The following is a 72,089-nucleotide window of genomic DNA, read 5'->3' on the forward strand; positions in this document are numbered from 1 at the left end:
AAGGACTATTCTGTGAACTGCACCATCGCAACAGCTCATTAGTTAGGCTTGTTATTGTATTATTTATTACATTTGGCCTTCCCCCATTGCCCATATTGATTCATAGACCCCATTTTTTTTAACTCCTCTTCTTCTTGGCCGTCTGTGATTTCATAGTGAATCTAATTTCAAAGCCTTATTTTCACAGAACACCGGAAGCCATAAAGACAGAAAAAGTGGAAGAGTGTGTTTTCACACTTGCATCTCTTTTATGGAGAAAAGCCCCAATACATTTCCACATAGCTTCCTTTGATAAACAAGAAAAACACAATACAAAGATTGCAGAAGGGCTGGCAAAATTAATTTAGCGATTACAAACGTAACATTGATAAAATTACACATTTAAATCCCCGGTGTGGGTTTTGTGGAGGATATTTTGAGTATACAAAAAAAAAAGATATGTGAAGAGATGTAAAAAAACAAAACAAGCTATTTGCATATTTGCAATCAGGTTTACACACAGAGTATTTTACACATCAGCTTACTATTCATGGCTGCTAAACGATTTAATCATGTTTTATAGGTCATTTCGGTAACAAATCCAACCAAGAAGAACTGAATAAATACTAGGGCTGAGACGACTGGACAACATCATCAATGAAGACAAAGTAGTTGAAGACTTAGTAAGACCAAAACTGCTCCCCACTATAGCTAAACCACAGAGTATTTGGACCATTAAAGGAATTTATTCTGATTGTTGGTTAATGGTCAAATCCTGGGAAATCTCATTGTGTCCTGATCAGTTATTTTTGAGAAAAGATCCTATATAGATCTGTAAAATTAGCAGTGGTTTTTAATCGCAGCACAAAGGTCCTGGATTGTAACATGCTGCCCGACTGGGGTCTTTCTACACAGAGTTTCCACGTTCTCCTTGTGTCTGCTGCGTTTCCTCACACATTGACATTCATGTGAGAATGAAAGGATAATGAATTACAATCAGCACAAGTCACTCAAGTTATACCATACTCAACACTATTTATGTTAATTAATTAATGAATATAGTAAAAAAATCTTTCCTTTCCTAATTACACTCACAATAGTACCATTTGGTAAAACTGCAAGTTTGAAACTGATTCTTCATTCATAAATATTGAGTTCAAAAAGGTCATTGTTATGTTCAAACATTTGAAATTTTTTACTAGTTAAGCAAAGAATGAATCAACTTCTCAGAAAATAGTTTGCACAAACATTGAAAGAATAATCTACAGAATAATTGAAAAAAAATAATGGTCAGATTAATCGATTAAAAAAAGATATTGTTTAATGCAGCCCTAATAATTATCAGAAAAAAAACAATATGTAAAACATTTCGTTATCTTGCTGGCATTCATTTTGGGAAACCTGCCTAGGTGATCTGCTTATACAGCCAGTTTAGATTAGGAATGGATGGACACAGGTAACGACAAAATTCCTCAACTACCACCTCTAAACCTTGACACATTAAAGTTCTCATATTGTCAAGGAAATTTCCAAATGTTTCCAGTCTGCATGCAATGCCAAGCTAAGCTAAGCTAAGCTAAGCTAACTAGCTGCTGGCTCCATCTACATGTCATACATATAGTGGACATATCATATGATCTTCTCAGCTAACTTTCCACAATGAACCAAATACCCATTTCAGACCAAAGCCTATGATGAAGCTTCTATGTCCACAGAAGTTGGCGGTCCAGTTTTTGTTCTGGGGTTAGAAAGGGTCATTTGACTGCGTATTCCAGAGTACACATCATCACGTGACTTTGAGATAATAATATCGTACACATCATGGTTCACTGTGGTTTAAACATTCAAATTACATGACAGTAGGTTCTGGCTCAAACATTGTGACAAGCGCAGCGTCGTGCTCGATCGCGATCGTCATTAATTGACAGCGGCAGTGGATTGTGCCAAAAAAATTAAATAAAAAAATTGGCGCTTTTTTCATATCTGAATGCAAGGGGTGGTCTACTCCCGCTCTCCAGCTCCACCAGCTGTTTTCTTTCTCGCTCTCCACCAATCGCATTGTTCTGGGGGAAAAAAAGCGAGGCTGACAGCTTGAGGAAGTCTTATGTCCTGGCACTTATATAGCCCTGGCAAAGGAGAGGGTAGGCAGTGAAGTGAAGGATGTGGAGAGAGAGCGAGAGAAAGAGAGCCTGAGGGAAGCAGTCCACTGGACATGCATATGGTCCTCTCCTGGTAAGCTTCTCCACCGCTTCCTACTCACCACTTATGGTCCCTTGCAACCTTGTCTTATGGCACCTTTGCCAATAAGAATGGGCAAGGCAGCTGTAACCAAGCATGCTCAAGGCCACTGACCTGGAAATGTGGCTCAACCTAGCAAGCCCACTCACTAGCCCCTACTGGATTTGCATGGCCGGGAGAATGTGGGCACCCCCACCACGCAAACCACCGAAAACACACGCATACTTCACATCACACTGCCCATAACACTCGGCTTACTGGCAGTGGTATTATTGTTCTACAACACATGTGCAAATGCTCAGTCAAATATGCATATGAGCATGACAAGGCAGATTAAAATGTCAATATCCTCCAACACACTTTGTCATGTTAGCATCAAGCATTAGCGTTAAGTGAATGCTTCAAAAGCTTAGCAAGTCAAGACTCTATGTCTGAGGATTTTCTTTAAAGTGCTCAGCTGTAATTGTCTTTAGTTGGCTGTGATGGATATATTAGGATGAATTTCCACCCCACCCCCCTCGGCCGCTCCTCCATCTTTACTTTACTTTATCACATCTGTAAGATATCACAAGGTGTGACAATTTCTTAACAAGCCCGAATGCTTCAAATGTATTCAACAATAACCTATCATTTCAGAAATTTCTCCAGGAGAGAGAGAAAAAAAAAAAAAAAGACGACACGCCATGTTTGTTCAATGGCTCGGAATGAGTGAAATTAACAAAGATGGTGTGACACTATCTGTCATCAGCCATTACAAATCAATGGGCTCTCCACTCGCTCGGGCTTATTCCCAGTGGTTTCACTTCCTTAAAAGTACAGCAGGTATTTTAATGTGTGATGAAAGGCCCCGTTTCATGGGCGAGCATGAAATATGAGGGACACATGACGACTGGGATACGACCTCCTGTCTCAGAAGCTGCTGTCGGAGACGAGACGGGGAAATCAAGCGTCACTTTTAGAGACGCGATGGCGGGCTTTTAACTGAAGTATCTCTACTTGTGTCACGTTTAGAAACAATTAGGGCCCATTTGATGTCTGATGCTAGAGTGGGGGGCTGGCGGCTCATTTTAGACGTTTAGCATTTCAAGTACGCTGACATATTCGAATTATGACAAAAGGATGTATTCAACTGACTGGTGTGATGAGCGACAATGCTTTAGCTTGTCTTACACCTGTGTCGTAATCAACCTACTTCACCATTAAAGTAATAGTGACCTAAATTGGCTCCATATCCCGCATTGATGTTACTTCTTTCATTCTATTATGATACATATACATATGACAACATGGTACTGATTTGAAGTATGATGTTCACATGCTATTGTTTGCTTGATCATTTATTTCTGAACTTCTTTAAAACCTGTGAAAAGTTGGATAAAGGCTTGCTGCCAGACAAAGGTCACTCAGCCAAGAGCACAGAGAACATTCTCCTACTTCTCATCCCATTTCTTTAGAAGTGTGGGTGGAGCGTAGGGGTGTCTCTCACACTCTCTCTCCCTGACACACTCCCGCCGCACTGCTGTCCTCAGCATCTCCGTGGGGCGGTGACTAATTGCCCCCGTAAATCACTGTGCGGGCCGCGCGATCCTCCGTTTATTTTTCCTGACAGTAATTTAGTGCTTGCTCTTTTACACACTTGTCATCGCGTGTTTTTCCTCACATTAGAGGCTGGTGGAAAAAGGACGGTAATTAACGGTGCGACGCGCGCTCGCCATGGCTCTTTCATCATGGTGTGATAATTGTGCTCCTTGTCTGTCACAGTAACCTCTCAGTTTCCCCTGGAACTTCCTCGGTGCTATTTGTCAACCCCGAGAAATGGGAAGGATTCTCGGGGCCTGGCTGCGCATCCGCTCGCCTCGCTACCGGTTTTCCTATTTGTATCACGACTGGGTCATTTATATTTCACACAAAACATGTCAAAAATATTAGCTCCATCCTGCACAGGAAGATACAAGATATATGGTAAACACACCTGAGTGCTTGATAGCTGAGGAGCTCTACGCCCTCCTCCGCTTTTTATTTCCTTAGTCTTCTTTATTCCAAGAAGGAGGGGAGGTCGCAGAGGAGTTGGCAGGGACAGGCTAATAAACAGTTCCTGAATTCATAGTGCTGAGATGCAAAAGCCAGGGCAGTGGGGATGCGCAGAACAGCTGAGGCCATAGAAAACCCATTCAATGAACTAATCTATTTACAGGAAAGCCCAGTTCACTCATCTCTTTAGAATTTACAGTGGAATAATGCAGTGTGTATGCTGTAGAACATGTCATATTCTATTTTTATCAGCTGTGGGCAGGTGATTCACTGTCTACCTTGTTATCCTCTGCTGTTCCATGCTGGGGATGCACAGTATCCATCACCCATAACCTGCACCCCAGAGGTTAAGTCATCAATAACTTTGCTGCTGAAAATATTGCAGAGGACTTGGAGGTTTGCGTAAGGTCCTTTGACTGGCTGTCCACGTCCCCCTCCACGTGTCCCCCCCCCCTCGTCGCACCCCTTTCTCCCAACTTCTCCCGGATTTTTTAATATCTTTATTCTCCTGTCACAGACAGGGGCTAATGGGATGTGTGGTCAAGATTTCAGGATCCATCACTGGCTTGCTGAAGAATTAGCATGGGCCCCATGCATCACCTGCCAGAGCTGTCAGGCCTGCTGTCTACCGCGCTTCATTATAGCGCTGGCACTGTGCTGCCTGTCTCCCCTCTGCGCTCGCTTCTCCCCAGCCACAATCCGTGGCCAGGGGGGGGAAAAAAAGGCCCTACCACGCCCCTCAATGTCAGCCCTGGTCACCAGCCACTAAATTAGGATACACTGTCGTGCTTTTAGAAATTAGGAAGAGGAGCGGACAGAGCTTCTGTCTGCCAAGGATGCTCTCAGAGACAAGTGATTCTCCCTCCCTCCTCTTATCCTTTCACTCCTCCTTCTCTCTGAGACATAGCTTTAAGTGTGTGCGTGTGTGTGTTTTTCTTCTTCTTTTTTTTTATCACGAGTAAAAAGTCTTTAAAAACTATTAGGGTAATTAAGCAGCATTTGGCCCCTGTCGCACTGAAGGAACTATTTGATTACTCATGTCCCCCTGGTTGGGAGTAGGGGGTACTGCTCTCATTTTTTGGTGGCTAACCCCCTTGTGCCTCATTCAGAGCCCGGACCCAGAAAACCCCCTCGAGAGCCATTCTTTATGTCTCCTCTGTAGCGCAGATTAGACCAGCAGTGCTAAGAAGGTCACGGTGAAAATGAAGAGAGCAAAGCAGGACTACAGCTGGGGACCCTGCCCCGGTCCTTTCCCTCTCCCTCTTATTAGCAAATCAAAGCTGCCTCCAGAAAGATTCACACTCCTCACCTGATTTTGTCCTTTTCCGCTAATCACATAGCCACTTTGCCTTGACTGACAGTTTTCTTTATAATTGGCCCATGATCTGGCAAGGATCTAATAACCAGAAAATCCCCTCTGAGGGTCCGCCAGGCTTGGGCGACCTGTCTACACACACACACACACACACGCACACACGCTGCATCCACCATCCCCCTAACACCATCTGCAAAGGGCCGTTGCCATGCCACACTGTTTGTGCACGACAGCGGCAAGCTAATCTTAACGTTCAATAATACTGTGAATATTCAATGAGCAGCTCAGACAGAGGATCCACAGTAGCACACTCTAATTACTGTTCATTTGCCAGAGTATCAAAGCCTAATTACTGTTCATTTTAATGCTCCAGAGAAAAGGGAGGAGAGTCAAGGCAGGGTTAGAGGAAGATGCCCTCGAGAGATCACTCAGTCAGTCTTTATCCGTCTCTCCTCCGCCGTCTCCGCTCACAGCCAGTTCATTGTCTTTGTGCGCGCGAGCGTTCGCGTCTGTGTGCGCCCCGCATGCATTTGTGCGCCCGCGTGTTTTATTGTGCAAGCAAACATTCTGAATTTCTTCAAACAAACACGTTAATCAATCACGCAGACAGCTTAGAGGAGAGGGGGGAAAAAAAAGGGAAAGACACGAGAGCACAAGACGAAGGCAAGAGACAGGGTCCATAATCCCGAGCTTATTGTTTCTTTTCTCTTCTTTATCTGTTTAATGTGTTTTGGGTAAATATCAGACACGGGGAGGGAGGGGACTGCCGTCATATTGTCTTTGCCTTCACCAGAAGAAAGCTCCTTTTTTTTTTTCTCTTCTCTCTCTCACCTAATCCTGACAGAAGCCACCACAATCACTACCTGCCACCCATTTGACAGTTTCTGTCACCAATTAGCAGCTAAATCAGCATCTCTCCAAACAAGAAAACGAAGCAATTTATATGTCTATTATTTAGCGCTTGTCTAAGTGGGTATTCTTCTCTTTTCATTCACACTCTTACTCCTTCACATTAGAAAAACAGACGACTGCAGTGCAGTTGGCGGCTCACTGGTCGTCTTAGATCTTTGGGCTCCCCGCCACGGCACAGGAGGCCCCTTTGGGTGGGGAATAAACCCTGTCTTCCCTTATCAGGAAGTTGTCCTGTGAATTTTCTAGCCCTTGCTCCACAAAATTTACAAGGCTTCGACAACCCCTATAATGAGGCACACCAAGCTGTTCGCCGGCTTTCCCCGTGATAGGATGTTAAATGAAAAGCTGCGTGCAACATGCGAGGTTTGTTATCATTCAATCTGCTTGGGACCGCAAACTGGTCATTATCCAGCCATTATTTTCCTTGATTTACAATCGCGGGTGGAGGAGGAGATTGCTGTGGCTTGTTCTCCCCTCAGTGGGACGGATGGGAACCAGCTTGAAAATTTGCATTTACATGATCCGGCTGAGCAGCTTATTAGATCTGGATATTTATTTTCCACTTAAACCGATGTTTGATTACACGTTAATAAAGAACAGGAAAACCACAGAGCTGGCTGGGACTAACTGATCCTGCCCAGTGGTTTCTCTGGGATTTTGTGTAATGAAATGAGAGGGACAAAAGATAAAGAAGCTTAGGTAGTTTATAATAGAGACACAGATGAGGATGATTTGCAGGACAAGAACAAGGGAATGCACCCTGTAAAATCACAGCAATCCCTCAATGCAGCTAAACTGTTAGTATCACAGAAAAGGTAATCATACGGGATAACAAAGACATTCAAATATAACATTCGGATCACACAGAGATACTTCAGGCAGGCTGAGGCTGCAGTTAGGAAGAAAATACCAAACACCCACCCTATAAAATATGTCATGATCTACAACAATGGCAACAAACAGCAGCGCAAAGGTGTCTCCGTGCAGTAGCAAAGTGTAACAACACAGTCGGATTCAAACGAAAGCACACATGAGGGAAACCCAAAAGAGATAGAGATGACACCTTAACTATTTAATTCTGTAGTGTATTTTAATGAGATACAACAAACTGCACCGTCTAATGGAAAAGAGTGTAACATGCTCAAAGGAGGGAGTTAGTTTAATTATCTACTAATGTGACAGCTTACTGTTTATCAGTTTGTTTGCGGAATAAAGTGGCGGAAAATAGTTTAATAATGTCCATTATGATAATTAAAAATGTCCATCATAATAGCCAAAGTCCTAAGTCAAAATCCTGGCATTTCAAATACCTTTTATTTGTCTAACTAATTTGGTTTTGAGTTGGAATTGGGGAAAAATAATAAAAATAAGTGATGTTTTTCTATTAATTGACTAATAATTTAACAATATGATGTTTTTCAGTTATTTTTCAGAGTTTTGCAAACTGTTCCAGGGCTGTTTTATGAAAGTAATGGCCCTGGAGGATTTTGCAGACATGCTATAGGACATATAAAATAATTTGCATCTGATATGTTTTTTTATTATTATTATTATTCCAGTTCTGTTGAAGTATCTTGTAAAAAAAAAAAAAAGTCATAAAGTTACGTGTAGTCCCTTTTTCACCAGAATGTATTAATATGCAAATAGTTTTTCATTGCAAAGCTTTAAATCCTTAAAAACAACATTTATTCTACCTCACGGAAAAATCCATACTTAATGTGCGTGTGCATGTGTGCGCTGGCTGAAAGTTTCTCATACCATTTGCATACTGGTCCATGACTGGCCTCCAGACTAGCTGCTGACATCACGTTATAAACAGATTTACAGTAAAGTGAGCAGAGCGGTTAAGTGTGAAAACCGTCCGTGTACACACATCATTCTGCACACTGCAGGTCAAACATCTAGATGTACAGTTCAAGCAACAATAAGCCGCAGACTGGCCGCGAGCAGACCTTCACGTGAAGTTATTCTATCTGGGAGCGTTTCCAGAAAATTCACTGTAAGCAAACGTCATGCTGAAAATAAAATTTTAGACATATTTATTTTAGACTTCTGTGTGTATTTTTTCCCCACTACATTCTTGTTTCTTTACAAAACCCTCTTTAAAAGTAAGTCAGAAAAACGAACTCCCACTGACACTCAATGAATATTGTGTTTGTGTCTTTGGGGTGCTGCTTATTGAATAACTATTGACACTGTTAGTACAGAAAAGGAGTCCTGTTCCACCTGACAGGACGTAAGGGAATATAAAACAAATGAGCATGTCAGCCAAAGCAAAAATGGAAAAGAGACTACAAGCTGTAATTGCTTATGGACATTTGCTTTAAGCTAAATGATGTTACACCCGACTTAATCAATATTTGCCTTAAAAACACATTTATAACCAAGTCACAATTGATGAATAAGTCACAGTAGCAGCGTGTATCTCTAGTGTAAAGCAAAAGGTCATGATCTGTGACGGGGGTGGTGTAGGCGAGGGTTTCTCACAGACACGGCGGCTCATTTTCGGATTTCCAGATGATGCATGTGATCCGAACAATAGGCTCATTTGCGCCACGGCTAGGGAGGCAGGAGCCCTCGCACGCTGCCGACAAGGTAACTACAAAAGGCTGCTGAAATTGTAAACTTGAGCTGGAGCTCCCACACACCTTTCCCATACATAAACGCAAAAAAATAAAAAACATAGATAATTCCTGTCTCCCAGTTCCTGTAACTACTGCATGCTGTCCACAGCACAGAACCAGCACACACAGAGAAAATGCAGAGGTGAGCCCTTGGCCTGGAGTGCCCCTCATTTAAGACGATCGACAAAATCAATAAAGTGAAGTATGTTTCCTCGCTCTTTTGGCTCTGTTCCCGCTCCTGAAGCATTCCCTCAAGTAACCTACTCCAGCTGAGTTCTATTACTGCAGCTCTTCCCCCACGTGTATACACCCTCAACTGCTCTGTCTTCCCCTCAGCAATAGAAAACTCCACTAGCACAAACTATACGGAGTTTTAGTCTTAATGGTTAATGCACCGTTGAAAAACAAGCCCGGCTTCCACGCCAGTGCCAGAGAACAATCTTTAAAAGAGTGTTTTAGACCAAAATACTGTCTGATGTCGTTGTGTAATGTAGTTCAATAAGAAAACAAATACATCTGCTTTTACTATACCATTGAGGTAGTAAAAGAAATAGAAACTGGGAACAAAAACTGGTAAAACACACTTTATCAAATAACTTAAATAAACATACAATGATTAAATAAAACATTTTAAAGAAACAGACAGAACCTGAGTGAGAAATATATTTAATTGCCTTTGTGCCAAGAGTCAGTCGATAAAATTGATACTGTTCAGTCCATACTGTCAAACGCTGCATTCACAGTTGGTCAAATTGTTACTAGCCTTGTAGTCCAAAGTCTAAATCTGCAACTTTTAATGTGTCCAGCAGCTGAAGCTTTTTCATTTCAATGGAAGTCACTGGTTCTGTTAGCGTTGCTATTGTATTTATGTACATGTAACAGCCGTTTGTAGCCATGTTGCCAGTGGTAGTGTTAGGGTTGGTTCTGGTATGTCTATTTGTATGCTTTTAGGTGTATATTCCTTTAAGTTGACATCCAAAGCTCACTGTTGGATGTCACATATCCCATTTGTAAGAGCCATTTAGCATCCCTTTGTTAAATTTCAAGGTTACCTGCGAAATTAATGGATATCATTCTCCCTTACTCACTATTGTGTAGCTCTCTGTTGTAAACTAAAATGCCATAAACTAAAAAGCAGGAAACACCCTTCAAATTTCATTTTAAAACAGATGATGCTTCACAACAAAGCTTTCCTCAAGAACGCTTTGTGCTGAACCATCAGCAGTTTCACTAAATGTCATATAAGAGAAAAAGGTGATGCTTTTACTCTTCTTGTTGTCTACTCTCAGAATGTCCAATTAGCTACCACTTTGCTGTGTGTGCACTCTGTCCATTGGGTACTGTACAAATCGGAGGGGGACTGAATAAACCATGGGACTTTAATTCTTTGATTGGCACAGAGGCATCCCCAGGCTGCATGCCCGTCAACATAAAAGTAAATCAACTGTGAGAATGTGTTAAATATTAAAACCATATTCAGATTTTGATACAATTTTGTCCATGAAACATTAATATAGCGATTATTCATCAGAAACTGGCTTCTCTAAAACACAGAGTACGTACCTGCTTAGCAAATAATTGACGAGTATAGCTCAGTAAGCTTTAGCGGGGCGTCTTTCATGAATGGTTTCTGCAGGCCAATACAACCAGCCAAAACAAAACATTAACTTTTAAAAGCTTGCTTTCTTTCTTGCCAAGACTTAGATGAGACGAATAGTACGGTTCTCAGTCTAGAGCTTCAGGCCCAAATTGTGATTAGCTTGCATAGAGACTTGTAGCGGGGAGGAAACAGTTGTCCTTGTTTCTTCTGAAGTTTAAAAATACTTGTACCAGGACTTCTAAAGTATCTTGTCCGTTTAATTTGAACATAACGAGGATTATACAAATGCCCTATACTTTCCAAATCCATGTTCTCACATTTGCAGAATAGCTTAGCTTAGCATAAAGATTAGAAACTGGGAAAAGCAGCTAACCTGGCTCTGAGCGAATGTAAACTACAACATCTAGTGGGATTTATTAAGTAAATGTTTTTACAGAATATTATGACATCACAGGGAAAGTGATCTTTGAGTTTTTGGATACAAAATTATTTTTATCCTGTTAGACATTTCTGTGTAATTCTGTCATAATTAGATTATGATTTGTTGAGTTATGCACAACAACAATGTTCGACGGGGTCACAATATCTGCTTGGAGTATGAACGCTGACCCCAAAAATCTAATTGTTTTATAACCGTCTTCAAGTGAGTTTGTGCTTTGTCTGAAAAAATTCTGTCAAGGTGTTTAGGCATTCGGACATATGAACATATTAGCCCAAAGCAAAACTGAGTTAAGCTAACTGTATGTATGTACTATAAATGTTAAAATTCATTTGATATTTATAGTACATACATGCTCTTTTCATCTAACCGTTCGTAAAAACAAGCATATTATCAGCATTCCTTCGAGCAGCTGATTTTATTCATTGGCACAAAACCACTAAACAAGTTTAAAATGAAAGAAATTTGATGTTTCTGGGACAGATAGAAATTTTTATATAATTTATAAAATGACTTTGGTTTGGCCATGGAAAGACCTTGCGCTGTATGTGAATAACACCCGGCTTCAAACTACCACTGCTTTGTGTTCTATTAAGAACTCTTTGAGGTGTGAGAGATGAGGGGGGAAACAAAGCTCGAGTCTGCAAGGTCAAATCTTTGGGTTCATAGACCCCGAGGAGGTAAATTGATTGTTGAGTGTAAGGGGAGGGGAAGGAGGTAAGCATTTAACTGCTGACAGACAAACTCTGGCCCTTCAGGGCAAAGCAGGCAACACATTGCTTGACATCATTTCCACAGGCCTCTGTTCCACAATTCTCTTCTGTTCAATGGGGCAAGACCCCGTGCTTTTGTTACAATTAACCCATTAGGAGAAGCCTTTCATTCGCAGGTGATTCCACACTCCCTCGCGTACCTCAATAACACTATTTTGATCGGAGGCACTATGGCCTACAGACATTTGCTGGATAAATTCTGCTGAAAAGTGGGAGATGTTTCATCAGAAGCGATGGCTCACAACTAGTGCCGCTCTATCAAAACTTAACCACGTTTTGTAGAAATAAACAACATTAGCCACACTTTACGTCCCTTGGTTGGAATAAATGTGTTGTTTCTGCTGTGTACGTGTCGTATATAGCCTACGATAAAAATAAATGACTCTTACCCTTGGTGAAAAACATAAAAGTATTTAAAAATTGACCCCTAGGGTCTGCTTTGTCCGTGGCTGGAGGCATTATTATACCCTGGTTGTCACAAAGTACCCCCTCAGGTCATTACTCCCGGGCAGCTATGGACCCTTTGGCAGACAGAGGCTGAGCTCTATTATCTGGGACGCAGAGAGGGGCTGAGCGTAGCAAAGAGGAGAGGGGAACGAGGGGGACACACTGGCCGTGGATCTGAGGAAACGGGGATGTAGCGGGAGACGGCACCGTTCTGATGTGACGTTTTCTGGGGCCTCGCCCAGGCCTGGAAGCCGCCCATTTGGGACAGGTTCTAGTGGTAGCTGGCATGCGCTGGCACAGAAAAACTTAACCCAATCATGAACATAATTGCATATTTTTTCATCTGCTTTTCATTTGATGCATATATTCTCTTTAGTTAAATTGTTTCCTTCTCGCCAGTTCCAGCCCATTGGAGTGCAGATGAGAGCGATATTTTTTATTTTTTTTGGTGCATAAAAATCAAAGCAAAAGCTCATTGTAAAACACATCAGGAACGGCATTCTGACGCCAAACAAAGAAATATGTGTCAGGCCACACAGCCATCACAACGTTCAGGGGATAATGTATACGAAAACAATAAACCAACTCTTTAAAATTAAAACAGAGGCATCTACAGTATTACAGACTGAACACAGGTATGTGAACTGTCTTGGCAGTACAGTACACTGGATTTGAAAGGAAACAACAATTATGGTTCACTTCCAGGTTTAACCGTGTTTGAGTCCCCATCCAGAACCCTTTTTATATACAATTTTCCAATTCAAAACTATCTTCATTTCATATATCCAATATTAATGACTAAAACCTTGGCTTGGAGACTGGTTTCACTCAACAAATCGAGCAAAGATCACGCAAAGATATTAGTCCACATGTGAGGGAGACCCAAAACATGACAGAAGCTACAACACCGGGAGCGCCGTCACGCCTGAAAGCTGATTGGATTTAAAAAGTATGACGACAGAGAAAAGCTGCACAGAAGCAAAGCTAAACGTAAGATGTACCAACTAGATGTGTAAAATACCACAAATCTCTGGAACCAATGGCAGCCTTAGGTTTGGAACCAATGGCAGCCTTAGGTTTGGAAGCCACCCTCTTTCATATGTATGTAAAATTGTTCAAAAACTGAAATATCTCGAAATGAATTTTCAATCGAATCGGGACCTTGTGAATGACAATCAACTCTGGAAATCAGAAGCGATACCCAGCCGTTCACACAATGCGAGGAAATCTTCTTGACCCACCACCTCAAACAAACCAAATACAGAACCCACACAGTGACGCTTGCAGCTCTGCCAGAGTGTTCCTCTTTACTCTATGGACAAGACAATGCATTTTGCTATTTACTACTACTAACACGCTTTATGTTGACAAAGAAAAACCTGATTTTATAATTAAATATGTAGGATTAAGTAGTCCACTTGTAATCAGGTGTCACCTCCAGCAGTGAGTGGATGTTACCATGTTCACATTGACCACAGCTATTTGCTTCAAATACCACATATAGTATGCATCAATGAAACACTGTATTTTGTTAAATAAAAACAAAATGGGTTGCCATGACAAATTAAAGTAAAACTTCAAAGATTGCACATAGCTTTTGACGGCTTCAGAATTCGGTTTTAAAGATGTTTATCAAATATGTAAATCATTTAGATTTTAACTCATTAATTATATTAGAAATGACTCATTAGACTTTTTTTTTCCATTTTTATTTCATTAGAGGAACTGTAGGCAGGTGCAAGTGGCTGGCTCTAAAGGAACAAACACAATTTCCTTCTCCAAGTTTTCATCAAGTACTCCCTTGCTCTAATAAGCTACTAGTATTACACCCTTTAGCAGTAATAATGTTTTGTCTGGGTCTCACATAGTTGTCTGGCATCGGCTAACGGAAATGTTTGGCCAGTATCTCAAGCTAAATTCCTTCAGTTTGAGGATGTTTGAGAGGTTTTCCTGTCTGCTCTGCCCGTTTCAAATCCAGAATTCATAGTTATTTCTGTGGTTGCTTCACTGCCCCAGTCCCTGAGGCAGTGAAGCAACTTTCAAAACCATAACATTTCCACCGCTGCGCTTCACAGCTTGTATGAGGTTCTTCTCCTGCAAAGTTTTGGTGAGAACCAAATATATCTACTGTTACTGTGGCCAAGCAACTCTGTCTTTGATCCATCTGTCCAGTGAACATCTCGCTAATAAAGCGAGGAATCTCTGTATGTGTGTTGTTGGGAAAAGTAGAACACGGGTATCTTGCTGGGGACCCAAGTTCAGAAGGTGTCAAAGTTGAAGAAGTTTCAATGAGCGGCCGTCACATTTTGGCTACGACTGTGGCCAATGCTCCAACTATAGACACAAACATTTTGAGACACTGGCAGGAGTCTGCAAACCATAAGGACCAAAACGTCACGCTACAAGAAAAGTCTCCACACTCAAATATCTCCGACAGCCTCCGACATCCCTATTCTTCATACTTTGAACATTCCCTGGTTCATATTTTGCTCATACCTGCACAGACTGAACAGTTTCTTCATATAAAGCCATACATCTTACATATCTCTATCTATTTAAGTAAAGGTTTTCTTACAGTAACTGTTTCTATTTTAGATTTATGCTTCTCGACTTGCAGTAGCTATTTTTAATTTCTTATTTTCTCTTTCTATGTTTACCGATATTGATGTGCACCAAACACCAAGAGGAACTCTTCTATGGACAAAGCCAAGAGACACAAATCACAAATCACTGACTGAAAGATTCAAACTTTCAGTTTTAAAGTAATATAATGTAAACATTAATGTAAATATGCTACACTAAAGTCTGCATTTATTTAAAGTTTAATGTGCTTCTCTGTTTAGTAACATGATCAGCTTTATGTCCAACAATGTGGATCCAGTCATTCACAGCATAAGCGGTTATGGATTTTATGCATCTCTTTTGCATGAACTGTGAGACATCTCATTTGAGGAAATGAAGGCTAAACCAGATTTTTGTGTAATGACTCATTCATTACCTCTTTAGTTTGGAGACAGCCGATCCGCTGTGCACTGCGTCCTCCCTGAATTTCTTCCCCTCTTCCAGGGCATCACATGTGCACGTCAGCCCGCCAATCAAACATGACAGCTATTTACACTCACTGGGTGAGATGAAAGGTTCTGGGTCTATCACTCAGGCCTCCGATCACCTAAGAGAATGGGAAAGAAGACAGACAAAGCAGGAAAAAGAGCCTGTAAATTTTTATATTCTGGGCTGTCTCGGATGCTTTGCTTTTGGCAGGCAGGCCAACGTGCACGCAGACTCACACGGGCTACATGCGTGTGTGTACGTGCGCAGAGTTACAGCAGAAACACAGACACACTGTTACTAATACCGCAGCGCCGGTCTTTGATGTTCAAGGTGCTGTATCTGTTGTGCATGCCTGTCCTCTCAAATCATTTCCAGCACCGGGAGTAAAACATGGAAACAAAGGCAAACAACATATTCAAAAGTGTCAAACGACACATCTGGTGTTTCATGTACGCTGGATGATGGTGACACGGAAGCAGCTTCACTCAGCTAACACGCAGGACAGGCTAATTGACGCCGGCTGCTGCAGAGGGTGAGAGGTTAGGGAGGCAGAGGGAGTAGCCACCGTGCCATGCACCATCTTCTAATGAAATTTACTCCAATTAGACTGGGGATGAACAGTTACAAGCTTCAAATTTAGGAGGATGTAGCTATAGCTTCAACACACAGAGCAGTAGTATGTTATTCAAGTCAAGCATCAAGCGACAGACTTGAACCGATGGAAGAAATAGTTTATGGTTTGAAAACTCATGCATAGGTTGTAAAATTTGAATGATATGCCTTCCTGTGGTTTTTATTGCTGACCAAAAATAATGATAATAATAAAGTTTTGATACTTTGTGCTTGGACAATCTGAGAAGTATACAGAAAGTGAAGGCTCTATCATAATTTGATATCTTCTTTTGAAAAACACATTATGTATTTCATTAAAAGGACTTAAAGGAGAACTACTGTATTTTACAACCTGGACCTTATTTCTGGCATAAAATACGGTCGTTGACTCACCCATATAACTTTTTTGTAATTCGTATTCCTTCGGGAGATATTTAGATCTGCGGATGATGTCTTCTGACCTGGATGATGTCGTCTCTGAGCACCGCGCGCACCAACGACGGTCGGCTTGTTTACCTGTAATTTGCCACTGCTAGTTTTTTTGCAACATGGCTCATATTTTTCCGACTCTGAGGTTGTGGACGAACCATAGCAGTAGATGATGATAACAGGTAACTTCGGACTCAACGGGGAATAGCGCTAGCGCAGATAATGCGTTATTTAGAGGCTGCGTTTCGGTGCCCCAGTCACTCCCACTACATAATTATCTCCCGAAGGAATACGAATTACACAAAAGTTATATGGGTGAGTCAACGACCGCATTGTATGCCAGAAATAAGGTCCAGGTAAAAAACAGTAGTTCCCCTTTAAGCACAACAAATCATGCAAATTCCACTAGACTCAAAGTCCAGAGTGAGAAAGTACTAGACTAGTTGGCTTTTAGCAGATTTTACTTTTGTCCTACATATAATATTATTCTCAACACAAAGTGCTTTTTCAAATTACAACAAAAGTGGCAAAATGGCCTTTAATGCCTTGGGTACCACTACTCACCAATTCATGACATAAATAAAACTTAATTAAATGTTTATTTTTGGCCAATTAGATGCAACTTTACTCTTCCGTTTGCTCTTTTTTGGTCTCCACCAGCTCCTGAAGGAAATATCTGCTGATCAGGCTGCTTAATGTCACACTACGTCTACCTGCTAACCACAGAGTACCTTTGTCTGCTCTTTGGTGATGAGCAGAAAGTGTACTTCCAGTTTATTTGAGAATTTTTCATTGTAAACATCTGCCTGCCACAGCCGGGGAGAGAATGTGGACAAGAGAGAGCCATGACAGTGAACCAAAATGGTTCCCAGACACATTTTGAACATAATGATACAATCAAATACTGTTTTTGGAGAAGATATTACGCACTGGCAATGTTTGTTCAATGTAGCAATATGGGGAAAAAATTATTAGCCAGTAAAGATAAAATGAGGACGCTTTCAAATGTAATTCCATGACTATTTTTTTAGGACACAATGCGAAAACAGCACCATGCATCTCCCTCGCATGTGGACCAACCGCTGCTAGATTTCTATACAGAAGGATTCAGGAAATAATCTAATGTAGATTGATTTGAACCAGAAAAGCGATTTTTCAAACCCAGCTCTAGCCATGTTGTGCACCAGCAGTCTTGACTGTCTTGGACATTCTCAATACATCTTTCATCTTCTAGATAAAAAACATATATATATATATATTTGAATAAAATAATTTACTAATAATTGCCAGTTATCTAGCTCTACATTTACTAGGGCTTACGTTATTTACGTTATTAAACTGTATATAAAGGTTGGTTGTGCTTTATGCTTACTAGCTAACTAGCTGCAGTTAAAGAAATTCCTTTCCTCTAAATGCAATTATGATTACAAGTACGACTAAATCAGTGCACATGCAAGATAAAACAGATCAGGAACTGACTGCTAAAGGACAGCTGGGACTTTAAGCTCCAATAATAACTGCACAGTTCTCTTTAAAACAACAAAGGCATCCATCTTGTAGCATGTGCCAACACAGGCTTCAGAAATGATAATGAAATGAAAAAAAAAAAGAAAGAAAGAAAATGCTGTGTGCATTTTATAAATCATTTTTCAAAAACAATAATAGACACTGAAATAAATATTACAGTTATTGGTCGAGGGGAAACTTTTCAAATAAACAGGTTTACGGTAAGTCATATCACTTGGTAGTTGATCATCAGGATCACTTCTGGATTGTCCCAGAAGGTGGCACATTTATTAGTATGCAACAGATGTGGGGCATGCGTTTTCCTTGCTACGGCTTGTGAAATTGGTCTTTTGGTGGCAGTATAAATATGACAAACTGTAGCCTATAACAAGCACGGGATGCCACAGAAGGACAAAAACGTCCAAATGAGCAGCAAAAGTCGTGGTGCAGCTTCTTTACAGCGGTGCCATCAGTGATTGATCTACACCCTGCTGAGCCACTACAGGAAATAAAGTATAGAGCCTATAATTTAGTTGGAAAACAATGCGTGACACAGTCGGCCTGAGTATCCATTTCAGCACAAGCATTCCCTGGTGCAGATAGATCATTAAACAACCAGGCGCTTAGCAATATGGTGCAGTCAATGTCACTGAAAAGATGGGACAATAAAGTGAGGTAGGGGGGTTGCAACAGCAGGGAGAGAGCATGGAGATGTATTAATGTCACATAGGCTTTAGCCTGCCTCCTTAAGCCCTGCAAAGAGTCAGCCAAGCCAATTTCCATTATCATATTGATTGAAATAGTTCATCATAGTGTAATTTTAGGTTTATCGCCACCCGGTTGGGAATAAGACCAAAGCATTATCCAACAAAAGCTATTGTTCCAGGGGACGTTTCGCTGTTCCAGTTCATTGATGGAGTTGATTAAGTTTAAATGAAGCAGACACTGGATAAAAGTGAGGGTATTGACCAGCGAGCGGTGTGCCGCGCTTGAAAAAAGCCTGATACATGCGGAAAAGCAAGATTTGCTAAATGCTCTAATCTTCAATCAAATCTAACATCAATACAGACAAAGTTTGGTAATGAGAGATTCAATGAAGCATGCAGCAGAGAGAATTAATCCCCCTCGCCTAAACTGAGTTCAACTTTGAAGCTTGCTCCTCAGGATAGATAGTTATCTAAATGCTAAATAAGTAATGTATTGTACTTTTCACAGCATACTAATCATTTGTTCATTTTGTCTCCATTATTTGTTCTCTCGCTCTTCCCGTTGTTGATCTGGTGATTAGATCAACCTTGGGTAGTGGAGGGGAGCAAAAGACTGAGGCTGCTGGGGAGGTACGATGCACAGTAGCCCATAATGATCAGATTTGTGGGGACGCTGTCACTACGTGCTGTTACAGTGGGAAATGGGACAAAATAAGATGGATATTTAAAGTGTAGTATACAGATTACTGCACACTGGCCCAATGGTTATGAGGAGATTATTCTGAATACTCCAAATTGCTGTTTGCTGGTATGAAGACAAAAATATTCAATTAGATCATTTAACACTTTAATATGTTTATAGCTCACTGCTACACAGTGGTTCTGAACCTTTATTACCTTGACAAAACTGAAATAGGCCCACACCTGGCAGGTATAGATTGATATTACGACCAATATTTTTGCTGCTATGCAACAAAAAAGTTCAAGCGATTAATTAAAAATTATTATCTTTTATCCAACCTAAGTTGCAAACTGGTCTGCAACTGACCCAAACTAGTTGTGATGTCACAATGGTTGGGTTTAAAATAAATAATCATTTTTCAATTCATATTCATCTTGATTTGAAACATCTGATGTCGATTGATAAAATTCTCAGATTTGTTTCACACGACAAATCGCATTATCCAAAACAGTATGAAGTCACTAGTTTGGGATTTAAGTAAAATAGTCTTGAAATATCTCTAAACGAACTGATACTGAACCGAATCACATCAAAATCATGTGAATCAGAATTGAATCAATTCAGGAAACCAGTAGTGATACCACCTTATGTCAAAAAATGCAGCTGGTACAAACAAATTATTCAAATGAGATTTAGGGTGAGAGCAGAACATTTTTACACTTCAGCAGGTGAATATAGAAGCAACTTTCTGGTGTCAAACCCTCCAAAAATATCATTCTGAACAGTCAAAATCTGGTAACTACAAGGAAAACGTGCTTTCCAGTAGTTGCTATACAGTATTTCATGACAAAATAAAACATTTAGCGTTTTCTTTCTAGCCCTTTTTATTAGCTTGTGACCCCTCAGTCTGAATCTTGAGACCTGTTGGAGGATTGCTAGCCGCAGGTTGGGAACCACTGATGATGGTAATATAATACCTTGTATATCACAATGTTGGTCAAATGCTGTTGAACCTTAGAGAGGGCTAGCCAGAGACGAGCGTCGTGTGTGTCAGGTGTTGATAGTGTTGCCGTACCTTTAGCAGATCAGACTCCGTCAATCTGTCCAAAGCTCTCATCCATGATCCCCGAACTGTGTCCTTTATCAGGTGTTTGCACACAGTTGTATCCAGACGGATAATTGGGGTCGTGTGTCTGCATTAAAGTGGCTGAAACAGTTTTAACCCGTATTTTACCTGTATTTTACACGTCTGTACGACGAAAAACGCGCGGTTTAGCTGTATTTCCGGGATTTCAGTGACCTCATGGCCAAAGTCGGTGTCACGTGACGTTTAAAACCCGGAGAATAAATATTTAATTCATGTTCTTTTGAATTTATTTTTATTTTATTTTTATTTTATTTTATGAACAAGTTAGAATGAGTTTTATGTTCCGGGGTTTTTTTTTTTTTTTTTTTAGATTTTTCTTTTCTTTTCTTTTGTGTTTGTCTTTGCACAGGACTTGCTGCATATATAACTTACCTTTGAAGACAGGTTCAGAATAGCCTATCCTGCACATCTGAAATGATCAGCATCTAGAATGATGTATGGATTTATAACTTCTAACGTGGTAATACACCCACACACGTACAGCTAAAAATATACAACAACAAAAATAATAGTAGTAGTTTCTTGAAAACATTGAGATTTCAACAGTGGTGTACATTATTGATACCATTGTCACATCCATTGTTATATGCTGTGGTAGTTGATTATTACTGATGACCATGAACGTGATTTTAAGGTGGTAGTTGTGAGCACATTCTTGTTATTTTTTAGCAGTGTAGTACATTAGGAGAAACACAACAAGGCCTTCTTCAATAATAGTTACTAGTGTAAGTAAGATTTATTTAAATATATAGTTCAAATGTTATATCTACATTTTAGTACAAATAGAACAGTCATGTTTGTTGTTGTGTTGGATAATTATTAGCCTATCGGATGGTTTAATCAATAGTTATTTAAATTTTAAATATCAAAATTTGTCTGACATGAGAAGACAGAAAGGGGAGTTAAAGCACAGCTTTTCTCTCTGAAATATTACAGCACTGTAGAAAAAAAAGCAACACAACAGCACAATAGAAAGGACTTGAGCATGACTGTTTCCATATTTTCATAGCACATGTTCACATGGGATTCCTCCAGGTCCGGTGGTGGAAGGTGAGCGTGGCTGTGTTGAGTCTGTGCATGCTGCTGCATGCATGGCCTGCTGTGGTGGCAGTCCACAGCGGAGCAGCATCCGGTGAGTGAGTGCTGCTGCTGACATGTACCACTGGTACCACATAACAGGTGACAACTCCTTGCACTTGAAGTAAATGTTACACGTGCCCTGTGAGGTCTGATTTCTTTTCTTTTCTCTTTGTGAGAAAGGCTTCCTGCTGGCTACGCCCAAATCCACTTGTGCGCCTGTGCCGGATTTAAATCCTATTTTAGAACTAATAAATATAAATATATATGCCTGTGCCAAATCCATCAAAATTCGCATTTATCACATTATACAGTAGATGTTTTCTTCTTCGTATTATTATTATTTGTTTTTTTTAGAAACATCTATATAAAGCTTTTCAATGAGTGCCACCCATTGGGTCTTAAGCGGACCAGAGTTGTTATCAGTCTGTCTTGACTTCCACTATTTATTTCCAGATGCCACCTCATTATTTACATTTATTGTTTGCAGAATGACGGTAAGTGTTGTCAACTGCGCACTGAGTGGATTTTTTTTTCAACCCCCCCATTGTTGAGAGATGAGCTGTGGGACATGAAGTCTGAGCTGTGTGTTGTCAGAATCCCATCTAATCTGCATGTTTGTTTCTTAAACAGGGCTTGTTCGCTTACCCCCCCACCCCCTTTTTTTTTTTTCCTGCAAATCGACAGGAGATGCAACCCGGGAGAAGTGCAATAAAACAAACTCTTGCTCTCAAAGGTGTGCGCGGCTTTGTACCGGCGCGTTTTGCCTGTTAGCTGCACATCCTCTGTCTTTTCATCTGTCAGTTCTTCCCCCTCATGTTTTGTCATTTGCTCTGTATATTCATTTGTCGCCGGGTATTTTTTTTTTCTTCCAGTGCCTCCATACACCCGCGGTTGTAATTAAATTTCTCTCTCAAAAGCGACAAAGGCAAAACCTTTTTTTTTTTTTGTTCTGAGACGTGTTTGATTACTGACGTGATGCTGAGAGGATCTGTGCAGCTCCTGGAGACGTATGCGTCCTGAGAGCAAGACGTGGATGTGAGCTTTCAGTAGCCAGAGCAGCTTGATTAATTAAATGGAGAGAAATTGCACACACAAAAAAAAATAATAATAAAAAAAAATAAAATGGCCTTAAAGGAGGTGTGGTAGTCAGTTTGACTGCTGCTGCGGTCGTTTGGTCTGCAAATAAAAATTAAAACGACATCCACCAGGATGCAAATAAAAGGCTTGTGCATTCCGCCTCACTGATAATTCCTGCTAGTTTCAATCTAAAACAGCATCACACTGAACAGGCATGTCCCTGACAGCTTCCTGTCAGCATCCGTGTGGAAAAGGTTAAAAATAAGCCTTTTCATTTTTACTGCGTCTGTGTTAAAATGCGTGACTTTTATTTTGTTAAAATCCCCACCGCAATTTCCTGCTGTTATGTGATTTCATCTCATTGATTATTATTGTTTGTTGTCAGTTCCTGTGTAGCCACGTTTTGTTGGTCGCCCAGCTCTCAGAACCGGCTGGCTCTCAGACCGAAACGAGCAGCTCCCCCTGCCGTCCGACTGCGAAACTGCACCGCGGCAGCAGCAGCAGCACATAAAGCTCATGGGCCCAGTGGTTAGTAAACAGTTTGAAATCCCATAGAGTCGTTTCACACCCCTCTACGTGATTACTGGGACGCAGTCACACCCGTAAATATCCACTTCCTGTGTGAATTAGTGCGGGGACATTTTATTTTATTCCTCTTTTTTTTGTATTCGTTATTTTTGGAGGTGAAACAGGAGGTGAAAACATAACCAAAAAAAAAAGAAATAAATGACTAAAATTGAAACTGTCTGTATGGATGTCCAAAATTAAACGGAGAGCGGTTCCGGCAGTCCGGGAGTAATGTGATGGATCAACGCAGACACTTCCGCCCAAAAACAGACACGTTCAAGATCTTTTTTTTTTCCTCTCTCTCTCCATCTCTATAATTTATTCTTTGGTCACACCCGAAATACTGTCTGACTCGTCATTTCTGGCTCATATTCTACGTTTCTCCCCTCATCCAAATCAAAACCTCAGCGTTTGCGCACGGCTTGTCAAGGCTCCAGTTTAGTGATGTACAAAAAAAAAAAAAAAAAAAAAAAAAAAAAGGAGGTCAGCCTGAGCCCGGCGGGATGCAGGGCAGCTGCTCCCAGACCAGTCCCCCCTTTCTCCGTCACACCTACTGCAGCTCCACTTCTGAAGGCATTTGGTTGGCGGAGTAATTAATAGGAAATAATGATGTTGCCGAAGGTGCGGCATCGCTACGACGAGGACGACGTGTTGGCTGCATTATTAATCTCCTTACTGTAAATGACACATTGGAGCTGATGCTTATTTATATGCATGTGACGGAGGTGCCTCGGTTGAAATAGCAGGCAACGTGTGATAGAAGAAAAATAAAAAAAATTGTACAAGTTAATTAAAAAAATAAAAAAATAAATGGGGAAAAAATAGTGCGTGTTTGGAATATTTTTTTATAGTATTTTTCTGATGTAAAACTAAATACATTTACTGTTGCAGAATTGTATAAAACCTAACGCATAGGAAAAGACAGGGAAAAATAAAATAATAATAAAAAAAAGATATTGTAATCGTGCCATAACGCGCTTGTCTGCCCAATTAGCTGAAACAATTACTGCAACTTTGACTTTAATTACGTCTCAATTTGAAGCCTCGCTGCTGGTCTATAATTCAGTGATTAAAACCCTCTTTTGCCCCAGTGCCTTTAGGGCAGCAGATGATTAGGACCTGTCAGCTGCTGGAGTGAACAGAGCCAGCCATGCGTGTTGTGCAACATGACCCGCTGTTGTTAAACCTTGTCAACATATTAACCTGAATTCCCCAGTCATCACGGGCCGAATTGCCCACATACGAATGGAGAAAGCGTGCACATATGTAATTGAAAAAGAAACGCATGGCTAGTGTGTTTTTTTTTTTCCTCCAGTGCACAGGGAAAGTGACGTCAAACACGGTGCATGTCCCAAGGCCTGGTTCAGACAATAAAAGCCTGAATGAAAAGCAGCACTTTTTGAAAGCTTGCAGGCACGCTGTCTGAAATATCTGGTTTTGTCTGAGGACAACCAGTCAATGAAATATTTAATTATGCTGCTTAAAGTGATCTCAGAACCCAGGAGTCGCGGGGCATCTGATCATTACATGTAGACAAACAAGAATAAAAAGGTTTGACAAGAGGCGAGAGACTGTTTCGGGAGGGCCAAAAGGTTCATCTGAAGCACATTTGATCCTTGTCAAAATATATTGATTCATGTTCTTTCAAGAGACAGTTGATGTCTTCCTTAATTTCTGACTGGCCATCTGGACTGACTGATGAGAGCAGACTCTTGTTTTCTTTGTAGGTGAAGAGCTAATATGGCAGGAAGTCAATAACAGCTACGGAAATGGTGGATTCCTGTAAAATGCTGACATTTTTTGTGGATGATTATTAGGAAAACGGGTAGAAAACAGTGGCGTTATAGTAGTCTGGGTGCATATTTACTGTATGAAATACCAAGGTGGTGCAGGCGAGGTTTGCATGGGTTTGCAGGAGCGGCCGGCCAGTTGCAGTGGATGCAGACTGGGCCATAGGTTTCATGAATCTCCCCTCAGCCACAATCAGTGCAAGCGAGTTTCCTTTGGTGTATCCAGAGGTGAATAATTTATGGGAGGATAAAAGCATTTGTGGTTGAGAGCTAGACAGTCAGACAGTAGAAGGAGGATGGGTGGGAATCCCTCCCCACCACCACCACCACCACCACCTCTCAACCCTTCCACCCCAACCCCAACCGAGCTCGCCCCTCCGCCGCGCGGTGGCCTCCGCACGATACCTCCTCGGACGGCTGCTTGAAGTGCAAATCTGTGTTCCAACTTGTTCCCGGTGCCTGTCAGCATGTTTTCCTCTTGTCAGCAGCGATTGAGTGTGGGCCCGTGTCACCCTTGTACCACCGCTGTAACAGGATCATTGACAGGCCAGTGACACTGCCCAACCAGATAATGGAAACCTATTGATTTTTCTTCTCCCTTTTTCCTTTTTCACACAGGCAGTCTGTGGCACTTCTGAATAACTGGCCAAAGAACAGGTCATGATCAATGGTCCTGACCTTTGGATCGCTGCTGCTAACTGAATGGGAGGATAAAAAAAAACAAAAAACAAAAAAAAAACATTGGCACAAGACTAGCTGACAAAAAAAAGTCCGGTTAGTGAATGCACTTGTCCTCAAGATGCTCTGCAGCACACGTCATACAAACAACACATGCCGGTCATTTGCTAAACATGAAGTCATGTCATGATTTTAATTAGCTAAATTTAAGGAAAGTGTTACCTCTGACTTCAGTGCAGGTTTCTCCCTCTCCCTCTATGTGCTTTAATGGCGAAGTCTCCAGAGAGGAGGCCTCTTTGATACCCATGGCAATGATAAGCATGCATTGACTGCCTACCACTGGACCCCTCTTGGCAGATGGCGAGTGCAGGTCCTGCAACAACACATTTCTTTCTGTCAGCCTTGTCCCTCTCTGTCCACCCCCCGCTCCCTCTCCTCTCCTCTCCTCTCTCTCGCTCTCGCTCTCCCTCTCCAGCCAGTGGAATAATGAAAAGCCCAATTCTGGTCATGGCTAACTCAATCTCATTATAATCTCTCCTTTTTTTATTCATTCAGCCCCTTGGGATGCTGTCTGCCAGTGATGTGGCTTTCAACCTCCAGAGAGAACATCTTTTGAAACAGCCAGGAGACCTAATGAAGTCACAGAGTGGCACAATTATTTCCCAAAGAAGGAGCATTAATGTACTTCAAAATTCCCCCCGGAGAAGCATGATGACAATTGGTTTGTACAGCTTTGATCGCTGCTTTAAATACTGCCCAAGATAAACTGCAGGGTTAGCCCCCTTTGCCACTGGTAAGTAGAAAACCCAGAAGTGGCTATCAAGCATTAGATACATCACATATACAGCCGCCTGTACTGCTAAAAAAAGAAGAAGAAGAAAGAAGTGGAGTTCAAAACACTAAAATTACTTTCTGTTGGGAATAACAGTGCAAAAGTGACACTGAGTGTGCTCGTTTCAGCCAACAGTACTGCAACAAATTTTGTTAAACATAACAAATAGAATTGGGTCGTGTGTTGTGGGGCAGGGGATGATTCATTATCACATAAGACACCTTTAGACAACCGAGAGTGGCAACTCCAGCTGCTGCTAAAAGTTGCATCTGTGCTCGGTAATCGGAGACACTTTGAGTTGTCTGAGAAATGAGAATTACGAAACTATCCTCACCCAAAAACTACTGATGTTCGTGCTTGTTTTCACCACTGCTTGCGGGGCAGATTCACAGACTGTGGCGCATGTTAAGCACCAGTCAGACTTAAATTCTATTTCACAAAATCTACCAGAAATTCCACTTTTTTTTATTTTTTATTTGTACTTTGCTGAGATCTTTCATTATTACGTTTTTTCCCTCCACAGATTACATGTTTCTCCAATAGTACCACCAGCGTTCACAGTTCCTCCTGTCTGAGAAAGCATTTTTTTGAAGTTAGGGTTCTTAAAGGCAATGGTCATCTGCAAACTACAGAACAGGTAGGAGTAGCAAAGGTGAAATCAATCAGCTGGAGTTGTTTCATCCATGAAGGAAGCAAAATTGTAATTTATTGACATGACAATATAAATGACAAACTGGTTAAACATTTGGATAATTATTATTATTTTTTTTAATGGGCAAAATCTATGATCTATATGATGCCAATGTTTCATCCTTCCTGTGTTTGGTTCTCCATATAATAGGAAAAGACAGATCAGCCTCGCCATCCTTGAATTATGAATTTGCTGTTTTTTTCTTTTCACGTGGCTCTGAAGATGCAAAGACATGTCATTCATCTTGTCCTTGAAGGTTAGGTTCAAGTCAAGTCTGGATGTAAAGAAATCAGTGTCTTATATGTAAGCATATGTGTTGACCTCTTAAGATAACATCTTGCTATAAAGAATAAATTTTTGCCACAGTGGGATAAAAACACAAGGTTGGCCAGAGATAAACTTTGGAAAACATGCTTGCATGGAAAGAGGACAGATTTTGGACACTTCCTAACCAGTGTGGACAGGCGGACATATTGCAGCAGGGCAACCGTGACCACCTGAGTATTACTCTAAGACCGACTTAAATAATGGTGAGCTCATCTTTTCAACAGCATCTCGACTGATAAACACCAGTCAGTGCTCTGATGTACTTTCCAGTATCTACACTTCCTCTGATTGTTCACATAAGTCTGTGATGTGTGTGTGTTGCTTGTATGTCTTTATGCCACTGTCAAAGACAATTTTCCATTTTATGTAAGTTTTATGGACATTAAAGAAGTCTAAGTCTAAGTCTAAGTTATCTGTTGAAGTCATTTCCTAAGTTCATAGCGATGCCTTCAAACCATGCAAGAGCCTTATTAATGGCCATATAAACACTTGTCTATAAAAGTTGTATTAGAATAAGACAAATACTTTCATGATTAGATAAGTAGGACATAAAAAAAAAATAGTTTAATAACATGAAATGCTAAAACTCACTGCTCTGTTATATAATATGTGCTATGTCAACAATGTTAAAACTTCCAGTTTAACAAGTTGAATATTTCAAAGTAGAGAGGTAAATAAATGCATAAAGTAGAGTCAGAGCAAATATTTATTTGATTTAGTTACATTTAGATTTCTATCCTTTTCTTAAGAATGTAAATAGACAACAACACACATTGTTGTCGCTCATAGTCAATAGTGAAAATGCAGAAAAACAAATGTATAATGATGATAATTGCAGCATCTATTTAAATGTATATGCCATCTTGGCACAGTCTTGGCATGTCTTAAAGTATGGCCCTATCTCTCTACAAGATAAGCACCAAATTCTAAGAGCTGTGATACGTTTGGTGAATAGGTTACAGACAGTCTCTGCTATGTTTAATACCACAGATGTTAAAATGGTTTAGTATGAAATTTAAGTATGGCAGCTCTTAATTACAACACATGCTTACTGACGTGACAACCACAAGCAGAACCTTTAATGATCCTAATTATAGAAAATGTTGATGTGAACTTTTCGTGTTCTAACCAGAGTTTTCTCATTATAAGAAGCTGCTATTTTTCATATCATAAGAGCCAGATTTCAGAAATTACACTGATTGTTGAAGGTTAAACCGAAGAACAAACAATGACAGAACAAGCAGTTCCCACATTATCACAGCCTTTTCATAAACAGACAGTCTGTCTCTGATGCAGGTACAGGGAGGTGAAATTCTACAAAGCATCTGCAAACTAATGCCTGCACTGTGCGAGAGCGCGACTGAATTGAATTTTGTCTCCAAAAGAAAGTCATGAAATTCATTTAAATGCTAAGGCTCGTCTATTTGTACTCTACAGGAGTGGCAATGCTTGTGTTTTCACTCATCTTGTTAGAATAAAAAGCTTCTGATAAGCAAAGTCAGATACTGTGTTTTTTTTTTCATTTTAAGTTTTCTCATTATAAGAAGTTGCTTTGTTATAATAACAAGGCACTTTATATCACTCCAAAAAAACTGTAAAAACACTTTTGGCATGTCAGCAAACACATTTCTAAAAGGCGGGGAAAGTCACCCTAACTGTAACATTTTTCACTTTTAACATTTTATGCTTAATCATGTCATATTTTCAGGCAAAGACCTACGTGTCTGCTGTCATAAACCACTATCATTACAAAAAATGGTGTTAAAACTGAAGCATAACTCAGTGTCACTTGTAAAAGAGTCAGCTACGTTTGTAGAATGGCGCTTTAACTGCACCTTCCTCCTATTGGGTGGTATTCTGAAAAAAACAAACCACCGAGCAAACACAGGCCGTTATAAGCATAATGTGTTACGAATGACCCACTGGTTGCATTTATACGTTTGTGCTCATTCCAGACCAGGACTAGCATGCATGTCATGACTAAGAATAGATTCATGCAGGCGGCTCTGTAGATCTTAGCTCCACGGCTTTAAAAAAAAAACAAAAAACAAAAAAACAATACCCCCATGTTCATTTTATTGACTTTAGGCTAAATCAGTTTTCAAGTCACCTGAGTCCTGTTGATATTTCTCAGGGATGTTTATCGCTGTGCCGGCCACATGCTGACATGATGACAACATGATGATATTTACGCAGGAAGAGAAAACGTGCATGTTGCAGCTGTAATGTGTTACGTTTAAGGCGACTCTCCCCTCTGCATGACTGCCGCTGTGGTTTAACCATTGCTGTCCAAAATTTAAACATCAGTGAATAAATATGAATCCTGCAACTTGTATTAGCTAAAGTGATAAGGCAAAGCGTAGCATTAAAATATTCTCTCCTATATTCTAAAGTTTTTGCTAATTCATAGAGTATGAATATTACAAACTATTATTTAACAATCTGCCTTAAACCTTATATACATTTTTTTCTTTATAAACTGCAGGTATAATCTATATATTTAAATAATGTGCAAATTCAGGAGGCAACTGGAAGTTCTAGATGGGTAAAAGTCTCCTCACGACACATGCTTATTTTTATTTTGTGATGAAACCCTAAACTTCTACCATTCCTGTCCCTGAGTGGGGCACGCTGGTGTGCAGAAGGTGCCTCTGTAAATGCTTGATCCAATCCTCCTGGATAGACAAGGGACCCTGGAAGACTAGGTCACAGAATCTGCGGATATATAATAAGGAGACAAAAAACAGTCAATGCTAACAGGCCGAATGCACAACCGTTTCACTAAAGCAGGTTAAAAAGACTCATCCTCAGCCTTCTGAGGGTGTCCTGCGGTGTCTGGTTGTGTTGTTAGTTGGGGCATTTGGGTCCTATAGGTTGAGGGGAGGGGCCTCTGTGGATCAGGTTTGTTCCAGTGCATCCCACCGAAACTTGATCAGTTTGGGATCTAGTAAATTTGGAGGCCAGGTCAACACCTTGTGCTGTTTTTCATGTTTTTTTGAGTTGTTCCTAAACTGTTTTTGTGTGTCTGTGTCAGGCTGCATCCTGCTGAGGATGGCTGTTGCCATCAAGGAGCGTCCTTGCTATGGGGTGGGGGTGCCTGGTCTGGTCTAGGTGGGTGGTACATGTCTAAGTAACATCCACACAAATGCCGGGTACAAAAGTTTCCCAGCAGAACATTGAATTGTCACGGGATGATCAATGCTGTTTACTTCACCAGTCGTCATAATGTATTGCCGGTGTATAGCAATAAAAATGGTAAATGTCTCCAGACACTTTTCAGTGTGTTGGACGGCTCTGGAAAGGAAGTGCTTGTGCCGCATTAAGTTGCAGAGGTCTGTGCAATCCTTTATGGCAGATGACACAATGTACATTACATGGACCCCCACGGCCACTCACAGTTCAAAACCATGAATAAACATTTATGCGTCTTCCAGTTCAATTATGGTCTCATGCAAGGTTTTTCAGCTATTGGCCCTGTTTATACAACATATACTGTATATACACGTAACTAGGCACAGAAACCTTCACTCAGGTCTTCACTCAGAGCACCAAAGGACCATGTGTAACTGTTCTACGTACCTGCAGGTGAGTGTGTATATCTCTGTATTCAAGGAGGGTAAAATCTTCCTCTTTAACCCAGGCCTTGGTCTTGGTTTCTTCTGTTTGGAATCATAGCCTAGAAAGCAAAAAAAAAAAAAGCACTCTGTATTACCTAAATATCTTAATATATTTAGTTATTATAACCTAATCAGCCAAATAAACATTTGTAAATGTCAAATTGTTTAAATTTTGGATGTACTTTGGAGTGACAAACCAATTTCTAAGCGTACATCATCGTCATTTGCTTCCTCAAAACTTACCTCGTTCTTCAGGAATGGCTATCCTCTTCCTGTGTGCATAGGCTCGCAGATGACTTGGGAGCATGGCAGCAGTGGGGAAGGGGCCGTTACACTGAATACAAATCCTTTTTGAATCACATTCCCCTAAAACAACAACAAAAAAAAAAACATTGGAAAACGTATATGATTATACTTGCCATTTGCTTAGCCTCAAAGCTTTAATGGAAGATTTGATTTGATGGTATTCCTTGCTCAAAACAAGGTCTGGATCGTCAGAATTTAGATATTTACGAAGACGAACTGTAGGATAGTGTTTGAGTTCATGCAGTAATTTTATTAAGCAAAACTGTTAGTCCCAGTGTGCGCTAAAGTCTTCCTCCACCTGGTTTCATTCTAAGCGTCTGATTTGCTCTCTCCTGTTTGCAAAGTGTTACTGGTAAAGTTTAACACAATCTTGTGTCTTCAGGGGGGCTATTTTCACATACAATACACACCTTACAAGAGTCACAGAGGATTCATAAACTACACACACACACACACACATACGTAACGCTCAGATCTGTTCATTCTGTGACAGGAAACTGGCTCTGCTGTGCATCACTGGCTGCTAAAAAATCCTGAGAACTGGCACGGTATAGTGTTTATAAAGAACATGATTCTATTTTCTAAAGTCATTTCAGCTTAAATAAAAGCTATGAACAATGTTACAGTGATTAAAAAAGTGTAAAGGGGTAAAATTTAAATAAAATATAGTTTACATTACAGTGTTAAATCCTCTTGAACTTGATATAATGACAAGTGAAGTACAACTCAGTCACCAGGACAGGACACACAGAAAACACTGGTACTTCAATAAATTGTGCAAACACAGATGATGTATTCTATCTACAGACTGTTTGTCCCACACATCTAATGATTGTGAACTATTCCTGTTATTCTTATCTGTGCTGAGGTCCTGTAAATTAGTAATAAAATATTTTAAATCTTCAGTGAATATAGGAGTTGTTATGGAAGCAAACAAAACTGTCTTCGCTGATACCTAAAAAAGACACAGAAAACTAATTTTCTGGCATTGTCACCGTCTGTCACTGCCAAATCTTCAGGAGTGTAAAGTTGTTCACGGTGATGTCCAAAACACCTGCTCCAAGAAAGTGATATTCACAACATTCAACCATTCAGATTCAACACCAGAAATAGGAAATAGATTGTATGCTGTTAAATGAATTTGATCCAATTACTGTCGAGACACCATGTGTTTTGGATGTGAGAGTAGAGTGTGTTAAAGAGTACTAATAAGCTTTATTATTAGTTAGTGTTACATTCCCAAAGGAAGGCCAGGGAGTGGAGGGGAGGAACATATAAATAGCCTATAGAAAAAGATTCCATACCCTGTGACCAGTTTGGTTCCGCATTGGTCATCTGGGTCTCCTCCATGTAATCTTTGGTTATGCTGCAGATCATGCTGGTTGCATAGGTTTCCTCTTTCCTTTTCTCTCCAAGCTCCACACTTTCCTGTTTTGTTTTGAGCAGTTCAACTAAAGTGCTTGGTGGCTCCTTAGGGCCTCTTTGTCCTTCTATCTGTAGCTTCTTCCTTTCCAAGAAGACCTCTGCCTCCTGTTTTGGTATAAAACCGTCCAATATGGGACTTCTCACCCCATACTCTGTTTTTACTGGTATGCCTGTGCGCATAAAGAACAAGTCATCTCTGCTGATGAACTTCCGAGATGCTGACGTTTGTGAGGGGAAATGGCTCTTGTTGAGAACCTGGAGGATGTTCCTGTGTTCCTTTTTGTCCTGTAGCAGTTCATTTAGGATGCACAGTGGTGACTTACTGCTGCTCGTAACACTTCTGCCTATTCGTTTCAGGTGTCCCCTAACATGGTTGGAGAGGCCAGTCTTCGTATCAAACCAGCCGCAGCAGAGGGGACACGTGTGCTCTCCTTGCGTTTGTGGTTTAATGGCTGTAATACAAGACACATGGAAATATTACGTTTTGTTAAAGACATACAAAACTGTGGATCAAGAGGCTTCGGGCATGTTCACACCTTGCATTAAGATCCGATCTGCACTCTCCGATCGCAAGTGGCCAGCTAAAGGTACGTGTGTTTGGATCAGTCAGATTGGATCTTGATCGGATCTTGATGCAAGGTCTGAACAGGTCCTTCATCTGCCTCGGTCATTCCAAACCAAAGTAAGTTTTCAGTGAATAATTTTTCCATTGACATAGTTTGATAACAGAAGGAGACCAGGGAAAATACTGTACATTGGCTATAATCATGGATAGCATATCCCATACAATAAAAAAAAACATTCACCTTCCTTCAAAGCGGCTTCAGGCTTTTACCACAATATAATTAAGGCAGGTAATGTGGAACATTGTGTATCATAGGCAATAACAGTCCTGACTACAATGACACATTTAGCCATGAGCTGCAACTGCAAGTCTTACTACATCCACCATTATAAGGTTCCTGTTATTAGGATGCTAGGTAGTTGGACATGCTAGTATCAGTCTTCCTCCAACACAACGCACATTCCTCCAACACAATATAGGCACACACAAATACCAAAAGCTTCACAAGCCTTAGATCAACTGCTAAGCTATAATAGATCACTGCTGTTCTCACCTTTTCGTGTTTTCCTCATACCACTGGGGGTCCTTCTGCGAATTCGTAGGCGGCGGTCTCGCAACGTCACTTGCTCTGGCGGAACCATGTGTCGAGCGTCATAGCTCAAGCCGACTCGGTGAAGGTGCCCCCGTACATGATTGGAGAGGCCCACTCCAGACTCAAACATGGCAGGGCAGTAAGGACAGGGCCTGTGTTCTACCGCTGGTGTGGGGAAAATTTCAAAGCGGTCAACAGGAGATGTAACAGGCAATTCTGGGGAATCATCACACGCTGCAGTTTCTATATACTCCTCCTTTATTATGAGTTGCTCTATGTCACTACAGTCTTCATCGCCATCATCCGCGAGTTTGTAGGGGCTTTGGTGTTTGGCTGAAAAGCTCTGCCTCTTTCTGAAATACCTCTGAGTATACGGGATGCTTTCATTCTTGTTGCTTTCTAAGAAGCTGCCTGTAGCCTCGCTGGTGACATCACTGAAGTTATCACTGACCTCAGAGCTTTTACCCATCTCCCTAACTGCACACTGTTTCTTGAGCCTCTGGCTAAGTCTAGGCAATACATTACCATTCATATTTTCAAAAGTGTTATGCAAAGGTGTTGACATTTTTCTCATTGATGGAGAATTTTGGTTTGTTTGAGCTTGTAAAATCCCGCTTGCCGGGTCATCCTTGCTTCCCTGACGGAACATCTGGTCTAATTTAAGCTTCCTGGCTGATAGTAAAGAATCAGCGGTTGCAGGACAGATTGCCTGCTTTGAGCTGCCAAAAGCCTGCCGGTCATTGTTTTCTTCTTCATCTTCTTCTTCTACACAGGTGAGATCAGTTGCCACATTGAAATTTTCAAGCTGTTGTAGGAGTAATTTTCCATGGTTGTCTATTCTCCACAAAGATGGAGACCGTGTATCTTTGGAAGAGGAATGTTTGGTTTTGTCATTAGTCTTTTTAATGTAAATGTCTCCTTTTCTTTCTTCAAAAGTAGACTTAAACAGATTTGGTTTAAATCTGGCTTTTTTGGGTTGGTCAGTTAACTTTTTATAATCACCATAGCGTGACTGCTGCCGCTCCAGCTCAGGATGTCTTTCCAGTACTACTTTGTCTTGACTAGTAAAAGAACCCATTTTAAACAGAACACGGTTCGCTCCCTCTGCATCATTAGTCATTCTCCTGTATTGAGGCTGGTGTGTGTTGAGGTGTGCGACATCTAAGTGTGCTTCAAGTGCCTGCTGTGTCAGGGTAATGTAGTTGCACTCCTCACAGAAGTAGTAGTGCTTCAGATTATCATGTGCTTTGGCGTGCTGGACTGAGATCTTTGGGCAGCTGCAGTCAAATGTGCACTGAGGGCACTGCCCTGTGGTGACCCCATCTTCAAATTCAGTGATTTTGAGACCTTTGATTTCCTCCATAAGTTTTTGCAGCCTATCTCTGTGAATAATGATGTGTCTCATGAGGGAGTTGCTATCACAGAACAAACGCCCACATTCCCTGCATATAAAGGGCTGTGAAACATTCTCACTCTTCACCTGATTATGCTTGCCTAAATGATACATCATATGTCTATGGAAATGCATTTTTTCCTTGAAATTAACATTGCATATTGTGCATGAAAAGAATAGTGAATCCTGTTCAAGTTGCTCCATCTTCGGCTGTTCCACTTTTGGACTAACATTGTTTTCATCTTCAGGGTCATTTTCCTCATTACAGGCTTCCTGTGCTGTGCTATAAATACGGTGTTCAGAGTCTAAATCTATGTTCCTAGAAAGGTCTTTGGATGGCATGACTGAATGTTTAATATTAAATTGTGCACCCGGAGATTCGTCTTTATTGCCGGTGTCAACATTTTCAGCATCATTTCCACTGCAGAAATGAGTGTAGCGGTTGTTAACCTTTTCGAGACAGCCTGACAAGCTTTTTGTGTATGTATTGTGCTTCCTGTCTCTTTGGTGCATCACACTGGTCTCCAGCCTTCTGCCATTGTGTAAAAAGCACTCTCTAGCTGAATCCCATCTGATTACTTCAACATTATCATAATCATCCAAGGAGCTTCCTGACCATTCCACGTCCCGTGGAGATCTTGTTTTTATTGTCTGTTTTGTCAAAGGTTGGCTAATGTGCATTTGGTCTGCACTGTCACCTGACTGTGTGGAACAGGCCAGTTTAGACTCATTCTCCTCCGAGTGAGACAGTGGCGTGTTGACACCTGGCTGTGTGGCCAGTGTTTTTACGATGGGCCCTGCTGTGTTCTTCCAAGCGTCTGATTGAAGCTCACTAGGTGGTGGTAACACCTCGGGGCTCGTGTCCTTCTCTGCTTGCCACGCGGCATCCAGGACACTGTTGGATAAAACAGTGCCTTTGTTCAGGACACAGTGTACCTCTGAGGTGGGGTGTGAACCAGGTCCATTAACAAGTGCTCCTGAAGGCAATGAATTGTCTGCATGGGGAACAGCAGGGACACTGCTGTATACAAATGGATTCGGCTGGGTTCCATTTAAAGGGTTTTCGTGTTCATCTGAGGACAGACCTGCAGCATTGTTCTTCAGGGAGAATGTGTGACTCTGTAATGGCTCCTGAGTACGACCTGGGCTGTCAGACACAGGTTCCACGTCTTTGTCCTCTTGTGCATTTGGCTTCAGATCAGACATAGTAGCAGTGCTTTCTGAAATATACAAGAATGACACAAAATTATTACATGTACATCAAGCAAGCCAAGTAAAGCATGCAATGACAAACAAACATATTCTGGTGCAGTCTGTAAATATCCATATTGTAGATTCAAATGACAAAATTCAACACTGATGCACAACAGGTATAATCAAATTTTTTTTTCCATCATTCTCACTGACGATGTCGGACTGTTAAAAAAAAGCAGATTTTAGGCTATTCCCACTGCTCCGTAAAATGAGAGCGGCATTATTCTGTGCCGCATTATGATTTTCCAACACCCGGTTTCGCCACCTCTATTCACAACAAACCCTGCTGTTAGCCCTGAATACCCTGGCGAGGATGCTTAATTATGTGAGCGTACCTCTGGGATACAACCTTCCTGCTTCTCCACCTAAAGTTCTCAGTCGTCTGCTAAAATTGACCAATTTCCATGGGAACAAAGTACACCTCCAATGAGATCATATTGCGTCTTATCACTCTGTGATGGTGCCAACACAGATCCCAGCATGAGACTGTTGTTACTTGAATCCTGACAAATTGGCAGGCACACAATCTGTCTTAAACACAAACACAGATCCACACAAAGAAAACATACGCTTTTGCACATACACATGGACGGATAGAAAAATTCATTTAACGGTGGTTAAATTTAAGGCACAGTGATTCATTTTTGTTTGGGCAAAGCAGTTTAATGAATAGTTTTAAGTATAATAGGATTACAATCAGAAATGTGTATGTTAGATCTTATAAAAGATTACAGTACGCTGTCCAAAGCTGATTTAGTTTAAAATGTATGCTCAGTGGATTTGACATCCAGGGCTGGTCGCTCTCTACAGGAAGCTGCATTGCTAACGAAGTGGTAAATTCAGTGTTAATGAGTGGCTTCACTGTTACCACCTCTGAGGTAAAACCTTCCGAGCTCCATATTCTCCCCATCTGTTGTGGTGTTAGAGGTTCGAAAGGGGAACAGACGCTCTCCATTTAAAGTGAACTTCACTGTTACCCCCAAACGGCAGGGTGGCAAAACCATCAAAATATCTTGGTTGAAAATGTGCAAGCCTCATTAGCAGCCAACTCACACGACTCGCTTCTATATATAATGAACTGCGGTTCAACAGAGAAGCAATTTTTAAAAATATATTTGCTTCTATTTACTTCATTTAGTCAATGTTAAAAGGCTGACTTTGCCTTGCCTGAAGATATTTACAGAGATTATGAGCTTTAATACAGTCAAGCTGTATGCACAGATCAATCTGCAATGAGCTTTTAATAACACTGCCTGGTATTTTCCCCAAGACACTCGCCTTATTTTTCAGATTGGTTCATGAGATTTCGAAGGAGCACCATCATCACTGTGTTCTGTTAAACAACAAAAATAACAAACTCAGTTATGTACTGGGAAGCCTGTAGATTGTTTCTTAACAGTCTTTTCTCTTAGTGTTTTTTTCCCTTCAGCACCTAACGTGTCTATTGGGTATCTCAAATTGTGAACAAAAATGTAATTCTGTAGAAGCTATACCTAAACTTCTACAACCATACTACCCGATACATCAGCCCTACAACAAATCCAAACCTTAACACAGAATGTGTTAATTAAATTTTTATTTACTGATGTTGTGGCTGATGGTAGTGCTACATGAGGGCAAAGCTTTATGTAGACGCCACTGTATCCTGTACAGGTATACATAACAAACTCCAAACTCCACATTTATAACAATGAAAGCACCAATGTGAGCTTTACCACCTGCAGAAGTGAACTCAAGTCAATTTAAGTTATGGAGTTAATACGATCTCCTGCAGCATGCTCCGAGTGCTGGTGGGCTGGGAAGCCTGCCATGTACTCACATCAGTATAGCTTTGAGTCTGGCTCACAACCACAGCACACGCAATGACATATTCTCTTTCATCTTCCTGTCATTTTCTGCTGTGAACAATCTAATTTCATGCAAATACCATAACTTGTGGCTGTAAATTCTTCATCCCGAACTACTTGCATCGTTACACAGGGTTAGGAGTAATTGTACACGTGTTCTTTTCGGCAATGTTCATATAAAACATGACAAGGAAATTTTCCATACTTGGGATAAATAAACAATGTCTTATGCCTTGTATAAGAGCAGGTGAAAACCACTAAAGAGACAATGATTCACCTCTGTTACAGTGAGTGTGAAGGTCTAGCATCATTGTAAGACCTGTCAATGCAATTTTGTCATTATTTCCTCCACATGTCAGGAACCATCTAGATTGTCAGGTTGAAACCTGTAGCAACGTAAAGATGACACCCCAGCTTACTAGTCATTTCAGATGTGTTGGAACACATTAGAACAAGAACCAAAGGTAGGTGAAGAGAGGAAATCTATGGTTAATATGGCAGAAAGACTTGGAGGAAGACCTAGCTAAAGAAACTTGGCATCATACTATCCCTAAAAATGGTAAATACACTGGAGAGGCTATGTGCAAAAAAACATGTTACATAAGTTTTCTTCTGAGCTTATTTTTGTAGGTGTTGGAAGTGTAGGTGTCCATGTTTTGTTATAAAACCTACGTGGAAAAACATACAAAAAACTATAGTAGAGGAATTGAAGCTGCTTATCTTTATGAAGAGAACACATTAAATCTGGTTGATTTGTTTGTTTAGCCTGAAAAATGTGTTTACATACAGTATATATACAGTACAGGATGAATCTATTCGTCTTGTTACTATTAGTGAAGATTCAAAATCATCAAATGAAGTGGTTTTAACCGTCAGCTTTGTGTATGACACAAAAAGTAAGTTGAATCGGGCAAATTAAATGCATGAAATACAGAGAATTAACTGCCTTCAGTGTTTAACCACAGAAATGTTCTGGTAATCTTATGTTACACCATGCTCATTCGAACACATTTCTGGGTAATGATCATCCAACACAACACTGTGTTGAAGCGCTTTAGCAGGGAATATTTTGTGTTGGATAAAAAGGCTGGCAACACGGGCCTGTTTGTGTTTCCCCTGGCAAATTACTGTGTCATGGATGCAGGTTAATCACTTACCTTTAACCACCGTACTAGCCAATTTATTAATTTGTCCTCTGACAGCTGTAGTAGCACTAATAGTAACGTTAATGTTAATTTCACATCTGCTAGTACATTCAAACACTGTATTATTATTATTTTTTTAATACTTTTAAGGATTTTGGGAATCTGCTTGGTCAAAGGAAAGTCACTGTAAACAAGTTTTTTCTTCACTGTGTTCCTCACCTTGAGGAGTTGTATCTGCAAAACATGTGCTGGTGCCAGCTTTCTTAAATGAGGGTATTTTAGCTCGTTTTTGTTGTTCCACATCACAACAAAATCTAGTGTCTTCAGGTCTTAGGCTGTTGATCTGACAAAAGAAACTGCAAAATATTATAGAGAAAACAAGCACTGAAGATAATAAGAAGACAATAAGTAGTCAAAACTTGTTGTCTACAACGGACATTCATTCATTCATCTTCTGTAACCGCTTGTCCTGTGAAGGGTTGGAGTCTATCCCAGCTGTCATCGGGCAAAAGGCGGGGTACACCCTGGACAGGTTGCCAGTCTATCGCAGGGCTGACACAGAGAGACAGACAACCACTCATATGCACACCTATGACCAATTTCGAATCACCAATTAACCTAACCACCACGCCACCGTGCCACCCCTACAACAGTCAATAGGAAATAAACAATATCAGAGAAGGAAATACATCGGTTGTGACTTCTTATTTTTATTTTTTCTTATATGTTAGCTGAAAAAAACTGCAATACTAAACTTCAAGTCTAGTGAGTAGAACAATCTGACTGAGCAGGAGGAGTTGGCGCTGTAGGCCTATGAGGCTGTGAATGTCCAAGCAAATTCCTCCTTCCCATTCAGCTAAACACCCAGGCTGGCAGCACAGTGGACACAGCGCCAAAGACCAACTGAGTCCAGCCAGCCAAACCATTTCAACTGCTGGAGCTGTCTGTATGGATCAACAGCCAACCTTACATTCCTCTGCCATTGCCTTAGCTGGAGAGATGCCGAAAACGAGGGGGGGCACGGCCCCTCAAGTACTGCACTACACAACTTCCTCAGTTAATGGGATCTATTGATTTATTTGACACAATGTGAATTTATGAAGCTGCCTCTTTAGTGTGAGAGTATCAAAGCGTGGCTCAAAACAAACAGGCAGAGATTCAGCTTGACACTCCAGTAATCCCAAGGTGAGTATGTTCTCTCTGTGAAGGTGCCACAGCGAAAAAACAAGAAAAACACTTACTGTAAGTTGTTCTTCTGCTATCTTAGCCCTGCAGTTACCCACAGCATCAAGCCGCAGAATGAAACAAACAACACGCCACCAAATCTTACTTTCGACATGTAATTAAATGGCTTGTCGCACAGGAAAATGTGAAACTACAAATAATTCGTAAAACACGCTAAATTTCTTAGATTTGCACCAGAGACATTAAAGCGAGCATGGCTTTACACAGCATCTTTGTCAGGATTACATACTCTTTTATCCCTCTGAATTCTTGTCACCCAAAGGTCATTTCCATAATAATGGTCTCCCTTTTCCCTAATGGGATTTTGTCTGTGATTATGTATGCCAGCGTCTTGTGTAGACACTATCGGCCCTGTCATCCTGAATTGCACAAATGTAATTACACAAAGCCTTTGATAACTAAACAATGTAATTTACTGCTTGAGTGAACATGTATATTGGACTCAACTGATACACTGAAAAACAATATGAGTGCCATAGGTGGTATGCTTACGAGAGAAATCGTGTTCTTTTTAGTAAAAGCAAATTAAGTGGTAGCGCGTGCTTTTACAACAACAATACCTGTGTTCGTTCAAGTGATTTAATGACAGAATTACGTCCACTGGAACTGATAGCTAGAGATAAACATTTTGGGGAAATGTACTTATTCATCAGTAGGCATAACCTTAAACTACAGTTTGTCAAGAGTTATGCATAAGATAAGACAATTATTATTTAGCAATAGCAGGACTGAATGAATATTGTGTACGATAAACCATAGCAAGACCACAGCAGGGCTGCTAGCCAAGTCACATAAGAGAAATTTACACAGAAGAAAATCCATTGGAAATGTGAATATCATGGGATGTGGCAAAACCTAAAAAAATCATTGTTTATTTCTATAAAACCAACAAAGGTTGCAAGTTTAAGCACAGGTGAATTAATGATGCCGCAGTTCCATTAAATGGCCCAGACAGCCATGAAGGTGAACCAGAAATCACAAAATTAGGTTCTTCAATAAGTGAAATGCAGCCATAATTAGTAAACACAAGCATTTCCTACTGCGGCAAGTCAAAATGTCTGCTGTGAAAAAGGTTTCTTATGTTACAAAAGAGTATGAGTCAGGACTCATATGAAGCTACAGCCAGCTACAGTGTCACTAGATCTGGTGTGGCTCTGGCTCTCTATGTTCAGTGTGCAGGAGACAACGATGAGCCAAACTGTAGCAATAGGAAAACACTGCCACAGTCTATACAACATCCTACATCAAAAGACATAAATTAAATGCATGCTGATGTAATGAGCTTTGGAAATAATAACAGCTAACGCTAAAGCAAACCGTTACATTTATGCTGACCTAATTTTTGTAAAGTTGCTATATGACAACTCTATGTGCAAATACGTATTTTTATAGCGGCAGTTATGACTTCATTAGACTTTTCATGTTGGATTTTACATTGATGATCACTGGCACTGTAATCTACAACTCACATCTTATTTATATGCAAATAAAAAAAATGAAGAGTAAAAGCTATCGCAGTGTGTATTTGGTCACCTCTGGACAAAGCCAAGCAGACTGCCCTGCACATTTGTTCTAAGATAAACAGAGCTCCAGCCAGCTAGGTTACCAGACTGAATCTTTTCAGTGATCTCATCAAGTTCTAGGTAAAAAAGCAGATGAGCACATTTCACAGAAATCATAAAATCATACTAAATTGAACAAATCAAGTTGCAGCATACAAAAGAACACATGAAGAAAACTGCGGAGGCTTTACCCACAAGCAACAATTAAAGTGTTTCACCTTCAGGAGAGCTGGCAAAAAAGGACACACTAGGACAATAAGGGTCAAGCTGCCAAGATCTTGGACCATAGGTGAGACTGTGTGAAGCTCTCAAACCAAAAACAATCTGTGGCCAAGGTTCATCACTAGAAGAAAAAAAAAATCCTCTTGAACCTGTCCACAACAAACTTCTCCCTTGTTCACACTACTAAATAAGGGAATGAGTGAAATGGCTGTGATGGTAGATTTACTGATGAAAAAAGGTGAAGCGAGAACATTCGGAGTGATAAAAGGGGACAGGGAGCGAGTGACAGTTGGGTTAAGACAGAAGTCATGTTCAATAGCAGGTAGAAACATCAAACAGTGAGTTCACAGGAAACCCATGCAACCTTGTCTTGAAGGAGGATTTTCTGTTGTGTGGAGTAGATTATATCTGTTCAAGCTGCTGACACGGCCTCATTTGCTGCCCGTAGTGTTGGAGGGGGATTAAACGATATAAACTTTAAAGCTTTAAACAATACCTTTCAAAATTAAATGGATTAAGGGAGGGATGTCTGATGGGGATTTCCCAAGGCTTTGTTAGTTTTAAACTCTGCTCCTTTTAAAGGGGGGAAGAAGGGGGAAAAAAAGAAAAACACAGCAGTTAGAAATTTCTCAGGCATGTGACCGTTTTAATGAGGCTGCTCTCACGTTGAGGAGGGCAGTGGGCACAGGAGGGCTGCCAAGCAGATGGCTCTCATAAACATCATATCTGCTCTGTTTAGATACATGACTTCTCATCTCCCAACACTGAGAGGAAAACAAACCCGACCATCACTGCAAGCACTACCCACTTGCCTGCTTTTGGCAAGCTGTGCCGGCTTGTTGAAATGGCACATTTCCATTTCCTGCATTTCTCCTTCATAACAATATGCATGAGCTGCGCAACTGATATACATAACCTCTAATCTGTTATAAGTATGCAGAGGAGATGCAGCGATTTCGGTGGTGGGTATTTTTGTTTAGTGGCAGTTAGGATGTTGACTTTTATTAAATGTTATTATTACCATATAACTGAAAGTATATAAATACAAAGCTCGACAGAAGTTGCTGCTATGATTAGGCATGCTCAGATGCTTTCCTCCTCCACTGGAGATGGAGGGAAAAAAATTAAATATATCACAAAGTTTGTTGCTGCCGCTTTGCTGTAGACATGTGACCATTCAGATGAAAGGGAGTCAGTGTCAAACTGCTCTCCAAATTGAGGACAGGCTCCACATTGCCAAGCAGACATCAGTGAGCTTAAATTTGGAGGCATGTCAAGCATCGCAGGTATTAGGATCAAATCTCTCATTATCTTTCTTTAAAACATAATGTGAGTGCATCGTGGCAGGGCTGGGTGGGTGGGGGCAGGTACCAGGGACTCATTAATGGCAACCAAAGTGATCCCTCCATAGTCACCTTTTGTTCTATTATTAGACCTGGACAAACAACTCCGAACAGAAACTGGATCAAGTGTATTATTATTTTTTTTTTATTTTTTTTTTTGCAGCCTGTGATTGGGTACAGAGTGCTAGAAGCAACTAAAATAAGAACCACTGTGATCACATAGGGTCAAAGAAATGACACGAGTAGCAAACAAAGAAGAAGAGAGCCTCTGAAGAGACGACGCCAAAACTGTGGCTGTCAAAAAGTCACTAGGAATTCAGAGGCCAACAAAAGCCTATTTATCTAACTCTATCAGGAAGAAGTGGACAGCTGGAGCACAGCAGCCTTGACAGCAGTGGGATTCCCTTGTCATTTCCCAAGGTCCACACGCTCACACTCACAGACGCATGTAAGACGATTATTCAGTACTGCTTGTCAATTGTACCTTTTCAACCCGGATCAATGTGTCGTCTTGCACCAGGGGCCTGTACGAGCGCCAGTCATTAACATGTGAGTGCCACTCTATCAGCTCCAGCTCCAAATAAATCAAAGGGTCGGCCACAGAAGAAAAGGGGCTAATATTTCCTCAATAACCCCAGAGAGACACCATGGAGAGATGCAAATTGCCTCCCAGGAGACCCCGGGGGATGTGAAGAAGAAACTCGCTGGGAGGCAACGGGAAGCTAATGAGTATAATGGTAAATGTATACAAGGAGAGGGAGAAGCCCTCTCTATTCATACCAATTAATACAATCTTATCAATGGAGGTGTACTGTAGAAGGAGGGCCCATGTCTAACCCCTTGCCCTCCTCCCCACTTGCACCTCGCAAGCGTCTGTATTATTCAACATGGGCCAGGCTACGGTCATTAGCCCTGTGGGAGGCTGGGCCAGGCCTGGGGAGTTAAGGAGATTTTAAAAACCACTCACTCCTCACATCAAAACAAATCGGGCCAAATCAAAGGGGCTCAAATATGTCCTTTCTTTGAGGGATGAGGGAGGGAAACGCCATTGTTGTGAAAACCTTCTTTCAGCAGCATCGATGCAAAAACGGAAGAAAACTAAAAGATAGCATCAGCTAGAAGAGGCTTCATCAATCACGCTGCATGTGTGGAAAAAAGGATTACAGATGATTATAATGTCGAGGCATGACATAATATAATTTTAAACCTTAATAGTGTTAAATATGCATAATAACCAGAAAAGTATGACACTGATACATTTAATCAACTAAAGGGTGCTTAACAACTGTGACATTCAACCATTCATTATTTTTTCTATATCATTAGCTGATTAACAGGATTTTTTTTTTCTTTTCCTTGTTAGAAAAGCAGTATTCCACTGCAGCTGCGGATGTAACTAAAGCATTTTCAATCTTCCACATGTTCAAATACATGCTGAAAATCACCTGTAGCAAAAATATACATTTTTCCAATAACTATCTCAAATAAAAGAACTGTTTGCTGGTGCATCAACCAGAAAAGAACATGAAGAAACAATTTAAGATAATTTATGAAATAAACAGAATCCTTTGGGATAAAATAATCTCTTGGGCACTTCCAGCTTTTTTGGGAGGGGTAGGCACTTTTAACAAACATAAATGGAATTTTTGGTTTTATTGTGGTGCTATATACACCTGAGGTTTTCTTCTAAACAAACATTGTGATGATATTTTGGGAAGTCGGTTTAACCACTTAGAAACTATATATGATATACTAGAATATACAATGTACCAAAATCTATCTATACCGAATATCACCATCAGATGTCACCTGCAGCTTTGGAAACTCACTGAAAACATAATAAAACACGCAAAACATAAAGTTTAAACCTGATGCTACAAAGCTCATATGTTCCTTTAAAGACAACAAAATATTTCCCAAAGATACCTTGGAGGTGTCTCACAGAGATGTCTACAAAACTCAAAAAATGCCACAAGGTACCTGTAAGTGAAACTAATTAACTTCACCGCTAAAGGAACTGGGAGTGTGATGAAGTTTACGTGAGCGTTTGAACTACCTGATACGAGAAAGAAATGTGCCAAAAGCATAAGAAGGACTGGCTTGGTCTATCAATATGAAGGTCATGTACCGGGATGCAGAAATATACCAGACAGTAACTGACTGGAGGAAGATTTGCTTCCTAGAGATCGTCAAGGAGCCTGAAATGAAGGTTAATCACTATATAACTTTCTACATGTATAATCCTATCCTCCACATTTCACTGAAGCATGTCTGTAAAATAGATAGATAGATCTTTATTGTCATTCAAAATACACACCACAGGTGCACACATGAACGAAATTTCGTTGCAAAGCCCTCCGTCAGCATAATTGCGCCTAACCTGTGCCCCGCGTTGCTCAAATATCTAAAATATCACATTCAACTCTGAGAATAAATGGGAAATTAATGAGGAAATGTTGAGCTCAACCTTACATAGGTATCACAGACAGGGTTATCTGCCTCGCTGCTCATGTACAATGGAATCTCGCTAATCCCAGCCCTCAAAGACAGAGGTAGTTTGGACTTGGGAAATATTCAGAGGGATAAATACAAGACCATAGTGATTTGAAATTCTTGCAGACTTGTAAACATTGAATCACACCTAAAATATAACATTAACTGCAAGAATATTTTAGATAGAACCACAATTAAGATACAATGGAAGTGCACAAAATGTGTCCTAAGAAATATGCCTGAAATAACTAATACTATCATTTTGTTACTATACATGCACATAATTTAATCATACCTAGAAGTAAATATTATTCAAAAAGTAGATATATATACATGCATGTTTTACCTTTGTACATTTGCTTTTAAGTTTGACATAATAAAAAGAGTGTGTACATCCATTATCCCTTCTTGTAATTATTTGTCTAATATAGATATCACAGGCACTGAACCTTATCCAGTGACTACACAGGCTATTTTAACTGATGTTGCGTTTTAATGTATTATACCTTAGAGTAAGGGCTGAGAGTATCAGTGATCATATTCTGCCCCTTAGTGGAGGAAATGGTCCATAGCCCAGGAGAAACTGGATAACAGATGGCTTGATCTGCAGAGGCTGAGCAGCCGATTGGATTGTGGACATGTGCAGCTCATGGCTCAGTGCTTCATTTAGTCTTTGATGGACCGCAACAATCTAACCTGCCCGTGAATTAAGATTCAAGTAGCTGGAGCCCGTCTCTCCTTTAAAAGAAATTCCTCTCCGAGAAGAAGTCATTCCATGTCTCTTTAAAGGGGGAGTGCCACTCAATTTATATGTAAATTTAGATGTGTGAACATGTAAAATATCCCAAACTCGAAACTAAATAAAGAAAGCAAATCTGTTGTTAGGATTAATTGTCTTCAGAAGCTGCTTTTTTTATGCTTTTTATACAACTAGGCTGCTTTTCGCGGCAGAGGAAAAACCCTTAGCCCTAAAAATTCATCCAAAATACATTTCTGCAAATCCTTAACAGCGGAGCCGCCGTTACAAATTAAGGAAATGAGGAGCTTTTTCATATCTACATACTGTTTGCAGAAGCTGAATCTTCACTGAAAGGTGAGAGGGAAAAAAGACAAACAAAAATGGGAGCTTATACACATACTGTATACATACAAAACCACTGAAATATCTAATGTTCAACAAATCCTAACTTTGTCTGTCAGCAAGTGCATTACATTTAGGTGGCTGAGACTAAATCCTCCCTTATATAAAGTAATCCATGAGAACTTTTTGAGATGAATGAAATAACATAACAACATACACTATGATGGCCTCGTTATTACCATGAGACTATATGCTACAGGCATGGTGCTGTATATATCTGGTGTCACTGAATCCTGATGTGTATTAAAACGGTGTTTAAATGTTGAAATTAATGAACTAGTAATTATTGTTAATTATTGTTTGTTGTTTTTTTGCTTAAAAAACTACTAATAATCACAATGAACAGCTGAAGCGATGTTTTAGCAGAAGCAAAATATATAACAAAGATCATTTTAAACGGACAAAATCAAACAAGATTTATTTGTTATATGCATTGATCTGTGCAAATTCAGACAAACACTGCGTGTGACATCTTGGCTCACATCGCACTATTTAGTGGGTATGTTGCTAAAATAAAAGAAGAAACTCATAAGACATCTGAGCAGCACCACTGCGTCGTATTAACTGATGGTACAATGCCAATGTGGTGGTCGCAATTCGCAAAAGTCACTTCCTTTTTAAGAAAATTAAACAAAGACATTGTAAATATTAGCTGTGTATCACTGATTCTGTTTCACACTGGAAAATAATCAACAGCCAACTTGTCACTCTCTACAACCTGCCAAGTGTAGGAGTGGGAGCAGTGACACATGTAACTGACATCTCAGATTTAATTTGACTGGTAATCACACCCAGCTATAGTTTCAGAGCATTTCACACATCTGAGCTACAGTTTCAGGTGTTAAGCTGGTAAGGAGACATGCAACCGTGCCTCTGAATGATAACACCTCTTCAGAGACGGCCACATTTTAGGTTTATGCTCTGCCATTATGATTATAATAGATAATGAACAATAGAAAAGTTGAAAAAAGTTAGCTTTTCAATTAAAACGCAATCAACACTTGTTTTAAACTCAACTTTATCCGGTCAGATACACTCACTTTGGTTCAGAGGCTATTTGAAACAATTTACAAACCTGTGCGGTTGACTGCGTTTCACCTTGTTGTGATTTTTGCCTGAATCACAAACCATGCGCAGATAATATCACTTCCAATTAAAGACAATATTCTATTATTGCAAACTGTGTTCATTATATCTGAGAATCTGAATAATGATGCAGTACGGCCAAACAGACAAAACAATTATAAAAGAACCAGTTGACATGTGCTTGCTTACCAGTCTGCGTCAAGGGACTGATTCCACCTCATTGTTCTTAGAAAGCACACCTGTAACAGAGAGATAAGTGGAAAAATAAATGTTAAGAAACTTTGTTAATGAGGGTCACATGTTGAACACTATACTGGGAGAAACATTTTGTGAATCCGACTGACACATCCTGCTGCAGTTCTCTCTCTGCATTTAAGTTCATAACTGAAAGTTGAGGACCGTATCTCTTGAAAAATACATCCAGAGACACAAGATTATGTTTGCGAGTCAGATTTAATGCTAAATGAGAATTTAATTAACCAATTATACTGCAATTGTTTTTTCTTTCATAGGTTAAAACTCATTTTCTCTTTAACACTTGGTATTGCTATGCCATCTGTAATGTATTTGGATAAGGAACAAACACATGCAAGGTGTAAATGTACACAAAATGCACTGGAATTAGACTTAAGACTGGTTCAGGTGCACCACATTTGGAGGCAAGCCAGGCCTACAATGCGATTAGCTCTTACTATAAATTCAAAAATCCATCCAGAAAGTTCAAAGGTCACCTAACATCATAGAGTTAGAGTAGAAGCAGTAATTTTATCTTGGAAGTAGACAAAATCAGACCGCACAAGATACTTCTCTTGAGCTGCAATTCACTGGCCAAACTCACTATAAGATCTGACCAAACTGTGTGCACAATGATAGGAAGACTACTGTAAATGTAAAGGCAGCCTGATGAGATGGCTGTATCCAGATACAGACATGTGTTAATAGCAGGTATAAATGGGGTCAATACTTTTGTTGAAGAGCAATGAAGCAGTCCGAATCAGTTCATTTGTCACAAACTGGGCTTGCACGTTTTAAGAAAGTCCCTGTCAGTGCCCTGATTTTAGGATGTTAAAGGGACAACATGGCTATCATTGATTTTGACAGGTAATAATTATAATATTGAGCACAAACATACAAACATGCTAGTTTTCCCCACGTCTTTCTGATATTTTGTGAAAAAAATTAAATAAATGAATACACTTTCCAGTAATGAAAATTTGTTCTAGCACTGGTATATTGCCACACTATGAACAGTCTGTGAGAGCAAAACTATCTGCATAATACTGAATCATTTTTAGCACATTTTCAGGCTCTCAAATGTGACAGTTTGCCATTTCTCTGTTTTTATGTTTTCTCTTTAACGCAGTTGTGCACTGCTTTTTGGACTGCTACCTGAACAAAAAAACATTTACTGACATCATCTTAGACTCGGAAAACTATATTTCAACATTTTACAGGTCAAAATATAATAAGAGTAGTTTTGGCCCAGTGGGAACTGAGCTTAATATGTTTATCGCCAAGAGAAACAACTGCGATAGATGGTTTAATGATGTCAATGTGATCCTATGAAAACATGCCGCCCTTGTTTCCTCGCATCTGATGTATTTCTGCAAGCCTCAATGTTCTTGGTAGGTGCATCTGATTACCAAAATATCTCATCTCTGCAGCTGTTTCTCAGCTGAGTTGCTAATTCAGGCCAGTGTACTCCCATTTAAGTAGTCCCAGGTGTCTTCATTTAAAGCTGTGTAAGCAGCCAACCAGGCCAACAGAGAACACATAACTGTTTGCTATGCTGAGCATTCAGGGACTTCAGGCATCTTGGTTAAAATATTTGACCTTGTCAAGTGACATATAATCAATTTGTGGATAACATGCCTCAACCATCTGATTTATTTAGACGAGCAGTTGACTCCTTTACTCTCTGCGGTATACTAATGCAGTAAAACCAACACTAGGCTGTTAAGCTGCCACTGACTTCTTTCTATAGCTGTGTAAGCTCATCCTTAGACACCTGCAGGGAATGATGGACACACTTAAGTAGGTCTACACTTTGATTTTACAAAACCTCCATTCTGGAGCTAAAAAGCAGGGAAGAAATGCACATAATGTCTGCAGATGAAACAACCGAAAACCCTAATTTTGCTCTGCTTGTTACCTCTGCTCTCAATCCTTTTATTAAATGACTGTCTCCACAGGAAAGGGAGCCTTATTTTTCAATGATCCTTAATATAATGATTATGAATGGTCATAATTGACAAATACCCCAGTGCAACATGATTTGTTTATCCCCCTAGATTCAAAAAGATTACTTTTGACCAGTTATTACTGCTTACATTGCAAACCCATAGTTGTATTCACGTAAAAACAAGCCTGATGTAGCTTAAGACTGACTTCAGTTTTTCAATGCCACAACTACTGATGTAGCAAAAAAATAAATAAAATATAAAACCCTATCGCAATCCAGGAATTGTACTATCTGGCAATCCGAATATATAATTCTCGTTACATGCATTATAAGCTTTCAGTTTTGTTCCATGTCTGTAACACACTGCCTGACCAAAAAAAAAATAAGTCGCCACCTGGATTTAACTAAGCGAATACTGTAGGTACAAGTCTCCTGTTGAATAATTACTGCATGGGCAATTATCTTTTAGCTGGCAACAAGTTATTTAACACCAACTGAGTAGCTTCTCATTTCTTAAACAACCATGTCGAAAGTGGTCGTGGAAAAGATGTTAGTCTGTTTGAGAAGGGTCAAATCATTGGCATGCATCAAGCAGAGAAAACATCTAAGGAGATTGAAGAAAGTACTAAAATTGGGTTAAGAACTGTCCAACGCACTATTAAAAACTGGAAGGATAGTGGGGAACCATCGTCTTCGAGGAAGAAATGTGGTCGAAAAAAAATCCTGATTGATCGTGATCAGTGATCACTTAAACGTTTGGTGAAAACAAATCGAACAAAAACAACAGTAGAACTCAGGGCTATGTTTAATAGTGAAAGTAAGAGCATTTCCACACGTACAATGTGAAGGGAACTCAAGGGACTGGGACTGAACAGCTGTGTAGCCTTAAGAAAACCACTAATCAGTGAGGCTAACCGGGAAAAAAAAGGCTTCAATTTGCTAGGTAGCATAAAGATTGGACTCTAGAGCAATGGAAGAAGGTCATGTGGTCTGATGAGTCCAAATTTACCCTGTTCCAGAGTGATGGGTGCATCAGGGTAAGAAGAGAGGCAGATGAAGTGATGTACCCATCATGCCTAGTGCCTACTGTACAAGCCTGTGGGGGCAGTGCTATGATCTGGGGTTGCTGCAGTTGGTCAGGTCTAGGTTCAACAACATTATGTGCCCAAAGAATGAGGTCAGCTGACTACCTGAATATACTGAATGACCAGGTTATTCCATCAATGGATTTTTTTCTTCCCTGATGGCACGGACATATTCCAAGATGACAATGCCAGGATTCATGGGGCTCAAATTGTGAAAGAGTGGTTCAGAGAGCACGAGACATCATTTTCACACATGGATTGGCCACTGCAGAAGCTTATCAAAACCATGCCACAGTGAATGCGTGCTGTAATCAAAGCTAATGGTGGTCCCACAAAATATTACGTGACCTTTTTTTTGGCCAGGCAGTGTATTTTCGCACAATAACAGACAAATCTGAGGAATGCTATATACCAAATTGTATTACAGAAAACCCTACACAATATAATGCGCAATTCCATTCCATGTATTTTCTTTAGAGATGCTCTCATGAGTTCAGGTCAAGCATGTTCAACTCCAAACAAACCAATTTTGTTGATACATTTAGTGTTTGGAACTTTCTGTCTCGTAATAAAATACTTCTTCAGCAGTGTTTATTCCAAGATGTGCATCACCAACTATTGCTCAACCCGCTCTGAATATGTAAACACCAGCTGCACTCAAATCTGTAGACAGCTTACAGGATTTGAAAACAATATAATTTTACTTAAAGTAATTAAGATTCCATATCCCTGTCAGTGTTATTAATCCAATTCTTGTGTCGTGATGCTAAAAATGCTTTAACAGTTACAGAAAAACAAACAATTCAAGAACACTTGTTAAAAGCATCTGAATCACTCGGTGGTTGTCTATGTGACACACAGTGGAGCTAGTGGTAATGTTCATCTTTTACTGCAGGTTGAATTCAACTCTTTTTGTAGACAGAAATCTTGGCTGCTTAGGACTTCCATAAAATGTGTACAATACAATTATGCTATTATAATAGCAAGCCATCTAAAGTCGGAGAGCGAAGACAGAATTAGAAAAAAAAAAAACATTTTTACCAAGTAATTAACCACTTTAACCATCATAAAATGATTTCATGTCCAAAAATTTAATGTGAAAAAATGATCAATATTAGGATAACAAAGAAGTATAAATCACTGGAGTCAGTGAGTTATTATCTCTGTGACCCCAAATGTTTGCTTATAAATGAGTGATACATACTGGAGTTTGTGCCGTTTGTGTTTACTGTAGGCTGAATTCAACTATTATTTTAGACACAAAATTCTTGGGCGCTCATACAACATGCATACAATATCATCGAATAGCAGTAAAGATAAGAGGGAAGATGCAAATGGGAAGTGAGAGAAGGCGGAAGTTGAGAAAAGAGTTTAACAAATTAACCACTTTAACCCCCACAAAGATGATCGATTTTCAGATTAAAAAAAAAATCAAAAAAAAAAAAAATCAAAATCACTTGAATCAGTGTTAGTGTCTTCTGTGTAAATATTTTACTGTAGGTTGAATTCAACTCTTTAGCCACAGAAATCATGGCTGCTCGTGACTTCCATACATTTGTACAATATTATTTAAAGCCAGTTTAAATAAGAAAATAAGAGACCATTTAAAAGGGGAAGTGAAGGAAGACACAATTTGAGAAACCAGTTTCACAAATCAACCACTTCAACCACTGCAAAACAATATCGCGAAAAACTAAAAAGTTAAAATTATTGGAATCAGTGGGTTAGCTCTGTGACCCAAAATGTTTACAAGTACATTAGCTAAACAAAATAGGATTTGGGTCTTCATTGTTAATATTTTTAAGGCAGTTGAATTCAAGTATTATTTTTGCCACAGAACACTTGGCAGCATAGGGTTTCCATACATGTGTACACTATCATTTAAAGCCAATTAACAGGCCATTTAAAGTCAGAGGGAAGACAGAATTTGAGAGACCAGTTTAACAGAGCAATTGACCACCATAAAATGATTTCATTTCCAGCTAAAACGACCAATGCTGCGATAAACGTGTATAAACTCAGCAGTTTTCCGAGTTGAGACAGTTGAAGCAGATAGCAAAGGAGCTACCTCCGTGGCTACTAGCTGTGACTTTCTTTTGACAGGCTATGCGACAGCGAGCTAGCTGCTCTGCCCACGGACTGAAACTCACTGAGCAAAATGTACCAGCAGCGATGTCTCGGAGAAACACTTAATGTCGCAGCGGTGAACGAGTTTAAGTTAAGACTAAAAAAAAAAGAAAAGGAAAAGGAGCTGCACCTTTCATAGTTATCAGTCACTGCGACGTTTCTACCTTCACGGAGAGCTGCGACAGTGACACATCACCGACTAATGACCGCACCTGGCTCCGCTGTATCCCTGCGCCACTTCAAACCGAACAGCAGCCTGTAACGCCTTACCTCGGGACGACCGCTCATGTCCTCGGGTTTGTCATTGCACCTGACAGCGTCTCCCCCTCCCCTCCCCTCCACACACTTCTATTAGACTGTCGCCATTTTGCTGTTAAAATCACGCAGGTTACACTCCGGTCTGGAGAAGAGGAGGGGATGTACACGGTGGGAGGTAGAGAAATGAGCGTCACCCAAAACCGCACACCGACCCCTTATGTCCATTTTATTTCGCCCGCCAGAAGAGGAGAGGAGAAACACCAAAAATAACTCGACATTAAAGTGGGAAATGTCCCAAAACTATCAGCCAGACTAGTATAACTGTTAGCCTATTAAGTTTATTAATGACTCACGTGACCTTGACCCAGTTAAGAGTAGCTTACTAGTTAGGGACACTAATAACTGGGATCACTCTGTCACAACATGGCAGCCCAATATAGAAAATAATACTTATATTTTAAGGCATTCTGTATTACTGCAAGTCAGGGTAAAGTAGTCCATAATAAATATTTTTTTCCCTTTGGGTTTAACAACCCACCACTGTGTCATCCACCATGTATAAGAGCTTGAACTACAAGCAGGACAGAAAGGATCCATTTCCCACATGTGACCTTGCACTGAATTTTAAAATGGCTCAGATGAATGGGTGAATGAATGAATGCCTGGTGAAAATGTGCCACTGTTGTATATTTAATGTCCAATTGGTCTCGCACAAGTAAAGCAGTGAGCTTTAACCCTCATTTAAATTGTAGAATAACGATGCAGAATGCATGCAGGAAAATGCATTATTAATATCATCTCATGGTTTCTCTTGCCCAAGTGTTTTGCATGTTTTCAGTGGTAGGAAAAAAAAAGATATCACAAGGCTTTTCAGACTTCATGAGTCAGGGGAAAAATCATATCATAAGTGGGATTTGGAGCAGAAGTGTGCTACGGTTTATTTCAGTGCTGCTTTTCTTAACATGATTCCCATTAAACAATCCAGGAGCAAGGGCTTTAAGCATGGTTACATTCATATCTAGTCATAGATGTGATATACTAAGATTTTGTAGAAGGTCCCGGGTTCGAATCCATGGGCCGACTGGGCCTTTCTGTGTGGAGTTTGCATGTTGTCCCTGTGTCTGCGTGGGTTCTCTCCGGGTACTCCAGCTTCCTCCCACCGTCCAAAGACATGCTTGTTAGATTCATTGGTGATTCTAAAATTGGTCGTAGGTGTGCATATGAGTGTGAGTGGTTGTCTGTCTCTCTGTGTTAGCCCTGCGATAGACTGGTAACCTGTCCAGGATGTACCCCTCTTGCCCGATGACAGCTGGGACAGGCTCCAGCAGACCCCGCAACCTTTAACAGGAACACGCGGTTACAGAAGATAAATGAATGAATTAAGATTTTGTCATGTTCACCGATCAGGCTTACACCGAATATTGTGTAGGTCTCCCTTGTGCCTCCAAAACAGTTGTGACTCATCAGAGAATGGACATGGGCCTTCTGAGGGTGTCCTGTGGTGTCTGGCAACAGGACATTAGTGGGGGCTTTTGGGTCCTATGGGTTGAGGGGAGAGGCCTCTGTGGATCATCCCACAGATACTTGATCAGTTGGGATCTAGTAAATTTGGAGGCCAGGTCAACACCTTTGAGATGTTCTTAAAGCATTTTTGTGTGTGTGTCTGTGTCAGGCTGCATCCTGCTGGGGATGGCTGCTGCCATCAAGGAGTGTCATTGCTATGGGGTGGGGGTGCCTGGTCTGGTCTAGGTGGGTGGTACATGTCTTAGTAACATCAACATGAATGCCAGGTCCAAAATTTTCCCAGCAGAACACTGAATTGTCATAAGATGGTCAATGTTATTTACCTGTCAGTGGTTTTAATGATGTGGCTGATCGGTGTATTTGGAAGACATCCATGAAAATGCCGGGATCATGTTTAGATGATTTGTATCAGTTGGTAAAATACATGGAAAACTGTTGCATTTACTTGCTCCACTTCATTTGGATCTTAATGTGACCGTAAAGCCTTCAAAAATACAGAATAACTATTACACTTAACCTTATTCCTGACTCCACACTAAACACTTACTATGCTTTTATTGTGTGGAATAATTATAGCTTGCCCAGTGCTTTGAGGGAAACTGAGCCTCTGTGTGTTATCTCCATCACTGTGGTGGAGTCAAATTCACAAACATGTGAAATATTTATGGGATCAAGCAAACAACTAACACATCTTTCAGTGTACATTGCTTCACTGATTGCTATTATCAACGAGAAATAGTCCGCACAATTTTCTCCAAATCTGTTGAATATTTATAGAGTGGGCAAAGAAGGACTTATTTATTTTTGCTAAATTATTAAAAGTGTGGAATGCAGATTATTAATCATTAATACTGATATACTGCGAAACTGTAAGACATAAATATTTGGGCATAAATATTTATCTACTCCATGCCAGCGCGTATTAACTCTTGGTTTAGCTCCTTATTCAACAGAGATATGTTTCTTTCAAAGCTATTTCCAAGTCACTTACTGTATTTGTGCTTGCTTCTCTCTGATCTGAGCTCATCATTGTACCCACCTACATGGCAGAAAACACAAAGCAATTCCGAGGAGTGCGTTGTCTTTTTGTGTGAGATATAGGCATTGACACAATCCCTCTGTTTTCAGAGCATGAAGTAATTCTTTTAATGGCCTGCCAACTGCGCACACCAAAGTTTGATTTTGCTCTGCAAAATGAGAGCAAAAATCTCGAACAATTTATTATGCTGTTTGTGCCTCGCTTCACTAGTTATCGCCTGCAATTTATTTCCTACCTTGGGGTACTGTGAGCCATTTTTCTCCATTTTCAGTGGCTCACTTTCTCATTCTTGATCCTACACGCTGCTGACTAAACTCCTGCCTCCAGCCATGGTGTTGGAACATCACAGAAAACTACATCATTATGCTGAAGCTGGTTAACAAAGAGAGGCAGAGAACCGGTTTAAATCACAGGGCACAAGACACTATGTGAATTACCGAGTTCACTAACTCAGATGCAGCGATTCATATATTCTCTCTCCAGTGTCGCAGGTGAACCGGCTCACTAATGAAGGCTGTTCCAAACCTCAGTTGGAATTCAAGGTCAGCACCTGACCACTATTTTAAATTCAGTTTTTTCTATTATAAATTAAGCTCCGGTTGAAACGTGAGTCCCATGTCTGCATCAGCTGAGCACCAGTGATGACCTTTTTTCCAGACATTTATTAATACATTATTTACACCTGTACTCTTCTTATCGTCACATAGCACATATCATGTGATTCCAGAAAAAAAAAAAAAGGCTGACATTTTCTGCACCGACAGTATTTATCAGTAATTTTGAACAGACACTGACAAGAATTTTAATTTCAAAAGCCGGTTGTCCGAGGCATACAATGTTGGTCCGAGATGCAGCTACTGCAAACAACTGGTGCGAAAAATCAAAGCAGTATCCATTACCCGGTGTCTTTGATTAATAGCAGTAGCAGAAGTGTTAATGCAGCAATGTAATGTCTAAGTGTTAGTTTGGATTTGTACAGTGACGCGAGCAAGTTTCTTAGCACTGTTCCAGGTCTGTCTGGAAATCTGCAGATCAAATGAAAGCTGAAGTCTCTATGCAGAGCATCCAGTGATGAAGTGGCTTAATTTCTCTGCAACAGACTTTTGACAGTCAGTCAAAAATTGCAAACAAAAACCAAAAGCACAAAACATTCAGAGGACACTGATGCAATTGATGCAGTTTAGCTTTGTTTTTGTGTTACACAGCGATTGCATCCCATGACACTGTTACCCTTGTTAACAGAAAATTTTTAAAATGTTTTGGTACAAAAGTACTAGAATTGTAACTAAGTAAAAGTATTTATTATACAGGCGCATGGCCCCTGTACGTGTTATACTATATATCTTATTATTTGATGATTAATACCTGTACAGTTACTATAACTATCATGTCAAGAGCCATTTCACAAGCTGGTTATTCTGTCACAGCTCCTGTACTGAAACACTATACAATCCATTTTGTAGATCATTATATTTGCATGTTGATCAGTGCAACATGCTAATATTGTTATCAAATACTAATTAAGTACTGCACCTCCAAAAAGTAGGTTTGTCTACTGTGCTCACCAGAGTTGTAATGATGCTAACCTTTTTGGTCCTCAGCACATGTCTCACTGCCTGGTAAATGATCATGTTGTTTCCAATCCAGTTTGCAACATAGTCATTCTGTAGTGTCTACAGATTTTAGACTGTACAAAGAGCCACGTAGAATAATAATGTTCCAAATCCCAGTTCTCCCTTTCTTCCTTGTAGTAGGAGAAAATTACCACAAGGTGGCAGAGAGAAACCTGCTGTATCGGTCTCTCCTACTCTTTCTGAAATGAGTCTTATTAACCACCATTAAATCACTTGCTCACAAATTGTAGTTTGATATGCAAAACGATTTTTAAATGCATATTATATGCTGTTTTAATCCTTAATATCAGTAAATATGGCATATTAGCGCTTTTAATATTCTTAAGAGATTATCAGGCACTCATTGCCTGTGTGCTTATGCAGGGTGTGAGCATTATCAAATATTAATTCTTCTAAACTTGCTCTTTTAAGAGGACTTCTTTGATGTTGATGTAATTTTTCATCGGCTAAGCAGATCTCACACAGTGATATCTTCTGGAAAGCAGTGGGCCATAATTCATTGATGAGCCATGTGTGGAGCGCAGATATTCACATCCTCATGCTTATGCAAGATCTTAAACAGCTCTCTGTTGTGGAATGGATATAACAGGCTGTTATGAGCTGCCGGCTTCAGACTGATTTAAAGGGCTAAGTAGAAGGCGAGGAAAACCGATCTGTGCGAACTTTGCAAGCCTGTTCATTTAAAATGCTTAAAACCCAGCCAGCAAAGTAATTTAAAACCTGTGCAGACGTTAGGATGAATTAGAAGACATCAAGGATTTACAGATGAATCCTTCCAAGCTTCTTTTCTAAATCCGTTTATAACTGAAGGTCAAAGTCATTATTCCTCTTGTCACCACTGTGAAATAAACAAGCAGCACTACTGTGATTACAGTCATGTCTACTTGACACAGAAAAAAAAACATCAGGAAGAATATTACAGAGGCAATTATGGCAAAACAGAAAGTTTAAGGTTATCATTTTTAAATTATTCATTTTTGACAATGTTGGCCCTTGGAGTTTGGCAATTGATCTCTCTGTAAACACGCTAAAGCAAGCGAGATTGACATAAATTGCGCAGACGAAGCCATCTTTTGAGCGCTCGGCTTTCTCTTTCATGTTGCCTCACTTTGGGGGCTGAATGCTGCTAATAAAAAATGGGAAGACCTTGGGCGAGTAACACAGGCTGATTAGTTTTGTACACTGGAGACGAGAAGCGCTTTGGAGTCTGCGATGATATTTGTTTTCTTTTCACAACATATCTGAGGAAGAGAAATAAAGGGAATGCTTAAAGTTTCACCGATGTGTTTGTTCTCTTCAAAGCAGAGAGAAATCTTGTGAGTCTGTGTCAGATGTTGTATGTGCATGCTCATTATTTCAATAAAGCCCATTTTGCCTCCTGTGATTGCTCTATAAAGAGAATAGCGGATGACCTTGGCTCTGTTGTTAAGTTAATGCTTTTGCACAAAGGAATAACAGATGCTGGTTGGGATAACACTGAGGTTACGGCGGGACCCCCCGTCCGCCTTGTTAGCGAGACCGCTGCCTCACACTGACTAGATGAGACCACGGTAGAGTGTGGCCCTCTGGAACGTGTTTGAGTTGGTAATCACACAAGACAAACAAGACTCTTCTGTAAAGTTTCCCTCTAATGGGATAATTGATTGACAGTCTTTGAGCTTTCGTGCAGTTGTATTATTTACTGTGGCACTTGCATGCTGCAAACTCTTTCAATTTAATTGAGAGACAATTGGGTATAAGGGCAACACGGCCTTATGGGAAATCAAGCAATGGGACTGTTTTAATGATTCCCCCACCAGAAAAGTTAGATTCACAGTCAGAGTCTGAGTCTCTCTGCACTCTGATCTCACAATGACAGCACACTACGAGTCATTTCAGTGTTCATAGTGATCATCTATTCTGTGAAATCCCATCCCAGTTGGATATATATATATATATATATATATATATATACACATACAGCAGATATACTATATACATGTTGGGCTCCAGCTGGCCGTTCTGTGTCAGTTCCACTATCACAAATTAATTCTTTTGTTTTCCAGACAGTAGCAGTGCAGGAGTTTCACTTGGTTTTAGTGGGAGTGTGGCAGCACATGATGTACTTTTTTTGCTCGGAGGCCACGGCCAGTTATTTCCCCAAACTCTGGCACGATGAGCGCACACGACGAGCCAAGCAGCTTCCTGTACATCCAGCTGCCGCAATAAATGCGCTACAGTACTCCGGACTGTATTGCACCGCTGTGGAATGCAGACTTTGGCCCTGGGTTGCAGTCTGCACTCCTCCACACGCTCATCCCTCTCACTGGCTGTCTGTCTGTGCCCAAGGAGTTCAGTCGTGATCAGATGCATCTCGAAGTATGCTGCACCTTTTTGTCGGCTGAGTATGCTACGTGTGTGCTTACATTCAAACTCTCTGAAGGAAGAGTCACATAACATTTTGGGGTCTAAATCTTGAAGATATATGTTGCATGTTACTAGCTACTTTTCTTTAAAATTGTTATGGCATAAATTGGTAAAATGAAACCCAATGAATCTCACCGTATCATTAAAATATATTTTATTTTTTACTCATTTCACCAATTTTGTGGTAAAAGAGAAATAGAGGATGCATGTGTAAATTATCTAAAATAGAAGAGAAAGAAAAAAAATACAGGTCACTGACCAAGCTGGTCAGTGACCTGTATTGATGCAGGGACAAGTTGTACTCTCTGATCTGCAGTAGGTCCCTGGAACCATAAGAAGTTGCGTCCTGGTCCCGTTGGCAAACAAAGAAGGCTACTGTGCCCTCCTGCCAATTTGGAATTGCCATAAATGTTCCAAAATTATGAAAAATGAACTTCAGCAAGCACAAAGAGCTACTGGACTCTGCCATGTTGTGCAATGGCCGTGAGGGCACTGTATGTAGCAGTAGCAGCAGACACACACACTCCAGTTCCACCATACACCAGTGAAATGGCCCGGGGCAACTTGATGTTTGAAGGGAAGAACTCAGAGGCGGATAAAACATTAGTGTCGAGTGCAGGAGACTGGCAGATCACTGGGCATCTGCAACAAAATCTTCATCAAGTCCCAAGTCTAAGAACCCACTGTGATGTATTCAACACACACAATACTATAACAACAATAATACACAACATCCTGTTTTAAAACTGCTATGTTACAGCCAGTACAGCTGCTACATTTGCTGCTCACAGACTGAATAAGTCACAGAGAGGTAATTACAAAACTTAAGTTTTGCTAAGCATGTGGATAAAGTCATTAAAAGGCAGCCAGCTACACAGCTTAAGACAAACACAAACTAATACCTAGCTGAAGTGTGAGAAAGATGTTAATTACACAACTAAAACCCTTCTCTTATTGATACAATTGATACAAAACCCAGAAATTCACAATTGAAAGAGATCAGAGGATGCTTTGTACAGTATTATTGTGCATCGTGAAGCGAAGCAATTTCTGTGATCCTGCTTTAATGGCATTTAATTTCCACCAGAGGGTGCTACAGATGAACAAATCCCTTTAGTGACCCTTTCATTTATTTAATGGGGCAATTACACTGGAGCAAATTGTGACACTAGAATGTATTGTTTTTTTGCCTTTACTGATGCTGCATTAACTGTGTAATTGTGAAAGGACACACTACATTGTTATGAATACGTACATGAAAACATATTTTAAATGTACACGGTTTAAAACTGAAGATTATATTGCATCAGTGTGGTGTGTGTATGTGTGTTCTTGTACAGATATCTTTCTGAGGACCAGTCTGAGTCATGCACCATCGGAGCGAGGACATTTCTGCAAAGTGAGGACATTTTGGCCAGTCCTCAATTTTTTAGGGTAAAGCTTACAGTTAGGTTAGGATTAGGCCAAGGGAGAGGATTAGGGTTAGACTCTTAACTGAGATGGTTAGGGTTATTGTAAGGGGCTAGGAAATCACTATGTCGATAAATCTCCTAACAAAGATAGCCATACAAACATGTGCATGTGCTCCTGCATATTGCGTGCAAATGTTCAATATGTGCTCCAATGTATGCTTTACAGCATTGTGTGTATGCATCTGGAAAGCATGTGTATGCACCTACAAAGAACTGGGTGACTGCCAGTATGTGTGCATGCGTGTGTGTGTGTGTGGGTGTGCATGCGTGTGTGTGTGCAGACATCTGAATTTTGTAGAGATGACACAGTTGTGTAGTTCAGCTGCACTGACCTCAGCACATCAGCCTTAAATAGAACTATGATGTTGCTCGTGTTATCTCATCTTGCAGTTCGTCCTGAAAGAACAAAAATATGAGCTCATCGTTCCAGTTTCAACCTTCTGACACTCTCGCTTTTCCTTTTGTACACTTGGACACATATACACACACAAAGTCAGAGCCTTGACTCCTGCCACATTTATGACAAAGTCTGAGTCACAATACACTCTTCATCTTTTATTTGGACCAGTTGTCCTCTGGGACAACTTCTTCAGGCGGATGGTTCGTCTACTGCCTCTGTCCCATCCCAGATATTACACAGAGGGAGCCCAGTCTGATGTTGCGCAACCCCCTCTGCTGGTTCCTATCCAACACAAACGTTTTCTGCCTCCGCAGTGTGTTACCACCACCCTCTACGGTGCCAACAAACACATCTCAGGCAGCAGCAGAAACTGCGCTTTGTGCCATGTGTGATCCCAAGGAGTTTTCTCCAAGCAAGCGAGTACAACCAATGGCTTCGCCGGCCCCTAATAATGAACAGGTTTAAACGATCAATAAACAGGACTGTTTCTGTTGGAACCTGAGCCACACTCCTCCCGGGTCTTTTCTTACACTGCTGAACAGCGACTGCCAGCTGTAGCTTACTTTATTTAATCATTAGATCATTTGAGGTGCTAAATGATGCCACTCCTCTTGCTGGAGGTGAACCAAGCACAGCTGACTTGAGGGAAAATCTGTGGAAACTAGTGCTGAGCCTGGTGTCAGTGGAAGGAAGCTTCAACATGAACTGGAGAAAGTTTCCTACCTTGCATCCTCAACCTGGATATACCAAACTGAAGGAACAATTAAGGTCACCAGAAACCTTCAGAATAGCTTTTATTCACTGTGGCATGTGTTTCCCAGGGTAACTCTATTGTTTTGCTATTCAACTGACCAAGTCCAAGCTTTTCATTTTCGCACAAAACATGTTCCTTACTATATTTAAAATGATCTCAGTTAATACTGGCTGGTGCTGCAGTAATGTCAATTTCCCTAAAGAAAATAAAAAGCAGGACAACATGGCGAGATCAGCCTAAAATCTCAGTGCTCTCAGGATTTGTGGTTAAGGAGGTAGTTCCTTTACTTTGTCCCCGTCTTTTTAAAAATACATATAAAATGTAAAGATGGAGGGGCCAGCTAGGTTTATCTGAGGCCAATTAGCGGACGTCCCCAGCGATTCTCTGGCCCAAAACACCATGCAGGCAGGAGTCTGCAACGAGGATGAGTTATTCCTCTCTGTCCCGTCTGGAGGAGACGCTGCTCCTCTGCCAGGAGATTCCCCCTGGGAGTCGCTTCCTCCACACATCTGGATGGCTGAGCTCGTCCTCGCTCCGGGATCCTTAGAATTAATCTGCAATGCAACATCTGCGAGGGCCTTTTTATCGTTCCATATTCCCCCCCTCTCTGTGACTTGGTGTCTGCTCACTGGGCTTACACCGGGCAGCCAAGTCTCTCCAGGTTCCAGATGTTTTTGCTGCTCTGCACGGAGGAGCAGGTGGTTGCCGAACAGCAGGTAGACCACAGCTTCCTGAAAAGGTTAAGTCTGGGAAGACACTATGCACTATTTCAAAACCATGACAGAGATCACCAGGTAACAGACGGCATATTCACAAACATGGAAACTTACCCAGAAACACTTTGGCAGTGGCTTTCTTTGGATGTTCTTTTCTTTCGATCAGTCCCAGTTAGTCATGGTATAGTGATATACAAACACACCTTTGCTACTTTAGCCTGAATGTATTTCCTGTTTAGCGGGTTGAATGTGAGGATACATGTGACAGTAGTCTGTCTGTGATGCAGAAGACGGCTGATGTCATTTCCCTCATTTAACACCCTTTAAGTCACATGCACTGAAACGGCGTCAACCTGGAAACATCTGGCCCAGATAAGACGCGCTGCACATGCACATTTGAGTCTCAGCCTCGCACAAAGTATGTCAATAACAAGCCGCATAATTTACTGTGCGAAAAGATTAATTCCCCACACCGATCTACACCAATCAACATTTTTAACAGCGCTCGATAAGGCAGCTCCTTCCTCGCTCCGTGCAAAGATTGGGTTCGAAATTCAAACAGGACTCAGGGAAAATGTGTGTGGGAGCGCCAGCCAACAGCCTAATTGTCAGTTGTGGCTAATCTAATGGCCTAAATATGCTTTATAAGACCAGGGGAAGCTTTTTGCGTGTACGCTGCAGTTTTGATCACAACAGAGCCTGAATCTTAACGATTGCTCTCCTGATTATGTTTACCCCTGGGAACGGAGATTTGGTGCCGCGGCCGGGCTACCACAAGAGCTACACTGGCGTCATTAACCATGCAGTTTACAACAGAACAGGCCCCTATCCGCTTTGAGGCCGCCATAGGCATGTGGTCTGAATCTTTACGCAACACACAACATTTCCTTGGCACCAAAGCTGGCATCAGACGCTGACATCAGGCACAAGTCTGTGATGCAGACCTGGGCTACACTACCATAGTGGAACGGTTTTAAACTGAATCCTGTTGCCATGACTATATTGTATTAGCATCAGTCCCTGTTAAATACTTTTCATATCGGAATCTGACAGCCCCATACAGATAGCATCTTTCCACCATTTTGTTTTCTTGGCTCAGCACACTACAGGCATGCAAATAACACAAACAGCTGGCACAAGAAGGATCAAGAAAAAAAAAAAGAAAAATCAAGAAAAAAGAAAAGCAATGGTAAAAACACTATTCATCTCAGCAGATTTTTTAAGTCCCTCGAGTGAGTTATTGCGGGCTGGCAGACGGAGACGACTGTAATTATGTAACGTGCTCACACTGAAATCTGTCTTTCCGCGACTGGATTGCGTAAAAGAAACTTAAAGGAAACATTTCCTTTTATGGATTAACAACAATGTGTCAGAAAACGCCAAAAGTACACGCGGATCTGAGGGCGCCTTCGCTGAACGTTTGATGCTCTCCGTGAAAGTGGCATTCCGCGTGCGAGTATAAGTGACCACTGAAGCTTCTGGATCAACAGCACAGAGAGGGAGATGAAGAGCAGGAGTGGTACACTTTAGCTCCTGCAGGGCACTGATGGAGCTCTTGGAAGGACTACAGACGCCCCAACGGGACAAGAGAAAACCTTTCAAATCAAAGTGTCCGCGTCTCCAGTGACACGGAGTACAGAAACCAGCACGCTACAGTTCTCCATCTGTGATTCAGTGCGTTGCCTCAAAGGGATGCTATGAATTCTCAAGTGCACGTCGTGCATACATCAAAGCAGCGGACCACGCTATGAAGAAAAGGTCACAAAGTGGGCCAAGCTGACATTTTGACCGTTTCATCTTTTGATTTGATCTCTTATCGTGTCAGTCGCTATTAGAAGAAGTCGAATAAGCTCATTTCACATTGCAGTTGTAGAAAACATGTAAAATAATGGAATTTAAAATTGTTCTGAAAGCATTTGCACATCTGATCTCAATGTCATTCCTGTGGCTAACAGAAAGGGCTGCTAATGTGGAAGATTTTCAAATTGAACACTTGTCTGCAGTAATGTCATTGTTTTAAAGTACATTTACAGACATTACGGTAGGAAGCACAATACAGTAAGTGATCATTAAATAAATTGCCACATTACACATAATCTGATTCAATTCTAAAGGCTTTAGGTTCAGGTCCAAAATCATATCACATGTCAGACTAAACTGAGAGTCCAGGAGGTTGCCTCATCTTTGCTCATGAGCTGCACCGTAACACATTTGAAAAACAAGGTTTAGTGCAGTTGGAGCTTCGCTTTCACTAGACTGTAAAAGAGAAATCACGCCTCATGAGTTGAAATCCTTTGTGTCATTGTTCATGGTAACTACAGTATGTAAACAGGCAGCTGGAGAAGGCGCCGACAGAGTCGAGAGAGGTAACCTTGACGCGTGCAGCAACTTCGGTAGCAGCAAGGTAAAAATGGAACGCGGGGCCCAGTCAGTCAGCACGCGGACTTTGGGGACAGTAGCAATAAAACAAACGAAGGGCAGCTGTAAAGAAGGGCAGAAATAGAGCAGCCTTCATACGGTAAGGCTACTCGGGCAAGGTTGTGGAATCCATTGTTAGGAGGAAAGAGGAAGGTGTGTGTTTGACAACACAGGTTCACGGGTACAGCTAGTAGAAGAGCAACCCTTGCTGCAGGTTATGGAGGCAAACTGAATATGATGATGATGATGATCAGGAAAGGTTTACATATGCATCTGATTATTAGAGGCAAGGACAACTGCACAGCACATTTCTCTGTAAGAAGTGATAGATGCTGTGCTACATACAAGAGACAGATATTCCTTTACATAAGTTTGGTTCATTCCTGAATATTAGGTATCAAATGTCATTCTGGATGATATACATCAGCTGACAGCACAGCTGCCGAGACCAGAAATTACTTTGCCAATGTCAGGGCATTTTAATTTTTAGGAGGGCCTGTCTGATATATTTGGAAGCCATGGTGAGGTAGCAGACTCAGGTCTCAGGGGCCTCATTGAATGAAATGCTATGATTGCAGGTAAAATTACAGTTTATTTATAATCAAATTATTCACTCCATTATGAAATATTAGGCCATCTGGTTAAGACATTGTGGTTTGTTATGCACGGCCTGCAGTCTGGATAGGATATGTGTCTCTGTCTTGCACTACTAACCTGGGCTCCTGTATGGAGTCATACCTAATTACATATACAGAAGAAGTAAACAAGTTGCTACTAACGCAACCTGCCCTTTTCAGTGTATTTGTTCAATTTTCTACGTTTACCTTGACTTTTTATCTAAGGTTACTGTTACAGCCTAGAGTGTTGTGCTTATTTTGCCTGTGTGTGAGTAACCTCATGTCTCTTTAGTCTAGTGGACCTCTGCAACTTCCTGTTTCAGACTGGCGCTCTCTGACATCGCCCCCTGATCTGCCTCCCATCTTCCTCTTTCGTGTGGTGTCTGTGTGTCAGGCACCAGTCGAGCCTCCGCTATCATCAGGACACCTGCTTAAATGTTAACTCAACTGCCATTCAGGACAGCTGCGCCTCGTTGAGAACCGCTTGCCTTTGTGCCACCGACTGTGAAATTCAGATTGGCTGTATTGTGCCTTTGTGCATTTTGAAAGCTAGTTCTGATCTGTGGCTGAGCAACATTGCTGTGATTGGGGCCAGAGCGAGGTTGCAGGTGCTTGCTGTTTGTTTTTTCATTTACGAAAAGGTGTAATCACGTAACACCAACCTTCTTCAAAATCTTTGGTCACCTGGTTCATTTTATGTTGCTTCCCTTTACTCCTTCTGAGTTGGGTCATAACAGTTATGTCTCAGAAATCTGTCCAGCTGCTCCAACTGTAGCTAGTGAACAAGAAATGTATTTGGAGAAAAACAAAACCTGAATGCAAAATGAAGACTTCATGGAGACTGCCCTTGTCTAAGACCATACGCATTGTACCATAGCTTAACATGGTGAAATTGTTACCGGCTAAGAGGTCCTTGTTTGGGCTAGACTGTCCAGGTGCTGTGGTAACCCTGTAAAAAATAATGAAACATATACCGCTCCAACTAGGGAAACCTAATGAACACAAGCAAACATCATTCAGTCAGTGTCAGAAACAGAATCTAATCAATGTTGTCTAACAGGCCTGTGATTAGTAGTGGTGTTTTTAACCATAGAAAAGTTTGGTGTCAGTTATTAGATTAAAGGTTCTTTCATACCTAGGTCGTTGTTCTGAAGCCGTGAGTGTTTCTCCGCCAGGTTGGTTGGTTTGGGCTGGTATGAGCACAGCAATCACAGCCCATCCCGAAGCAAATGAAGCGAACTGAGCCCAGTTAGAGAGTGTTCTCAGCACAATTGCAATCAGCCTCCTTAGTTTGGAGTGTGAACACACCTTACCCACGGGCTCCTTCTAATTATATAATGAAGCAGTTTCCCTGATGGGCCTGTGGAAGAGTGCGCACCCAGCAGAAATGTTTGGCAGCAGTGAGCCTTCTCATCATGTATACGAATTGCCTAGACCAGAAGTGTCAAACATATGGCTCGCAGGACAAAACCGGCCTGACAGAGGGTCCAGTCTGGCCCACGAAATGAATTTGCAGTGTCAAAATTACAAGACGTTAACTGCAATTTTTTGATAAAAGTAGCTGCTATTCCTAATTTGTCTACTAGGGGTTGCGTTGATTTAGTAAGAGTTTTTTTAATATGTTAAAATCAACACTGAGACCCAGAACAAAAGAACAGATGGCAGCAATGTGCCAAAATTGCACTTATTTTTCTTAAGAAATTTCAGGTTGATTATAAAATGTGTTAAATCAGTGTCTATATGGATGCCTTCGTCAGCCACCTTTGTCGGTCCAGCTACCCATACTGCATGTAAAAACTGTTCAAATATACGTGTATATAAATATTGTAATATACAAGTATTGAATATGTATATGTAAGATACAATGTGTGGTAATTGAACATTGCAACATTTTCTTTGTTTGTTGCCATCTAGTGGTAAGGTGTGGAATTACCCCGTGGAAGAAATTCAATTGACTGAAACCAACAAATAAACAAATAGTTCAGTTTTAAAAAAAAAAAAAACAGACTGAAACATAAGCTTACTTGACACATTTAAATGTACAAATTTTACATGAATAATACATAAACAATAAAAAAAGTAAACTTCTTTAATATTATATCAGAACTGAAAATAACCAAAACATATGGATTTTTTTTTTCTTTTTTTTATTGTTTTTTGCTGGGGCACACATCCAGGACCTCCATAATAAAACAGTGGGGGAGGTTACAGCTGGACAATGCATTAGCAGATCAACCCCAACACTGTCTGTGTGTCTAGCAGCTCTCACCACTGCCCGGCAAGGTCGCAGCGCTCTGCTCTGCGTCATATCCACGTCTGATTTATACCAGCGCCGAGGTGTTAGCACACCAGTAAATTGCCCTCATTACTGGAAAATGCTGAACAAATGAAACACACGTGCATGCTTAATCAACTGAACAGCTGATGTCAACTGATGGTGAGCAACATCTGTAGGCCTCGCAGATGTGGAGGAATGTGTAGCGTTTCCATGGATATTAACCAATCCTGTGAATATGTGATTTATCAAGTGTAATGGATTAATAGGATTGAGATATGCTGTTGAGACCATACAATCAACACACCCTTCCTGCAGCCCTTAACGTTTTACTTTCCTATAGTTTTGAGGGGGGAAACTTTGTGCAGCTGGGCCCCAGCAAAAGACAGGAACCTTAACAAAAATGTGAAACCTAGAGATGGTGACACTTCCATAAACAGAGGTCACTGTGAATAATTTGTTTTGGGTCCTAACCCCGGAGTGTTTTTACTCTGCTGGCCATATAGGGTGTAGACTCTCTGCAGGGCAGTCCGCTGTTTATACCAGAGCAATCAGGCACGCAAGACTTTTATGAAAATCAGAGGGATTCATTTGATAAATTAGCAAGCCTGCTGCCGCTCTACTCCTGACAGCCTCCAGAGCGCAAGAGAAGCAGATATCCGAGGGTGCTCAGTTTGAATCTGGAGTCGTGAAGTTGTTGTGTAGGGTCCTCATGATGAGAGCTGCTTCAGTAATCATTGCTGTCTGCAGGACATTATTGATCTTTAGGTGACCTCAAGAGCAAGTCATGCCTGACTGCCTGAATGTATAAACACAAGATTGGTAAAGAGGAGCTCTTCAAACTGTGTGACTCACTTCTAAACACCGGGAGTCTTTGCACCAACGCTGGAAGACAAATTAAATCAGGATGGATTGAAAACCAGATTTATGCTGTTTGGTAATAGATGAGGAGAGCTCGCGATAGCAAGAGGGGGAAGGAAGAAGACACACAGACCACAGGCTGGTCTGACCTAACTATGACTGGGATGCACAGAAGAGTCTGTTATTAAGATTGTGAGAAGAGATGAGAGCTCCTCAGAGACTCTTTATGGTGATGTGTCTGTGGAATTTAGCAAAGTCCAGCCAACCAAGAGGGCCCCTTTGAGCGATACCTTCGCAATTATATTCTGCTGTTTTACTGCCAGTAACAGGACCAGGATTGGAAGAAAAATATTCCATATTTGTCCTTAAGCTACCCTAAAAACAGATGGCAGCTTTGAGGCTGGTAAAACTTGCTTCAAGTTAAATTAAGCCACCTGCTACCACCAAGTGGCTCCGCAGCCAACAAAACACAAGAGCTTCTTTCTTTCTTTATTTGGTAAAAATAACACAAGACAGCTATTTTATTCAGAGAATGCTACAACTCTGACTGTTTAATAGTGGCGGAGATGCACATGATCTTGGGAATCAGCTCAGGACCATGTAATAGTATCACGGTTTGTGTGGTTTTGACAAAGGTTTCTATATATAGTATACGCCAATCAGCCACAACATTAAAACCACTGACAGGGGAAGTGAATAACATTGGCCATCTTGTGACAATACAATGTTCTGCTGGGAAACTTTTGGACCTGGCATTCATGTGGATGTTACTTAGACATGTACCACCCACCTAGACCAGACCAGACACCCCCACCCCATAGCAATGACACTTCTTGATGGCAGCAAAAGTTTAGGAACAACTCAAAAAACAATTAAAAACAGCAAAAGGTGTTGACCTGGCCTCCAAATTCACTAGATCCCAAACTGATCAAGTATCTGTGGGATGCACTGGAACAAGCCTAATCCAGAGAGGCCTCTCCCCTCAACCCGCAGGATCCAAAGACCAGTAACAACATTCTGTTGCCAGACACCACAGGACACCCTCAGAAGGCCCATGTCCATTCTCTGATGAGTCACAACTGTTTTGGAGGCACAAGGGAGACCTGCACAATATTAGGAAGAATTTCTCCTCCCTATTTCAATGAACAGAATTTAGCTTGTGCCGCTATCTGTGCTGTAAAAGACACAGTTTCATGGTAGCGTGTTTCTCAATAATTTAGCCTTTTCTCAGCATAGATCACAAACTTTTGCCAACACTTAACATTCAATATATTGCAAATGATCAAACATCAGATGTATGCCTGATATGTTGCACTGTAAAATTATTAAACAATAATTTGAACTCAGGTATTCTGTCTGGAATCTGGGAGCGTTCGAGTAAACACACTTGACAGTCTTTGTGTGGGAACATGTCTCTCAGCCTCAGGGCTGCTTGAGGCTTTGTGGGCCAGTTGGAGGAATTCGATTCGGAGACTCCCTCCTAATCCACACTGAGGTTGTTTATTTGCTCCATGGTGTCGGCCTGATAATCAGACAGTAAGTCATTTCATC

General features: G+C 40.7%; 1 protein-coding gene across 1 annotated transcript; it reads right to left on the minus strand.

Moving 5' to 3' along the window:
• Nucleotides 1-30,039: 30,039 nt before the first annotated feature.
• On the minus strand, nucleotides 30,040-54,371 carry znf644b (zinc finger protein 644b). The gene is made up of 8 exons (XM_084547592.1): nucleotides 54,295-54,371; nucleotides 48,960-49,009; nucleotides 39,898-40,021; nucleotides 34,001-36,652; nucleotides 32,762-33,334; nucleotides 31,395-31,517; nucleotides 31,114-31,210; nucleotides 30,040-30,249 (listed from the first exon to the last, which is right to left on the minus strand). The coding sequence occupies exons 4-8, from the start codon at nucleotides 36,636-36,638 to the stop codon at nucleotides 30,129-30,131; spliced, it is 3,552 nt and encodes a 1,183-aa protein (XP_084403718.1). The 5' UTR covers nucleotides 36,639-36,652; nucleotides 39,898-40,021; nucleotides 48,960-49,009; nucleotides 54,295-54,371; the 3' UTR covers nucleotides 30,040-30,128.
• Nucleotides 54,372-72,089: the final 17,718 nt, after the last annotated feature.

This window comes from Chelon labrosus (assembly GCF_963514085.1).
Source record: "Chelon labrosus genome assembly, chromosome: 7".
Lineage (NCBI taxonomy): Eukaryota > Metazoa > Chordata > Actinopteri > Mugiliformes > Mugilidae > Chelon > Chelon labrosus.

Coding starts and splice junctions, on each gene's coding strand:
- znf644b (XM_084547592.1), bottom strand. CDS start 36,638: ATGTCTGATCTGAAGCCAAATGCACAAGAGGACAAAGACGTGGAACCT. Junction 31,211..31,394: donor AGCCATTCCTGAAGAACGAG/GTAAGTTTTGAG, acceptor TTTGCTTTCTAG/GCTATGATTCCAAACAGAAG. Junction 30,250..31,113: donor ATATACACACTCACCTGCAG/GTACGTAGAACA, acceptor ATATATCCGCAG/ATTCTGTGACCTAGTCTTCC.